We start from the raw sequence: 72,089 nt of genomic DNA on the forward strand, positions 1-72,089 counted from the left end.
AACAGCTTGCGTACTGCGCGTAAGGACGTCACGTCTCTGAGCATGGTGGGTCCTGCGGGTCCAGTTGGTTTCTGCGCAGACGTCACTCTTCAAGGTGAGTCTTGCGGGTCCAACTGGGCTCTGCTGGGACCTACCTCTTCAAGTCCCCCCAGTCCAATGTTCTTCTCATGAGTGTTTAATAAAGTGAGGTGAACTTTTGGACTTAAGCAAAGGGTTTTGAAAAGGGTTTTTTAAGGTTTTCCATGGGGATTCTTCCCGCGGAAGTCCTTGTCACTTGCAGAAATTCCCGAGTTTCCTGCTTGATCTTTGGGTATGATGCGGGTAGGCTGTAACCTCCTCGCAAGTCAGGAGCGTTGAGTCCCACTTGTGTGGATTCTCCCTGAGGTTTTGGTAGTTTTGAACATAGTGATCAATTATGTTAAAACCACCAATTCCATCCTGGAGCCTCAAACAATGTAGTTCTCGACGTTCCCGCTATGCGGGGATGTTATTTCCGTTTCCGCAAGCATTGCCCAGAAGATCCTTCTTGGTTTCAATTCCCTGCGGAGCGCTAGGTATGTGAAGGGTTTTGCCTTAACATTGTACCCGCGCTCGTCTTACGGTTACTTTACTTCCAAGGTACCCCTGGCGTCAATTCCCTGCATGTGCTAGGTATGTGAAGGGTTTTGCCTTAACACTGTACCCGCACCCGTCTTATAGTTACTTTGTTGCCGGGGTATTCTTGGCTTCAATTCCCTGCGGGTGCTAGGTATGTGAAGGGTTTTGCCTTAACACTGTACCCACATCCGTCTTACAGTTACTTGGTTGCCAAGTTATTCTTGGCTTCAATTCCCTGCGGGTGCTAGGTATGTGAAGGGTTTTGCCTTAACACTGTACCCGCGTCCGTCTTACGGTTACTTGGTTGCCAAGGTATTCTTGGCTTCAATTCCCTGCGGGTGCTAGGTATGTGAAGGGTTTTGCCTTAACACTGTACCCGCATCCGTCTTACGGTTACTTGTTTGCCAAGGTATTCTTGGCTTCAATTCCCTGCGGGTGCTAGGTATGTGAAGGGTTTTGCCTTAACACTGTACCCGCATCCGTCTTACGGTTACTTGGTTGCCAAGGTATTCTTGGCTTCAATTCCCTGCGGGTGCTAGGTATGTGAAGGGTTTTGCCTTAACACTGTACCCGCATCCGTCTCACGGTTACTTGTTTGCCAAGGTAAGGGGTATTTTCCCGCTTTTGAATCTTTTTGAATTTTGAAATTTGAAGAGTTGGTGAAAGGATAAGAACAGTCCAAACCTCTGAAACGTCGTGCGACGGTTTCTTCTGACTGTGTCAGGACGTGCAGGAAGTTATGGTGACGTGACAGTACATGGTCATTCCAGACGCTTTTTCAGGCGCGTGGGCGCGATTTTTCGGGCGCGTGGCCGCGAAATTAATGGTACGCGTCCTTTCAACAGCTGTTGCCAGCTTGCTTTTCGCCACGTGTCATAGTTTCATTGCACCTTTGATTTCTCTCTCTTCCGCATTAAATTCATCGCATTAATTGCGATTAGTATATAAAGGGGGAGAGGGTTCTTTGTAATCCACACTTTCACTCTTCTCTTCATCTTCTAAGCGATTTCCGGCGAATACTCACCTTTTCAGGCAAGCATTCTCCCGAAATCGTTTTCTTCTTCTTTTACAAGATGTCTCGTGATCTCGAATCTACAGCTGATGACAAGAGTACTGCTGGCGAGTGCCAGTGTGCTCTGCCTGTCGATCTGTACCAGTACGTCGTCAGGAAGTTCTTGCTCGAGTCTCTCGAGCCTGAGTTTCCTGAACCCCATCAGACTGTGTACGATGCCCCCAGAGGCAAGATCGGGGTATATGTTGCATCCTTTGTCTATGGGAATCTTAGGTTCCCACTGACAAAGTTTGTTTACCGTGTCCTTGAGAGGCACGGTGTGCACCTGACCGAGGTGCATCCGATGGCGATTGCCAAGGTTCGCCACTTCGAGTGGGTGTGCCGGATTCTGGGCATTGAGCCCTATGTTGACCGCCTGATGACCTTCTACACTTGGAGGTGCATCCAGGGGTGGTATACCCTGATAACCCGAATCAAGGGTTTGAAGATTTGCGCGACCGAGCGCAGTCTTCGCGCGTGGAAGCGGGAGTTCTTCTTCATCTCCGCTCGCGCCATCCCCCTTGCCATGAAGTTTAAGAATGGGCAAGCTCTCCCAAGCCTTCACGCCTCCAACTACCAGGAGGCGGAATGGTTCTCGAAGATATCTCGGGTCCAATCTCCGGTTTACCGGTTTGCGGAGTCCGGGATGGTGATGCTGGGGATGAGCCGGGTGTGGAAGGCTGCCGATGCGCAAAAGATCCCAATTGTCCTCGAATACGGTTCGAACTCTGTTACTTACGGTATGCTTTGTTTCTTATTGTTGATTTTGAATTTCTTCTAACTTCTTTCCTGTTTACTTCAGAGGGGAACGACTTGCAGTCGCTCCTAAACCCGCGGGAGGCTGACGGTCCCGCTCGGATGGGTACTCGCGCTCTAGACGAGAACGAGTTGCCCATCCTAGAACAAACGGCGGATCGGTTCGTGGAGGTCTATCCGCTAGGCCACGAGATCCTTAGCGCCAGGCGGCCAGGTAAGGCGCTATTCGACCTTCGACCCCTCAATGTTGAAACCTCTGCTGGAATTCCTTTAATCGTATGTTCTGATGAGGAATCCGCAGATGGTCCTCCGTTGGTGCGGAAGAAGAAGGCTACCGGCGGGAAGGGGAAGGAGAAGGTGGCCTCCACTGCCGATCCGGTGCCTCGGTCTGACTCGGAGACCGAGAGCGAAGAGGTGGCGGGGAATCCCGGTGGTGATAAGATCACCATTCCGGAGGCTGTGACAACTGTCACCGAAGAGCCCAGGATGACGACGGTGACCGGCGTGAAGAGGCCGGCTCCATCGGGTTCATCCCCGCCCGTCCGCACTTTCAGGCTCAAGAAAACCCGTAAGTACAACTTCCTTTAGCTTTTATCTTCATAGTTTAATATCGTTAACACTTATCTTCTTTGTGCAGGCGTGGATGTTGACGCATTCCAGGGTGGAGCGCAGAGGAGTATCTCCCCGCCAATGACGGTAGGCCCGGTCAGCCTACCTGAGGCGACGACCCAGGCGCCTGCGCCTGCTTCCGCTGGTTCAGTTGCTCACTCCTTTGAGCCGACTGTTCCAGCTGTGATGACGTCACCGCCGGCTGTGAGTGCTATTTTTACGGCATCTTTCACCGAGCCGGCGGTTACTTTTGCTGCGGATTCCGCGGCGGCGACCGCGGCGGCTTCTACCATGCCTCCGTCATCGGCAACGACGGCCGAACCTTCAGGTATGCATGGGGCTTCTCGCCAATCTCTGCCTCCTTCCCATCTGCCTGACCTCTTGGATGGATTTCCGTTGGGTTCAGGTGATGGGTTTGGCGGCTATCGGCCTGTTATTGACCCTACAGGTGCGTAGGGTTCTTTTGGCCTATTTTATATATTTTTATCATCTTTTCTTAACTGCTTTATGTTTTTTGCAGTGTCGGATTCCAATGAAGTGTATGTTCCACGATGGAACATTCGCCGAGGAACAACCCTTCGCACCCCTGTGGAGTGCGTGGAGTGGGCTCGTCACGCTGCTCCTAGTGGTGCGTTGGGGGAAGCCATGGCTAGCTACCAGGAGGGTAGGCTAAGCAATGAGCTTCGGGTTCTCCTGGCCCAGATGCAGCCGCGCGTCGAGCTGCTTTGTCGTGAAAACGACAAGTTAAAAGCAGCTCGCGTTAAAGAAGTAGCTCAGGCGCGGGCTGTCCGGGAGGAGAACCAAAAACTTACCGCAGTGGCTGCGGAGAAGGAAAAGGCCTTCAAGGCCCTCGAGGTTGAAGTTCAGGCCCGGCTCGAGGCCCGTTCCAAGGCTGCCCAAGCTGTTAATGAACAGCTTCGGCTGGCTAAGGAAACTGCAAGGAACGCAACCGAGAGGGCCACCAAGGCTGAAGCTGTTGCTGAGCCTCTACGCGTGGAGAATGAGGAGCTTAAAGCCAAATTAGAGGCTCTCCAGCAGGCTCATGATGCCTTGGCGATGGAAGACGCCAAAAAGCTCCAAGAAATCCTGGACCAGAGGGGGGGTGCTTGACCATGCTGAGCGTAAGCTAAAGGGCGTCGAAGAGGCTGCGGCTAAAGAAGTGTTGCTTGCCAACCTCAACAAGAGTGAAGCCGATCGCGCCCGTAACGAAGCTCAAGCTGCCCTCCAAGAAGCCCTGGTTGCCAAGGAATGGCTTCTTCGAGAAGCGTTGTCTCAGGTAAGCTTTTCTTGTCTTTACGCTTTTCTTTGTAAATAGAAAAGGTTTTGACACTTGTATATTTTCTTGTAGGTTGTGCATCGGGTCTTCTCAGAGACCTCTTATGATGATGCTATGAGCGCAGCCCTCAACGCTTCTCACGAGGATGGGGAAAAGGTCGGCTTCCTGCTTGGTCTAGGGTTCGTTGAGAAAGGCATCCCGCCTTCCAACTTCCCTTTGTACAATGTTGATACTGAAGCTGTTTACGACCAAGCAGTGAATCAGTACGCCGCCTTCCCGCATCCGGTGGTGGAGAAGGTGAATCAAGTTGCTGCTGCTGATGATGGGTTAGCTATCCTTAAAGCTTTCCTTGAACTACCACGATCTACTGATGGTGCTGGTCCAAGTGGAAGTGGCCCTGAAGCCTGATCCTGAAGATCCCTTCCCACTGCTAGGATAGATTTAGCTTGTATAGATTTATTTTCTTGTAGGCGGGTAGTTACCCGGCCATTCTTGTAATGAATATTTATGAAATATAAATCTTTGTGCGGGTAAGACCGCTACTTTCTCTGGATTCCTTGCTTTATAAACGTTATATGACTTGCATACTTTAGTTTAAATTAGCAATTTTCCAAGTGTAGAATAAGTTAACCTTTGAACGTGGTAGATAATAGGTTGAAGTTTTGCTTCCTCTTTCGTGATTGTGCGGGTAGGACCGTCACTTGCACTTAGTAGGATGGCTAAACTTTACCTACGTCTGACCTGCGTGTAGGTTTTCCTCATCTTTTCTGAGGATAAGTTAACCTTTGAACGTGGTAGATAATAGGTGTGAAGTTTTGCTTCCTCTTTCGTGATTGTGCGGGTAGGACCGTCACTTGCACTTAGTAGGATGGCTAAACTTTACCTACGTCTGACCTGCGTGTAGGTTTTCCTCATCCTTTTTTGAAATTTCTAAGTGTTTAGGATAAGTTAACCTTTGAACGTGGTAGATAATAGGTTGAAGTTTTGCTTCCTCTTTCGTGATTGTGCGGGTAGGACCGTCACTTGCACTTAGTAGGATGGCTAAACTTTACCTACGTCTGACCTGCGTGTAGGTTTTCCTCATCCTTTTTTGAAATTTCTAAGTGTTTAGGATAAGTTAACCTTTGAACGTGGTAGATAATAGGTTGAAGTTTTGCTTCCTCTTTCGTGATTGTGCGGGTAGGACCGTCACTTGCACTTAGTAGGATGGCTAAACTTTAACCTATATCCGACCTGCGTGTAGGTTTTCCTCATCCTTTTGTTAGAAATTCTGTTTTGAATAACCGTTCGACGCGCGGTTGTTAATAGGTTAGTGTTCAGTATCCTCTCATGATTCATGCGGATAGACCGGCACTTTCATTTAGTGGGATAACTGAACTTTTCCCCTTCAACTGACCTGCGTGAAGGTTTGTCGTTTTTTGGGTTTATGCGGGTTTTGCCGCCTTCCCCATGCAACGACTTTCCACGTAATTATGCGGTGAAAACCGGCATATTAGTGTTGAATAAATTAACCGTTCGACGCGCGGTTGTTAATAGGTTAGTGTTCAGTTTCCTCTCATGATTCATGCGGATAGACCGGCACTTTCATTTAGTGGGATAACTGAACTTTTCCCCTTCAACTGACCTGCGTGAAGGTTTGTCGTTTTTTGGGTTTATGCGGGTTTTGCCGCCTTCCCCATGCAACGACTTTCCACGTAATTATGCGGTGAAAACCGGCATATTAGTGTTGAATAAATTAACCGTTCGACGCGCGGTTGTTAATAGGTTAGTGTTCAGTTTCCTCTTATCATGATTCATGCGGATAGACCGGCACTTTCATTTATTGGGATGACTGAACTTTTCCCCTTCAACTGACCTGCGTGAAGGTTTGCCGTTTTTTTGGGTTTATGCGGGTTTTACCGCCTTCCCCATTCAACGACTTTTCACGTAATTATGCGGTGAAAACCGGCATATCCGTGTTGATAGTTCATAAAAGTATAAATGTAAAATCATCAGCGTCGATGTTTTAAGGAGAATCATTTCCATTAGAAGTGGCTCTTGGCCTTTTCTTTACAAATTTGGAATTGATTTACATGCAAACTGTGTAAATGAGCTCCCTTCCATGTTGTTGGGATGGGAGTGCCATCGAGCCGATACGCACCTGGTTCGGGATCTCGTTCTTTACGCAGCATGTAGTCTTCACATTGAAGCTGGAATTTTATTCGTGTTTTCCCTAGCTGGGGTTCTACACGCATCAGCCTGCTCAGCGTTCATTGCGCCACGAGGTGCGCGAGCGTCCCATCTCTGACAAATGCTTCGACCATGTCCTTTACGTCTATGCATTCTTCGGTGTTGTGGCCTTTTGTCCTGTGAAAGTCACAGTATTTGCTCCGATCAGCATTGTGACGATGTCGGATTATTTGAGGCTTTGGCCATGGGAGCTCCTCAGTAGCGAATATCTCGGTGACGCTTTTGGTGAGCGGCGTCCATCTGGAGTTCTTGTTTGACTGTACGTTATCCCTTCCGCCTAACCGATGCTGCAAGCCGGATGAGGTGTCAAAGTTTACCCTTGACTGCCAAATGCCTAGCTTCCGCTTTTTGTTTAATCGGGCGGTAAGTACGTTGTCTTCTCTTGTTTTCTGGGTGTAGAGGTTTGTGCTCTGTGGAAGATCTCTACCCAGTTGCTTCTCCGTTTCCGCAAAGCGTTTAGCTGCTGTCATGATGGCATCCCATGTGGATGGCATGCCATCTTTACCCGTTAAGGTGCGGATGAGCTCTGGGTCGTTCGCGCCCTGAATAAAAGCAGCACGAACAAGATCTTCGCTAATGTTACCCAGACTTAGCTTCTTCGAGTTGAAGCGAGTGATGAAGTCTAGCAAAGATTCATCTTTTTCTCGAATGCACTTGAGGATTGTCCATTGCTCCTCGGTATACTTTCTTTGCTGGCTGAAGTGTTGGCTAAACTTCTGTTGGAAGTCAGCCCAGTCATAGATGTGGTTGACCGGTAGACGATCGAACCACGCTCTAGCAGCCCCAACAAGCGTCATTTGGAACATGTAACACCACGTGGGTTCCGTCCAACTACTGACGGTTTCCCCCGCTATGAATCTGTTCAAATGATCATCTGGGTCGGATATACCATCATATGTGCCTATGCTGGACATTTGTTTGGCACTTTTCGGGGCAATTGCTTCTGCAATGTCCCTTGCAAATTTGGACATTCCCGCATTTGCAACATTTGGTCTGAATGTTTTGGAGAAGTCACGTGGACTTCCACCTGTGTTTTTTGGTTTGAAGGCTTCTCCAAAATGCCTTCTCGGTTGGGAGTCCGTTTCCTTACGCTTCCCTTTTGCCCTATGGCGAGGGTTCGCGTCGGAGTCGGATTCCTCCGAGTCATCGTCCGAGTATTCTTCGAATTCGTCAGCCTGTTGGACGGAACGCAAACGTTCGTCCAACTCAGCTTGGAATTCCCTCTGACGTGCCTCCGCCCATGCCTTAACTTCATCGAGTGTTTGGCGGGGGAGTCTTGTTCGTTTCTCTAACTGGGTATCGGTGAATCCCAGTGAGCGATTATTTACTGCACTTGCCCCAGCTTGGGTAACTGGGGTAGTGTTCGTAAAATTTACTTCACTTGCCCCGGCTTGGGTAGCCGGGGTAGTGTTTGTAAAAACTGTGTTGCCGGTATTCCCCCCAGTAGCTGGGGTTGTGGTTACCGGAGTTTCTTTAACCATCTTTCTAGAAGTTTGAAAAAACTGGAGAAAAATGAAGTTCTAGCTTTATGCACGGATGGCGCCAATGAAGAAACACTAACCGGACCCCGGGCAGATTACGGGTAACCTGGGGGTTAGATAGATGTTTCCCACTAGGGGTTAGACCCGGAGAAGATGGTTCTTCTGATAACCTGCAAAACAGACACCGTGAGCTTGTCACTGAGAAGGGGGGGTTCCTCCTTGTGACCACCCTCCGGCGTGAGAATCAGACTAGATTGCTCTTTAAATATAAAAGTATATTAAGAGATTGCTAGAGCAGATATCAGGTATAATATGATAAGATATGATGGTAATATGTTAAGATGAGATGATCATACCATTTGTGGTATTTATAGCCGAAGGTAGGTTTCCAAGGAGGTGTGGCCGGCTGCAACAGTATTCCTGTTCCACCAACAGTGGCCTACGCACGTGCCCTGCTGGTAGTTGGTGGGTAGGCAGCGGCTGATAGTGACCAGGCCTGCTGTGTACTATTCCTTTTCCTCCAACTGCCGGCTATGCACGTGGTATGGCAGTAGTTGGTGAGTAGGCAGCGGCTAATAGTGACATACAGTACAGGAGCATGCTGCTCGCCATACTGTTTGTCAATAAGCTGTCGTATCTTTAGTCAGATCTTTTGCCCATACCTCGTCAGGTACAGTACAGAAGATCTTCCTGTATCGTACGGACTGGCTTATTTGGGCGGGAGTATTCCCCCTCCCGCCCTTGTGCGGGATTGTTCCCGGCTTTGCTCATTCCTTCAGGTGACACAATGATTGAGAGCTAAGTGCCTTGTGCGTGTAGCCTTGCTGCGCGGGTGGCCTTCCCTGATGGCTTGTATCCGAAGCTGCGGGAACAGGCGGAGTCCTTCACCATTGGGAGGCATTTCCTGCGGGAACAGCTTGCGTACTGCGCGTAAGGACGTCACGTCTCTGAGCATGGTGGGTCCTGCGGGTCCAGTTGGTTTCTGCGCAGACGTCCCTCTTCAAGGTGAGTCTTGCGGGTCCAACTGGGCTCTGCTGGGACCTACCTCTTCATATATATAGCTAATTATGGAACATAAGAATTAAAACATAGTCCATTTGAGGATAAAGACAATAACTAAAGAAACTGGTAAACACCATTGGTGCATTACGGGGATATAACAACGTTGTCACAATGGAGGAAAGATGCACATCCATCGTCCTATAGTGACACGATTGTCGATTGTAGCCATTGGTGTGTTCCTGGCTTACCCGATACATGGAACCAACGAATGTATGCCTCATTCCTCAACCGATAAATCATTTAACCTGCAACATAGACGATTTATTATTATACACAATTAATACAAATTAAATGGAGATTTGTAATATGGTTCATTTGTAAAGCCTATGGACAAGATTGGTAATGGAGTGAAATAAAGCTTAAAAGAAGGGCTGATGTGACATTTGTAGTTGTTTTCTTACACAATGTAACCTCTTCAATTGATTTCGTTCAATTAAGATATTACTATTACTAATATATATAAATTATAACTTTGGTGCCGCAAGTGGCCTATTGAGCCACTTGTCGGCACCGTAGTAGTCCGTGATTTTTTTGTTTTATTTAGTTCAGTTACGATAACGAACTTAAGGAAAACCGACCAAATGTTAAATCTATTTTGTTTTAGTTTTAGTAACATAACTAAGATAACGGAAACAACCAAATTTGAGTAGACTCACCTCTTCAACACATGTGGCTGACAACACAGATTTTCCAACATGCAAGTTTACCTTCCGACGCCCCCCCTCCCCCCCATTGACCATTGGTGCCTTCATAGTTATATTTTTATTTCATTTTTTAGCTCCAGTACCATAACGAGCGTAATCAAAACCGACGTAATTCGGGTCGAATTACTGCCACAATGACCGAGACCGACAACGCTTGTATTTTTCACCGCTCGGGTTTGCCGACCAAATAAACATCGTTTTGAATTTTGTTTTTAATATGTTAATTTGACGTACTAACTTTTTTGGGCTTTAACGCTAAAACTTTACCAACAATGTCTATACCCTAACGAACATAACCGATACTAACCGAATTCGCGTCGATTCATCATCGCAACACTCGGGTTTCAACTCTGGATTTTTGCAAGCTACCCCGGCGCAACACGCCGGGTAGAAGAACTAGTTGTTTATAAAAAAAATTATTCCAGCAAAATAATAATAATAACAACTGTAGTTTTAGTTAATTGAAATCCCTATTTAATCTTGGTTGTATCATTACCTATTATAAGTATAATACAACTCATGAGAAAATTATTATGTATAATAATGGTTTTTTGCTGAAGGAAATAAAAAAAAAGATCTTAAATTAGTTAATTCAAACCACTATTTAATCTAGATTGTATCTTTACCTATTATAAGTATAATACAACTCATAAGACAATCATTATATATACATCATCATTTATTTTATTTTTTTAGTTGTCTTCTTCAACATCCACATCCAACAATACGTACAATACAAGGTGAAAGTCAGCTACAGCTACATACGGTAACTTAGATTACTGTGTTAGAAAATATGGGCCGGTCCGATTAAATTAACGCGACCGTCCGAGTTATGACTCGTAAGAGTTACACATTGGGCAACGAACACAAAATTCGCTTAACTTGCTTAACCGTAATGACGAACAATTAACAGAACGGATTATGTTTATATAATTATACACATACTCATGAGACGGAATTTATTATTTATACTAAATATAAATAATAAATAAATTATGTTGATTCGAACTTTAAACAAGAGTTGGACCGAGTTGGACTATGAGACCCGGTTGTTATATTATTATGATTATGTACTGTCATAATCATAAATATAGAAAAACCTAATTATTCTTTAGCTCATGTTTACATTCACGTAACAAAACTCCAAATATATTGTACTCACGTCAACCATAAAAACAGCCGTTGTAGCCCTGCACGTCGCCTGCCGCAACCTCTTTCCGCGCCTGCCACACGTCGGCCACTCGCCATCGGTCGCACCCGTTCGTGTTTGGATAGTCACCTAGCATTACCTCGGTGTCTCGAACCGCAAAGGTATATATATCTTATTGGTAGTTAATAATAAATTGTTTATTATATCCTTGCTTGTATGGTTTTGTAACCGGATCCTGTCGGTTTTGATTACTCGTTTTATTCTATTGCGCTTATATTAATTAATTGATTAATTGGATTAATTATTATTTGACATATTTATTGAACTAGGTTTTAATATATAAATTTTGACTAATCACCACCGAAACCAACATGCTGTTATATTTAAATTCGCTAATTAGTTGGTGCATATCATAATTAAAAATCAAGGTATTAACCTCATGAATCGAGATTGGTTAATTTATATGAACATGAATAATATATTCAAGTAAGATTCTATTATCGTAACCTTGATTATATACTGGTAGTAATACATATCAATTAACTTTTTTAATTCAGTTAAAACAACATCACATAACCAACTTTACAGTATCCATTCAACTAATTGTTTTACCTATTTTTATGATTATTTGGGTCAATTTGCTTTCAGTTAGGTCATTTAGTATAGGCAAAGGTTTTATTTGGATTTATTTGAATTGCTTCGGGTGGTTTTCTAATCAAATAATGTATTATTTAGTCAGATGGTAGTTTTTATTTAAGTTTAAATTAATAATAGCAATCACTTTTTTAACCAAATATGAAGATAAGACATCCTAAAATAAAGAGGTGCAATATGATATATATATCTTATAACTAATAATAATAAAAATATCTTATAACTAATAATAATAAATTATGTAATATTCTGATAAGTCGTCTAAGTTGAACTTGCATTACATTAACTTATACTTTAATATTAATAGTAACAATAATTATGATTATTATAAGTTTAACCCTTTTGTATTATTTGAAAAAAAACCTGTATTATTTATGTATAAATGCAATTTTATTATTGATATTTAATTATTAGTTTATAACACAAATTCAAATTTTGATCACAACTGTGCATAAACCATTGGTATATTAGAAACTATTTAACTTAAAATCACTTAATTTGTTTTAACCCGCAAACGCAGTCTGAAACTTTACCTTACTTTCATAGAAATCATGAAGGTGGAGGTTGTATAATTAATAATACATAGTAAAGGGGTGTTGTTTAGAAGTTGTTACATAGATGAGGGATTATTCATTAATTTTAAAGGGAAAAATGACTAGAATATCTATTTAACCTAACAGGTCATTGCTTCCACTTTGTCCATTGGGTTGTCTGTAGTGGGGCGACAGATGCCCACTTTTGGGATGATTTTTTGGGTGAACACCGACTCCAGGCGATAAATGAGACGATAGGGGGGGGGGGAGTGTTTTCTGTCGCTGAATTGTCATTACTTTCCTCAACATATTACCCAACCATGATTGTTTAAGCTGGCAGCAATTAAAAATTTCGTTTTTGACAAAATAGCGACCAAGCACAATCATGTTCATTATATATATATACCAATAGGGCCTAACCACTTTCATACTTTTAATAAACTAACTGCAATCAAACAAGTGGTTAGGATGTTTTACGTATTTTTACATATTAAATAAATAATAAATAAAAAGAATTAAGTACATGAAAGAATTAAGTACATGATTTCTGCAAATAATCATCTATAAAAAAATCATGTAGTCTATTTAATAATTCTTTCACGTACTTAATTCTTTTTATTTATTATTTTCATATGAAGATTACTATTTGTTATTTATTTAATATGTAAAAATACGTAAATCATCCTAACCACACTTGTTTGATTGCAGTTAGTTTTTAAAAGTATGAAAGTGGTTAGGTCCGATTGGTTATATATGACGAGCATGATTGTGTTTTGGTCGCTATTTTGCCAAAAACTAAATTTTGGACGGCTGCTAGCTTAAACAATCATGTTGGATAATATGTTTGATGAAAGTAATGACAATTCGGCGACAACAAACACTCGTCCCCCCCCCCCCCCCTTTATCGCCTGAGACGGTGTTCACCCAAAAATCGCCCTAAAAGTGAGCATGTCTCGCCCCTACGAACAACCTTATGAACAAAGTGGAAACAATGACTAGTTAAGTTAAATAGATATTCTAGTCATTTTTCTCTTTAAATTTATTGAATAATCACTCATCTATATAACAACACCCCTTTACCATGTGTTATTAATTATACAATCTTCCACTTCATGATTTCTATGAAAGTATGGTAAAGTTTGAGACTATGTTGCGGGTTAAAACAAATTAAGTGCTTTTAAGTTAAATAGTTTCTAATATACCAATGATTTATGCACAGTTGTGATCAAAATTAGAATTTGTATTATAAACTAATAATTAAATATATATTAATAATTTGCATCTGTACATAAATAAATACATGTTTTTTTTCAAATAATATAAAAGGGTTAAAAACTTATAATGATCATAACTATTGTTACTATTTGTAAGCTGTTTTTCTATCATCTATGCATACAATGAAACAAATATATAAATAATTAGCATATACCAGGATATACTGATTAGATATTAATGTAGTAGATAATTGTATGCATGTTAATTTGTTTATGGAGATAACATATGATTATCGATTAATGTACGTACGTAATAGAGAGTCAAATTGGGTTCAACAAATTTTTAAAAAAGAAGATAATGTTTAGTTTAAATTTGATTATGTTATTTGAATTTGTTTATTTGTAATTGTTTTGAGTTATCGGTTTTGGAGGTCTTCTAGTTTGAGTCATATTAGACTAGGTAAATAGAGGTGTGTAAAGTCAGTTTAGTTTGGTTATTGCTTTAATTAAAAATTGGTTCAATTATGATGTAAAATATGAAATTAGAGTTATAAAGTTAACAATTGTAAATAAAGATATAAAATTTGGAAAAAAAATGAAAGAAAAATACATAAACATTGAGGCGCTAGTGATAATAACTAATTTTTATTTTTTTAGTTTTATTCAAGAAGTTGATATTCTTTCTAGCATATCACGCTCGGGTTTTTTCTTTTGGTTAGTGTGGTACTATAATGAACTGAACATGTACCGACCAGATTCCACCATGAACATGTCGCAACGTGCGTGTTTCGGCAACTCGCATGCTTCGTCAACTAGTTGTAAAACAAACAAGAATTTATAAACCAATCGTCTTTATGCTAGTTTTGGACAATCACTTCCATATGGATGCCAAAGTATTATTATAGATCTGGGTACTAACAGAAGAAATGCATATGTTATCACATTTATAATTCTTAGAAGATGTTCAGCTTTCAACTTAAACAAGATGTGATCGACAGTTGATGTAGGAGAGCTAACAAACCCAGCATCCCCATATGAACTACATAGTAAAAATTTTGCTCAATATGCATAATCTTAATTTTTGTCATCTCACTCCCTAGTGAATTCTGGTCCTTTTTTCGAGTTCTTAATTTTCATGATTGAGAATCGACATTTACCTAGTTTTTTCACTTGTCGGGACAACTATAATGTTTTATTGTTATTTTTAACTTTTGTTTTCACGTTTTATCTTTTCATTAAATCTAGCAGTAAGTTTCTTTTTTAACATGGTATCTTTTTTAATTTCGAATGTTGTTGCGACATGTTCATACGTTTTCACTTCTATCAATGTTTCGGTATAAATTTATTCAAATTACAAACATGTAAGTTATCAGAGCTACTTAGTGGTTTGGTTTACCGCTTTTCATCTATAAATTCATTACCTTTTTATTTATTATTTACACTTACACATATGTACCGTATCCGTACTTGTACCCGAAAGTATCCGTATCGAAAATCATAAAATCTGGGTACCCATACCCGTACCCGAATTACATGATACATCTCCTTTAGGTATGATACTCGTTTTGGTACCACTTTGTTCCTTTTTAATGAAAAATCTCCACTAAACTTGGTATCGATACCGGTAAGGTGCTGACAGTCAATTACCTATAATACCAAAACCGTAATGACACAACCAGAACATAATGCCAAAACTAAAATTGAAACAAATCGACCAAAATATAAAATCCATTCATGATAGCTATTACTAATTATTAATTGGAAGAAGATAAAAAAACTAGAGTTTCATTGGTTTGATTAGAAATGTTAGTCCTTAATATTTTGATTATAAGTGATCTTGAAAAGTCCGTTTGAAGTCTTAAGGATATCACAATAAAAACACGGTTAGAGTTACGAGTTTTGAAAATCTCAATAAAAATCCCTACATATTTATAACGAGTACCGAGGACCCATAATACCCGTACCTAAAATCAGAAAATCTGGGTACATGTACTCGTACCGAATAGACGGGTACGTGTACAGTTAATACACCGGTACGAGTACAAAACGATTACAGATATGTGTATTCGAGATAAAAATTTCATCCCTAGCGAGTTATACATCTACAAGTTAGGCTAAGTGTATTTGAGGGACTACAAAATGAGGCGATTTGTGACATTTAACGCCCAGTTTGCAAATTGAGGATTTTTGTTTTAGGAGTGTAATGGTGTCGTGGCTCATATATATATATATATATATATATATATATATATATATATATATATATATATATATTACACACATATATAATATAATAATAAACACAAAAACATACAATGGCGACAAAAACATGTCGCCTCCCCCTTGTCGCCCCAGTTATAGCCAGAAGGGGGTGTGCTTTCTCCACTTATCACCTAATTCTAGGCAAATTGTCACCCCAGTCAGAGGTGTACAAAAAACCCGAACAAAAAAAAAACTTGGAACCGGTTTCTTTTATACTCGGGTTTTAAATACCTGAACCCGACCTTATCCGTAGCGTACAGATAGGGTATGCATTTCGGTACCAAAACTCATACTCATAACTGATTTATACCCGGTAATACTCAGAAACCGGAACCAGTTTCATACCCGGAACCAGATTTTTTCAACACCCGGTCATACCCGAACCCGATTTTATATCCCAAACCGAGTATTTTAAAAACCCATTTTATGCACCTCAAACCCCAGTACACTCACCCTTACAAACAAGCCCAAAAAAAGTAACATATGAGAAAATATTATTATTAAATTTTTAAGTTACTCTTGAACATTGTAAAATTCTACATTTAATGCAATTTAATTTAATTAATAAATGAAAGTGAACCGGTACGTAGTGGTCCTACGGGTGGGTCATATGTTGTGACACCCACCGACGACCCGACCTTTAACAAAGGCAGTAGCAAAGTAACTGACCACCATGGGAACACAATTAACAAATCAACAATGAAGAACCTGTTCATCATCATCGTTCTCTTCATCGTACCATTAACCACCTGCACCGTTAATGGTTGGACCGGTGAAATCCACGGCAGAGTTGTCTGCGATGTCTGTGCCGATGGCTCCGTAGGTCCTGAAGATCATGTCATAGAAGGTATAATTGTTCACATATTATCAGTTTTTGTAATTTTTTGATTGGGTGTATAGTTTGCTGCATTAGTGATTTATAGTTTCATTTTTTTCATAATTTGTCGGTGCAAGTTGAGTTGGTAGTTTGATTGTTAATTGCTCCAATTAATTGTTAGTCGAGCCGCTCACGAGCTACTTTAGATGGGATTGATAAAAAGCTTTAAATGAGCCAAGTCTTATCGAGCTAAAGCTGAGTCCGAGTGCCAAATAAACCCTGATTAGTTATCGAGCCGAAGCTCGAGCTTTGTTATGTAAGGATCGTTTTGGCTTGTCGAGCCTTAACGAGCCAATTGTATGTAAATTTTAATTATTTTGGACTTCTGTGTATTAATTTTACACTGCAACTTATTTAAGGCACCACACACAATCTCATTATAGGGATGGCAGAGAAACCCGAACCCGATGGGCATACCCGAGACCCGACATAATTGGGACGGGTCTTACCCGTCCCATTAGGGTATGGGACGGGTCTGGGATTAGTTTTTAATTTTTCGCAGGTCTGGGACGGGTCTGGGATTTCTAATATACCCGATTACCCGGCCCGATTACCCGATAATATGGACCCGTTTACCCGATTATATACCCGACATAATTATATACACACACACACAACATAGTAACAATAAAAAAATGGTATTTGTGTTCAGTGGTCCTTTGTGTGTCCTCCATGAATATTAAAATTATTATATATATATATATATATTGTATTACATCCCGTCACTCACTCATCCTCTATAAACTACGTTCATCTTTTTTATATATTTTTTGGTATAAATTTTTCTTTTTGTTGAATTAAGTGTATCATGAAACTAGAAAAATAAATTTTTTTGTGTTGTATATATTTTCAAAACCAGATGGGATTTGAGTCGGACATACCCGACGGGTATTTTTAATAAACTAACGGGTATACCCGAAACCCGCGGGTATACCCGATACCCGATGGGTATTTACCCGATAAATACCCGACGGGTCTGGGACGGGGTTTTATAATCGGGTCCGGGTCTGGGAATACCTAGACCCGTCCCAGACCCGACCCATTGCCATCCCTAAATCTCAAGAAGATTTTTCTCAAACTATATAAAAAAATATTAAAAAATGTATAGAAAATGAAATTCTTAAATAGTAAACGAGCCGAGCTTATGCTCATTTAAGAATTTTCTCAAGATATATAAGCATATTATAAAATGTAGAGAAATTAATATATAATAAACGAGCCGAACCCGAACCAAGCTCGAGCTTGAAAAAATATTCACAGACCGAGTTTGAGTTTTAGAAAAATAACTTGAAAAGAGTTGAGCTCGAGCTTGAGCTCGAGCTTGAGCTCTCGTAAGTCAAAATGAGTCGAGATTGAGCCAAGATAGGGCTTGACTCGACTTGTTTACACACCTAATTGCTGTTATGTTTACGTGGCATGGAGGATTGATGCTGCTACTTTGCTTGAACTGCTTCATGTCTCTTAGATTTTGTGTTTGGCCCGATAATAAACTCAATTATTGTCACCTGATATAAAGCCTCCGTTTATGAAACTTTGCTTGTTTTAACTTCCAAATACATTTCAAGAATCTTGATTCAGTGAATGCTCTCGTTGCTATTTGTGGTAGTCGTCTATAAAAAGTCAATCGGGTCAACCATAGTCAAGTCCTGCAATAAACAAAGGTATTTATGTGATTACAGGCGCAGAAGTTGCGGTTCTTTGCATAACAAAATCAGGGGAAGTTTTAAACTATCAAGCTTTTACAAATTCAAGGGGAATATATACAGTTGCTGAAACAATGCCCGAGAGCGAAAGGTGGGATGCATGTTTGGCGAGGCCCATTAGCAGTTTCCATGAACACTGCACTCATCTTGGAGACGGGTCTTCAGGTGTGAAGTTTAGTTACAATCATGTATCGGGTTACTCGCATGCTGTCAAACCGTTTGTGTATCGGCCCGTTAGTAGCCCGATCTACTGTGGTTGAATCTTGAATGTATGTATGTATGTTTATGAGTTTATGCTAATAAAATGGTACAAGGTGGTTTGTAACTTTGTATTAAGGTTGTAAAATGGAAGTGGATAGATTAATGGTGTCAATGTTAAAGACCCCACATACTCGCATTATGCTATCATTGTGCTTTGTGCTTTGTGGTTATCTTTTCCATAGCCTACTTTGCCCGTTAAATTCCCAAGAAGATCGATTGAGAATGGTGCCTGCTTTGAGTCGATTCTTGGTATAATGTTAAGTATGAGGATAACAAGCCAAGCTGTTTGTGAGCTACTTAAATTGAGTTGAGCCAAAACAAGCTTGAACTTTTCTTTAAGACTCATTTAATAAACAATCCCAAGCTTTACATTTTGACCTCGAGTCGACTCACAAGCCTAGATGAGCTTTCTACTTATATAACTTTTAGTTAATATATTATACTAAATAATAAATATAAAGGCAAACCTAAAGCTACAGTAAATTAATGGAAAGTCCAATCAGTGGCTGTCATGTGACAGCCACTAAGTTTCTTTTCTTTTTTGTAAATTTTTGAAATATGTCGTTTGAGTATTTATTAATTGAAAGTAACATATATGTTACAAAAATGGAAGTTGTTGCCGTGGTGGTGTTGTAGTGTTGAAACCTACAGGTCGTGAGTTTCAACATGCTCTTTGCTGGTTTTTTCTAGTTTTTTTTTGTGTTTTTTTCTTAAACAGAAATAGATTTTTATATTTATAGATTTCATACTAAATCAAATAATGAAAAAGTTAGGTGGTGTGGTGATAAAATTATTACAACGTACTATGTTTTACGTGTGTTTGAATCGCGTGAACGACGCAACGCGTCGAGGGCAACCTTTGGTTTATAAAATAACATAGTATAAAACTAATTAACTAATATATACTTTAAAACAATATATATACAAAAATCCTAATTAAATATATATTAATAAATATAAAGAAAAATAATAATAAACAAAATTTGAAAAGTACATTAGCTTAAATACAAGAATATCGACGTTCTAAAAAAAATATCGGCGTTTTAAAAAAAATAAACAAGCCAAACACAAATTCAGAAATACAACTTTACTCTAAGACTCGCCACCTTCCTAACCCACATCTCCAACCCACTCAACGAACCATCACCAGTCTCCAAACCCACCACACCCAAACCTCAAATGCTGGAAAACACACCCACCAACCAAATGGCCAGAGTGGGTTGAACAAATGGCGGGAAAACACAGTGCTGTTTGGATACAATCAGGTATTCCTGGACTCCATCGTGTGTGGTCCGGTTCAGTGCGGTTAAATAGGGCTGTAAATGAACCGGGCGACCAGACAAGAAGTTTGTTTATGTTCATCCGTTTAATAAACGAACCGGACATTAACAAAATAATTTCGTTCAGTAAGCTTAACGTACGAACACTGACATAGACCATATTCATTCAATAGTGTTTGTGAACTTCCGGTAATGATTATACCTTTTGAAATCAATATGTAAGCGTTTATATTTGTTTGCTCATTAGAGTCGTTTATGTATGTTTGTCTATTAATGTTCATTAGTGTATGTTACTGTTCGTTTATCCATTAGTGTCCATTAATGTTTGTGTGTTCGTTTGTCCATTAGTGCCCATTAGGGTCCGTTTGCATCCGTTCACTATATTAACGAACATACACAGCCAGACTAAATTTCTTAATGAATGGACACATACACGAATTTTCGTTTGGCAGAGTGTTCGTGAACCGTTCGTTTGTTCGACAAAGGCTTAACAGACGAACACGGACAACGTTTCGTCCGGTTCTGTTTGTTTACAGCCTACGATTATTGGCTAAAACCAAACTGAAAACCAAATCTTCTGTTTTTGCATTTTTGAAACCGTTTGGTTTTGGTTTTTCCGATTTAATTTTGGTTTCGGTTATTTCGGTTTTTGCCATTTGATCTTGAAAATTTAAGGCCGACAATAATGAATTTAGGTATAATTAATTTTGTTAATTGTTAACTAACATACTATTATACATTTGACCAAAAGCATTTGAAATACTTATTTATTAAATTCTTATAAATTACTTTAAATAAATACAAATATCTATAAATTCGGTCCGATTATGTTTTTCAGGTATTCTGGACTCCATCATGAGCTCCATTTACGACATCCCTTGTAACCAAACATTTGTTAAAGAACTGTCACAGTTCTGGACACCGAAAACCAACACATTTGTTTTCCCATGGGGCGAGGCCACGGTTACTTTAGAAGACGTATTAGTCCTTGGCGGGTATTCGGTTTTAGGGGAATCTGTTATTTCTGTTGATTCTGTTACTTTAAACCCAGATTTGGCGGAAAAAGTCAAAATTATGAACGGGTTTCGGTCGGAATTGGTGAAAAGCAAGGCGAAAAAAGCCTCACATTTTAAGTGGATTCAAATGTTTATGACGGGCCCTGACCGACCCGGACAGGGACCCGAACCTGACCCTGAAGACGAGCACATTGCGTTTTTGTCGTTGTGGTTGTCTAGATTTGTGTTCCCGTCGTTTGATCAAGATTCGGTTGGAAAACATGTTATCCCGATCGCGGTGAAGTTGTCGCAAGGTGTTAGATTGGCTCTTGCGCCTGTGGTTCTTGCTTATATTTATTGTAATTTGACAAAGTTGAAAGAACAAAATTCGAATGTTTGTGTTAATCTTTTAGGTCCGTTTCGGTTAGTTCAGATTTGGGGGTATGAAAGGTTTCAACTTGTTGGACCGAATTTAATAACCCCGAATGAGCTTAGACCCGGTGAGCCAAGATTAGCCCGTTGGCACGCTTTGAATGCACATACTCTTAATCTTGAAAGTTTCATTTGGAGACCGTATGCGGTTGATCTAAAAAACTGGAAACCGCCCTTGTATTACCAAGATACTGAACAAATATTAATACAATCGGATTCGATGATGTTAGATGATGATTTGCAGTCTTTTGTTTGTTTTATAACGCCTTGTGAGCTTAACGGGGTAGGTTGTAAAGCACGATATAATCCTCACCGAGTGGCTATGCCATTCGGTTATGATCAAGATATTCCTGGTGATGTTTTTAGTTACAATGTGAGTAAGTCTGTTAAGTTTTTTGTTCCTACGAGTTGTTTGAACCCGGGGTTACGAAGAGGTACTATGACTACGGACATTAATGATTATTAACTTATTAGTGAGACGTGTTTATGCCTCAATCAATGTATGAAACGTAGTGAAATTGTATTTCATCCTCCCCTCTAGACCCTCTTGAAACCATTCAAAACTCGCTTTTGTATCTCCAACAATTTTAAAGATAACACCTGCTGACATTCAATATCTAAGCGTACCGGCATCGTATTTTGGACTATCATTAAAACAATCTTTCATCAAGACCTATTTAGATTTCTCACAATCATGGGGCACTTTTTTTTTTAATGTTGTCGTGTCTTTAACTTCGGCCTGCAGACTTACTAGAGGTATCCTTGTTCAACTTGAACTCATTCGATGAATCGGGTGGTAGCATTAAATTACAATTGATTTTTTTGTCTTTTTAGAGGATTTTGAAAGGACTCATAATAAACAGAAAAAAGTTACAAATTTACTAAGTAAAAACGAAGACAAGTGAATTTGTGATTGGGTTATTATACTTGTACATATTAGAACATTCTCAACCTATTCCTTAAAAATATTAGAGGGAAATTTGTAAATTATATGGTATTGTTACAAGTTGTGAGTAGATGAGAGAAAATGTTATACGAGAAAGTTAAATATAAGGTTTCAGTGTCCACACCGTATAATATTTTAATATTTTTTTTTTATCGAAAGTGATTGTGAGTGAAGAATAGATAAATGATAATGATAAAAGTATAAAATAGTATTATTTAAGTGAGAGGAAGAAAAAAAATGTAATGAATTTTAGTGTAATTATGTTATTGGAAATCAAATGTGAATGCGCGTACGTACGTATTTCTATATCTATTTCTACACATACATACATACATGATTTATCAATATTAGCAAGAATAAGATGATAGGTTGGATCAAAGAGCTTCGGATTACATTCGGTGCTTCCTTTCTATGGCTCATCTGCTTCATTTACTTTTCTCAGGTTTATTTATTTTACTTCTTTTATTCAATATTACACCCCCAATTTTGCTATTATTGTTGCCTATTTATTCAACGTTATTAGTTTTTAGACTTATTACGATTCAAATCAGGAACATCATATATCATATCGGTTATCGGTCCCTTGGGTAAAATATCAGTGCAAAATATCAGTTGTAATATCGGTTCCGGTATTATATTGACTGACATATATTACCGATTTTCTCGATATAAGGTTTTTTAGTCTTAATTGTCAGTTTTTAGTGTTTAATGTTAGTGCTTTAAGTTTTAATCTGTTTCTACTTGCTACAATTGTTAGTGTTTTGTAAGTTGCAAAAGGTTAGCTTGTTAATGGTAGGATAGTATCTGTTAAATTGCTATAGATATAAATTCCGCATGATATTAATCATCATCATCATCATCGTACTCAGTATATCCCACCAATAGCAAAGCTATGGTAGGGTCTGAGGAGGGTAAGATGTAGACAGCCTTACCTCTACCCCATAGGGATAGAGAGGCTGCTTCCGGTGAGACCCCCGGCTCGATAATAGTTTTGCATCAAGCCTTGGACATAAGACACATAACACTCAACCATCGGGACACCGACCGATTGGTGCATGTACCCTTGTCTTTCGGCTATCAACGCCACCACATGATGCCTGATTAACCTTCCGCCACTTTTAACGTTAGTTTCACGATATTAGTAAAATAACGTCAAAATTAGTGCAATTTCGCTTTTGCCCACCCGAGGGTTCACACATATATACATTATATGCGTGCACCGCAAGCAGGGAGTTTCCGCATGATATTAAAATTACCGATATCCCACCGCGATAACTGATATCTTAGATATCGGTCCTTGACTGGTATTTGATATTTTCCGCATTAACTGCATAGTTGTATCTTTATATAACTCATCTTAGGGATGGCATTTTATACCGTACGCTAGCAGTACACATGTCTCGTTCGTTCGTTCGTTCGTTTATGTTCGTTCGTTCATTCACGTTCATTTGTTTAAATTCGTTTATATTCATTCGTTTATGATTCATAAGTTTATGTTTGTTTTAAGTTCATTTGTTTATGTTCGTTTGTCTACGCTCATTAATATATTTTTTTAAATTTTGTATGCCAATTAGTCAATTACAATGTAGTCTAGTTTTAATACTTGATAAGCCCAACACATTGTTGTTTACATTTTCTTTTAATTGGTTTTTATCTCAGTTATATTCGTTCGTCTATGTTCGTTCGCGTAAGTTCGTGAACAATTCTTTTACTGTTAATGAATGAACATAAACAAACACACTCATTTTCTGAAGGAGCGAACAAGAACATGCTTTAATCATGTTTGTTCAGTTCGTTTCCAAGTCTAGACTAAAATGATTTAGGAGGTTTTATGCTTAAAATAAAAATACTCTTGTGAATTTCGATTCGTTAAATGTTTCTACTTTAAGTTATTTCTTTATATCTGCCATTGGTTCGGTATTGATTTTATTTCTAACTCATTTAATGTGATTTATTTGATTAGGGGCTTAGATCTTTTGTATGGACTGCAGTTTCATACCAGCTAAAATACAGATTAAAGTTATCATCTTCTGCTTCTCAGTTTGTAACATCCATATCATTTGTTCCGTGGAGCATAAAACCAATATTCGGGTATTCATCTAATTGTTAATTTATGAATTTATTGACATTAGCTATCAAGTTGAACCAAACAATGTGCACATCTTATGTGCAGGATAATATCAGACTGTATTCCAATCAATGGAAGAAAAAGGATTCCTTATTTAGTCATCGCAACGCTGTTTTCCCTCTTTCCGTGGTTGATTCTTGGATCATGGGAATATGTAAGGGATTCCAAACATCAACTTATGATATTGTTGTTATTGCAAAACATGGGATCTGCAATGGCGGATGTTGTAATTGATGCAATGATTACAGAGGCAGCTAGACATGAAAAGTATGTTCTTTTCTCCAAGATTTTTTTAAAAGTTGTCTATGGATAATTTGTGCGTTCAATGTTGAGTAAAGTAGGCATGCAAACGAACAGAACATTCAGTGAACCATTTGGTGGGAGGTTTGTTTGTGTTTGTTATTTAATAAAGAAATGAACGTGAACAAAGTTTTTTTTGTCCTTTAATTAAACATGAACACATGTGTTGTTTGTTACTTTACTTTCATCTATGTTCATCGGTTTACGTGTGTTTAAGTTCGTTCATTAATATATTAATTTAAATTTTTTAGGCCCACACATTGTTGTTCACATTTACAATTTCTTTTAATCTCAGTTATGTTCGTTAATCTATCTACAGTTATGTTCGTTCATTTACATTCGTGAACCGTTTGTTTATATTGTTAACAAACAAACACAAACACACTCATTTACTTAACGAACACGAACAAGAAAACCCCTTTCGTTACTTGTTCGTGCTCAATCATTTGTTCGGTTCATTTACAGGTTTTGGTTATCTGCAAGCTAATTATTTTTATTTTTCAAAATTACTTCCACTTAGGGCTACATTTTCTGGCGATCTGCAAGCAATATCATGGATGACAATGGCTCTAGGTGGAATCTGTGGGAGTTTGTTTGGAACATATGCACTAAACAACTTCCAAATGCACAACATATTTTTACTGTTTTCTGTTTTGCCAGCTGTACAACTATGTTCATGTCGTTTTGTGGCGGACAGTTCTTCTATAAGCAGTTCAAAATTACCTGAATTTTCTACTTCTAATGACACTGATATAGATATTTTGGATGAAGCTAGATTATCGACCGAATCCGCTTCACCTCCAAAGCCTGGTACTTTGATGAGAAAAAGAAGCCATAAAAGTAGCAAGAAAATATTGAATAATATTTTAAGTAAATATCAGGAGACTGAAAAGGATGAATCTTTGCTGTCAAACTGGTTCCAATCTTTTAAGTGGGCCGGTTATACGTTGTTTAATGCTATTCGACGCCCGATTATCTTCAGGTATAATGTGATAAACTTTCTATTACTTTAGTTTCTTATGAAAAATTTTATGTATAATTTAAGGCTGCACATGATACTGAAAAATCGATTTAAACATAAACCAATGGTTTGGTTTTATGTTTTGTAAAAACCGAATTTCGGTTCGGTTTTGCCTGCATTTAAAATCGAAAAAAAAACAAATTTACGGATTTTTATTTTGAATGTTTAGTTTATAAGAATTTGATGGTGTAACCTATATATTTTAAGCTCAAATGTATAATAACCAATTAATCATTAATTAACAAAAAAGTTTATAACTATGGTAAAACCGATAAAACAGAAACCGAATGGTTTTCAAAAACTCAAAAACCGAATGGGCGGGTCTGTAATGGGTCAAAGTGGTCAACTTTTATTTAAGGTTCAACATGGGTTGGGTCGGGTCAGGAGACTCGCCAACATTTTTTTTTCGTTTATCAAATTTTATACTTAACTAATGTGTTAAATAGGATTACAAAGATGTATTGCACCATTGCTAAATTATGTATATTTATATAGTAAACTGATGATTACAAATATATTTATAATCATCAGTTTACTATATATTTTACAAATATATTTATATAGTAAACTGATCTAGGATGGTTTAAGCATTTATGAACACTATGTGCAACAGTTGACCCGCGGTTTAGCTAAGTTTAAAGTTTTGCCAAATATACTTGTATATGTAATATCTGTCATTGTTGATTAATGATTACAGCTTCAAATTCGTCACATATTATTTGGTGGGTCCCATCCTTGTTTAAAAGGGACCCGTAATTTGCTTATTTCTGATTGAGATTATTGGGAAAGCCAGACCAATGGGTTGGTTTTTCTTAGCACAGGTGACTGTTCCAAATCTGTCAAATGTTATGTTCTACTACCAGACAGAAGTTCTGAATCTTGAAGCTTCGTTTTTGGGGGCCGAACGTGTTAACGGGTGGATAGGCCTCATGTTTGGAGCATTCACTTACAACTGTTTCTTAAAGAAGATGAAATTAAGAAAGATTCTCATGTAAGTGTATATTAAACACGGATAGTCCCCGTAGCAACTTTAGTCTTCTGGCTTCAAAAATTGCAACTTTAGACCAGCTGCTTACACGAACGTGACCAACACCGTTGGTACCTGAAATGGAAGGAGGTTACTTTTTTACGTTAATTGCGTGTGAAATAAACAAACTACTTGTTTCCATAAAAACCCGTCTTATGTTTTTTAGTATTCCAGGGGTATTTTGGCCATTTTAAAATTTTAATTAAAAAGTTAACCTCCATCCAGTTAAGGATCAATGGTGTTACATTCGTGCAAACAATTGGTCTAAAGTTGTAATTTTTTAAATTTGAGTACCAAAGTTGCAATATGGGCCGGGCCAATCTGTGTAATTAATTCTAAAATAAACCATAAGTGTATATTAAAGAGCTTGCTAACTGATTCTAAACTGATGCATGTTTGCAGGTTTGCTCATATTACCCTGGCACAGCTGACTTTTCTTGACTTAATATTAGTTTCTAGGATAAATGTTTCGCATGGCATATCAGACAAAGTAATGGTGTTGTTCGGGTCCGCTCTCTCGGATGTAGTCAACCAGTTCAAGTATATTTCTCATAATATCTTATAAACAAAACAACGTATTTGACTATTTAAAGTCAAAGTGAGTAACGGGTTGATTTGTGATTGCAGGTTCATGCCTTTCTTGATCCTATCCGGACAATTATGCCCGCCTGGAATAGAAGGAACTCTGTTTTCACTCTACATGTCGGTCAACAACTTCGGGTCTGCAATGAGTTCATTTTTTGGCGATACTTTGGCTTCTGTTTTGAACATTTCTTCGGGTTCTTTCGATAATCTTAGTTTAGGGATCGGGATTCAAGTCGTGTGTACGCTTATACCTCTTGTTTTCTTGTTTTTGATACCAAAAGATGCTACAGGTATAACAATATAATTCTTATATATACGTACATAACCATCTACAAGATTAAGAGCCATAACAATCTTGGTTAGCAGTTTTACGGTTTTACCATCACGGAACTTGATGCAGCGTCTTTGAAACCGCCATCAGCATCATCATAAGCATTCAACTTTGAATTTTGCTTCATCACAGAATTTGATCTTCTAGGGCTAAGCTCAACATATGCCCTTCATAAAGTAGATTTTAAACATACACAGTCTCGTAAAGGCTTCCGCTGTGTCATATATCCGACTATTGTAGAGCTATACGAGTCGTATAGGTTCAGCTTTTTGTCAAACATTGTTGATCGTTAAATATACTTGTATTAATGTCTTTGAGTCGTATAGACCTATACGACTCATATAGGCTTATACGAGACATATACTTTGTCAACGAAGAACTATACGAGTCGTATAGGCCCTATAAGAGGCATATAGTTCATCCATGAAGGACTATTCGATGTGTATAGGCAGTGGCGGATCCAAGAATATATTTTTTTCAGAGGGTTCACTGTTTTTAGATACTCCAATTTCATAGGGTTCGACATAAAAAAATCAGATTGGTTCGAAGGTTCAGTCGAGTAAGGTTCGTCACCACGGGTGGCCCAACCTTTTTAGAGGCCTAAAGCGAAAATTAGAAGAGAAGCTTTTTCTAAATTTCATTATACATTTTAAGATTTAGTGCGTATATGGGTATTATTGGAATACAGAGAAATACCAAAAGTTGCAGATGCTATTCTGTTTGCATAAAAGGAATTTTAGTTCCATGGGCAAATCAGTTACAATTCACAGGAGATTGCATCTAAGGGTAGTTTAGGCATAGCAGGTTATAAGTTATAACCAACAGGTTGTTGGTTTTAAAACTAATAGGCTTGACTTCAAAGTTATTGATTTGAATCAGAACTTTGACATGAACTTGCAATATAATCTTCTGTTGCAGTTGCTATTGGACTTACTACTCAACTTTTGTAATTTATGGTTTCCCAAAATGCCCTTTGCTATGCAGTAAGCAACTTGTCATGTTTTTTTATTTAATTTTGAGACTCATAACCTGCTCTTGACAGTTAAAAATGAGAAAAATTGATAATCCAACTACTTTGACCTGAATTAAATGTTCCCTAATTGCCCTTAATGACAAAAAAAAACTTACTAGCTGCAACAAATTGCTTGCAACTAAATTGGCATGCATACTTCATGAACTGAAAGATGAAATTACAGCAGTTGCAACATTTGCAATTAGAAAGTGAAAATCGCGCGAAAAATATGTTTTTTAATGATTAGATAGTGCGTTCAAGATGACAACTTCGACTTTCGAGTTCACTCCAGTTTTTCTATATAACGTTACACTACAACTTCGAAACTCGGGGGGGTTTCCCGTGAACCCCCTCTGGACAATGTAGGTCTGCCCTATGTATAGGGCGTATACAAGGCGTACAGTTCTGTTCTTCCGTGATGAAGTAAATGCATCTCGTACAATACTACCTGTCAGGGTCTATGCAGCTTGCATATGCCTATACAACGCATATAAACAGGGTTAGACTGCAAACCTTGTTAAACATTTCATACCATTGCCACGCACGTCATCTATATTATAACTCGTATAGCCCCTGATGAGTTGGTCTGTAAGAAAGGCTGGTGTGTGGTGATCACATCTCTTTAAAAAACTAATTTTTTACACAATGGCTGTCTTTGATCTATTTTTGTTTTCAAAACACAAAATCCTACCCATAGATATATTATGTACACAAAATCCTACCCATAGATATATTATGTACAAACACTACATAAGTCTTAAAACAACCCTTAATCAAACTCCAGCTCCATCAATAATATTAATTGATTATGAGGAAATCATTTGTACACAAACACACACACAGAAAAATGCAAGAATTTCAACTTATTCTAAACCTTAACAAGAAGCTGCTATATTTAAGTTTTTTATTCTGCAAAACGATTAAAAACAACACAAGGGAATAAATAATACAAGCAATCAGAAAAACTAGTATAAACATGATCTAAAATCTCAAGTAAATTCATACACACTAAAAGAAAGAAGAAAAACAAACGACGAGTGGTTTGCAAGGACAAAAGCATGCAGCATCATTAAATTGTCTGCAGCTGAGAAAAGGATATACGAATGATAGAATCCGCAAGAGTCGTTGCATGCTTGCACACAATTGCTTCAGTCGCCTGCTCCTCGTTCTCAAACATAACAAGAGCCTGCTTTTTCCCGTTCATTTCAAACACTTTTGTGTTCACGATGCTCCCGTGTTCTTCAAGATGGGATATAATCTCATCTTCTGTCACGTCCTGGGGTAAGCTCGACAGATGGATCATTTTGGTCGGTGAGCAGCAGTAACGGTAGTTCTTAGCAGCATTGCGGTTGAATCGGTTCAAGTTGGAGTTCAAATACTCGTGAGTTTCAGCACCCATTGTAATATTCGGATGCTTTGAATAATTAACTTCCAAACGCTTCCCAAATAGTGTAGCTCCCTACATACCAAAACACGTTCTAAATAATCCACTTTCATAAAAATAATAAAAATAAAAAAGAAATAAAAATACCTTCAAAAAGTGCACTGCTAACTCAGCCTGAAAGCCATCGCCCATCTGAACAAGAGCATGATCTGGTTTGTTTCGAAGAAGCTTGATTCTCACAATGTTCCCGTATAGAGAAAACAAGTTGAACAGCTTGTCCTCGTCTATCCGCTAATCATATCAACCATGTATTTCTTAAAACATAGAAACTTACAATAAGTGAATGTGTGTGAGAGTAAAAGAGAAAGACGTTACATCGGGATTTAGATTAGATGCAAGAATCGTGCATCTGTCGTTGGTCCCGCTTATTCCGGGAGGCAATCCGCCTCCAAATGCAGCAGCGATGGCAGCCGCATTATTCATCTGCATTCCAATAAGTTATAACAAAAACATCCCATAAAAGCATCAGCTCAAAACACAAATGCATGCGTAGTAAATATTATTAAGATATGATTATGCAGCATAGAAAGTAAGTAATTACAAAAATATCATATCATATAACTCCCTGTTTTTCTATGGACAAAGAGAACCAACCTGTGGATATCCAACTGAAAGCAAAAGAAAAAACAATCAAATAACTATAGATGAAAGGAATAATAAACGCACGCGTGTGTGGCTATGCATTTAATATCGCCGATATATCGGTTATTGGTCCCCAAGAAAAATATCGGTTATAATATCGGTACCAATACTATTAGCGATATTGACCGATATAGACAGATATTTAACCAATATCTGACCGATAGTTTGGATGCCTTGGTTGATGTGGATTCGGAGGAAGATTTCATGGCTTACAATTAGATCATGTTTCAAATATTGACACTTATGAGTTTTGACTTTTGATGTTACTTTTAGTAGTATATATATAAAATCGGCATAATATTAAATTTACCGATATCCCAACGCGATAACCGATATCTCAAAAATCGGTCCTTTACCGATATTCGATTTTTTAACGCATTAACTGCATAGGTGTGTGGCTTGCTTGAAAGGTGCACATACCTCCTGCATCTCCATATCCTCCAGACTGGCACAACACGAACAATAAGAAGACATTAAAATACTGAAATAAAAAAAATAATAAATACAAGAAAAATTCCATACGAAAACGTACTTGCGAGGATCTGCCGCCCTTCTGTTCTGAAGGTAGTGACGGGTTTGTGAAATCCCTATTAAGAAGAAAACACAAAAGGCTTACATATTTTGTCACATTATAGTATCATGTATGGTACTTAAGATTTGATGAACGCACCTAGAGCGCTCATTATTGTAGTTGACTTGCAACTCTTCAAGACTGGTAAGAAAAGTAAGCATTATTAGTTATCGGAAAAGAAGCAAAAAATTATGGTAGATACTAGGGATGAGCAAATGGGTGCGGGTATCAAAACGCTACCGAATTTTGACGTTTTTGGAACGGTACCATTAACATTATATCCCGAACTTTTGACTTCGGTACCGGTACTGAACCAAGATTTCTGGTACCAAGATTTTGGAAAAATCGAGATTTTGGCACCGGTTTGGTACCGAGCTCATCCCTAGTACAGACTAGATACTTACTTTGAGAACTGAATATCTAGTTGGCAGCAACCGTCATAAATATTTCTCCCCTGAAAAAACAATTGCAAATATTAATGTTAACTTAAGATCAATAAAATGCAATAACAGTAGTAATAATAATACCTGAAGAGAATTTCTTGCAGCCACAGCACTTTGGCGTAACTGAAATTGAATTAGTGCTTGAAAACCTAAAAATTTGAAAACAAAAAACAACTTTAAACGAATGTGTGGTGAAACGAAAAAAAATAAAGTTAAAAAAACTTAGGAGGTGACTGACCAGCTGACTTTTGAAAGGTGACGATTTTCTCGACATGTCCATGAGGAGAAAAAACTTGATGCAGGACTTCCACAGTTATAGGGTACAGCATATGGTGAATGGTGACCAAGAGAATGCGATTGGGCTATTAACATCCATTCCATTCCGACCCAGAAGAGAAGAAGAGAAGAGAATGAATAGAGATAGAAAAGAAGATAGATAGAAAGAAAGAAAGAGAAATAGAAGATTAAAATATATATATGTCAACCTCCTACACACAAACAGATGATATACCATTCATCATTAACAGCTCAATATCATAATACAAAATGGAAGTGCAAAAGGTAGCTTCATTTACTAGAAGTATACACAAAACATGTTTATGTGTGACAGACTCGCAATCATAGTTATCAAAGGCGTTAGGCGCACTCAAGGCGCAAAGGTCTTGCTTGGGGCATCGGCGCAAAAAAAGCGAGGGCCTGAGAATTTTTTTTAAAAAAGCGCAATAATAAAAACAATAAAATATATAAATAGGTTTTGTAAAACTAGTATTACTCTCCAAATTTAGTTAAAAATTGATACGGTTAGTAATTAAAAACATCTAACCAGCGCAACAAAAATTTAATACCTTATAAAATAATGAGATTGGATAAATCTAGCTTAATTAATTAAGACAAAAAATTACACCCCAAATATAGTTAAAAATTAATATAATTAGCAATTAAAAACATCTAACCCAAAAAAAAGACCTTTTAAAAATAATGATATTTATGTAAATCTAGCTAAACTAGAATATATAAAATAATTAAATCAAGAATTATCAATGACGTAAAGAGTAAATTAGTAAATCATACTTTTTTTTAAGTAACTAGCTATTAATTTACATAAATTTGACTACTTTTTAGGTAAGCCTTATCAAATAGTTATTGATAAATCAAAAGAAATCATAAAAGATCAGATTTTTTTCTCAAATGTTTGCCTTGGCTAACACCAGGCACTAAACCCTCGCTTTTGATAACTATGGTGGCAATATTAACTTGTAAAAGTTTATTAAAGAAAAATCCGCTCAAAAAAAGTTGAATGCTTTTTTAAGTAAACATCGGTGTTCTGTAACAGCAAATTTAAAAGAATGGCGGTTAAATAATACAAACCTCATCCACCCGTCCTTGAGTGTTTTGCTCCATTGTAGTTAGCTCTTGATGAGATGAAAACTGAACGTAAACATTTCTACCCCTGATATTAAGATGTACACGTTATTGGAAACCAAAAGCATCTTACTTAACAAACAAAGCCAAAATATTATGTATGATTAATTTCGTTTGTTAGTGGTAGTACCTTATGCTTGGCTGCACATTGGCATAAAATTGCATTGCGCTGACAGCAGAAGGAACATCTTGCATTTGTAGGAGAGCCTGCAGCAACAACATATATGAATGTAGTGTAAGAAACTAACAAAACGCGTATGAAAAAGTGAAATACCTGGTTTTTTGCACGAAGCATGACTAGTTTGTTAATGACTCCAAATGGCTGAAATAGCTGAAGCAGATCAGGCTGAAAATGAAATATTTAAGAATTTAAGAATTATAATAAAAGACCATTTCTCAGCAAGTGAATAATTACAAAAGAATGTTGCAGAAAAAATAGTGATGCAGGGGCGGATCTACGTATACGAGACTGGGTTCACGGGAACCCATTGAGTTTTGGATTTTATATAAAATATGAGAATGAAGCCATATATATTATGTGAGTGAACCAATACACAAAGGTCTAGTGGTAAAACATCCCTCCTTCCTAATGTGAGAACATTCTCACTGCCAGTGCGGATTTTCTTGTAGTATTTTTAACTAGTTAATTTAGTTATGGTTTTTACTTATCGAACATTCTGAACACTGAACACCCAGCCACCATCGAACATTTTTGCAAACCCTAACATAGACACCGCCCCACCATCGTCCGCGGTCACCTCCCCTTGACATTTAACCATTCAACTTAAGGCCTTCACGAGTTCACCATATCGTCTAAATTTATATATCATGTTTTGATTCAATCAATCATTTTTGTTTATTTGTTAAAACTAGAATTATAAATGAATCATTATGTTGAAATTTGTTAGTTGAATTAGAAATACATGGTTATCCCTTCTGCCTTGGTCACATTCGTTTCTTAGCCCCAGAGGCTGTTGACTTTTTGAACAGCGTTCAGCGGGTCATGCATAGTAATTTATCGTTCCCTAAGAACCAAAAACTTTGTTTCAGTAGGATTGGGTTTTATCCAAAAAGGGTTTGCACACAGCTTGTTGTCCGCTTACCCGCCACCTCATTGTAATCGTTTGGATGCTTTAATTACATATTAACTTCCCCTCTCAGTATCATTAGATAATTAGTAACGTTTAAATTTGGCTTGCATTCTTTTTTAATTTCTAATGAAGATGTTTGCTTTTGTTTTTGTTTTCGTAGAGTACATTTATTATGTGATAAACCTTAACCGACCAACCAAAACACTGAACCCACTAGAAAAGTTTTTGGATCCTCCAGATGTTACAAACTGAATATCATCTAGTGAGTGAGATAGAATAGAATAATAGTATAATTAATAATAATAATAATAATAATAATAATAATAATATGAAACGAACCTCGGAGATCTCATGGCCAACATTCCGAACATGGATGACTTTGGAAGGCTCTGTCATATCCTATCCTAGGAACAAACAAACACACGAACAGACAGATTTAAGGAAACCAAAATAATTCATTCAGATGTAAAACCTTAAAAAGAATCGAAACCCTACCTGAGAAGAAGATGAAGATGAAAAATATAAAAAGTAAAGTCAGCCGAAGCTTAGGAGCGGCAAGTAACAAGTTATAAGTAACGATACGATGATATGATAGCCCTAATTAAACTTAACTACAACATCTTCTGTTTTCTCTTCTCTTTACATATGTGGGCCCCACCACCTTGTTATCTTATTGTTATTATTATTATTATTATTATTATTATTATTATTATTATATTATTTCCATTTCTATTTATCCTTTCGTCTTATTATTATTATTATTATTACTATTTATGACAACCCGCGCGTTGCCTTGGGGGCTTCGATATCTTATAAACACTCGGGGGTTGGATACATTGGAGATTGACTATGACGGAGGCACTACAGTGACTAACACGTTCTTTTAAGATGGTTATTGGACTGACAAATAAATAATATGAAGTCGGCCGATGTTGAGCTGAAACAAAACATACCACAATAGCGTGCACATAACCACAACCGAGATAATTTTTGTGACCTCATACGTGATAGATGGGATGTTGATATTGTTCGAAAGCTTACATTGATAAGTCAAACCACTTAAAATTGCCAGGGTGGTAAGTTTTTTTTTTTTTTTTTTTTTTTTGAATGTTAATGCTTTCCTCCTACTATTTACAATATACCACCATTACCAGGAATCGAACCCTGGACCTCTCACCCAAAGGCCAAAGCCTTTACCATCCCACCAAAGTGGAGATGGCTTGCCAGGGTGGTAAGTGGTTTGGTGGTGTGGTGAGCCTATTCTTATAGCACACAACGAATCATCTGCTAACACATGGCACCATCAATCAACAAAAGTTCTCAAAAGAGTTAGTTTATTCAGACACCATTTTTGTTATTCACACACTCTTTTAACATACGTTTTATCTTTTATGTACACTCTCTTTAAATAATCAAAGGGTGTCTAAATAGCCTCTCTTCTCAAAATCAAAGAGTGTCATTTTGTGGGTCATAATTGGAAGGACATGTAAGCTAGAGAAGTAAAGATAAGAAAGATGCATTGGATTCTTGTAACATATGCATAAAAACTATAGACAAAGATTAATAGTATTTCTTACAATCAAAATCCTCTATTTATTATTATTATTATTATCTACGGAAATTTTAAAAATATGGGTAAAATTTGAAATGTTGTGAATTAGAATGGCGTAAAGGGTAAACGACGTAATTTTATAAACAAAAGGTAAATGATGACGCGGTTTGGATGATGTGTATGCTTGCGCATTATAAAAAAATAAGCACGTGTAATGGCATAAACGAAATTTTATAAAACAATGTATGTTAAAAGTTATAAAAGAGAAACAATAAATAAGCAAGTGTTAGTGGTCCAAATGACATAACATAATTGTGTAAAAAAGAGAGGGATAAAAAATTGAAACCTGGGTATGTAAGTTGTAAGCTTAAAAGGGGTTTTATTGTAATTTATAAAAGTCATGATTTAGGGATTAGTATAACGTCTTTTAACTAGATAGTGGCCACCATAAAACGTCTCTTCATATATATAAATAGAACTGAGAATAATTCAGTCAAGAAACGCCAATACGGCAACTCGAATCAGGACCATGCTGAAACCAGACATGCATAAGTGTATATTGTGAGATTTCTCCATATAAAAAGGCAAGAATTCAATTACATAACATGTTTGAGCCTTGGGGGACTTTTTAATAAGATTTTAGCAACATTAGTTCAACAATGAAAGTTTATAAACTTGCCTCGAAGAACATTATGAACCTAAAAAAACTCATGAAAACTAGAGCAACGTAGTGATTTACCACACCGCTCGTAAATCTAGTTTTTTGTTCACACAATCCATTTGCAAATAATAACGAATCAAAACTCAATAATCACTTGCCATGCCATATTTTTAACCAATGCAATGCACTTACATTTATTTCTCATATTTGTAATCAATGCAATTTTACAACATATCATATCCATCCATTATAACCAGCACATATCAAATTTATGCCAAGATGATCACACTATTATTATAACAGTAAACTATGACACAGTTTTGATGATGTGTACTTTTTATGATATGATCGCTTGTGCATTATCAACTAACAACTCCGTTTTGAACAAATAGTTAAAAATAAGCGTGTGTAAAGGCATAATTGGAATTTTATAAAACAATGTATTTTAAAAGTTATAAAAGAAAAACAATAAATAAATGTTAGTGGTCCAAGTGGTATATAATGATCGGTTAGGAAAGAAAAGAAAACAAATTTAAACCCTAGGGTGTAATTTGTAAGTTTGGAGGGGGATTTACTGTAATAATGTTCACTTTGAACATGTGAATTAGAATGACAAAAAGGGTAAAAGACGATGTTTCATAAAGAAAAGGTAAACGATGACGCGGTTTTGATGATGTGTATGCTTGTGCTTTACCAGAAAATAAGCACGTGTAATGGCATAACATAAATTTTATAATACAATGTATGTTAAAAGTTATAAAAGAGAAACAAGGAATAAGCACTTAGTGGTCCAAATGACATAGCATGATTGGGTAAAAAGAAACGAATACAAATTTGAAACATAGGTGTGTAAGTTGTGAGTTTAAAAGAGGTTTTATTGCACTTTAGAAAAGACATGCTTTAGGGATTACTATATAACGTCTTTCAATCGGACAATGTTCATCACAAAACAACGTCTCTTTGTATATATAGATAGAATTGGGAATAATACAGTCAAGAAACACCACTACCACAACTCGAATCAGGACACTGAAACCATGCAGGCATAATTGCATATTGTGAGATATCTCCATAAAAAAAATTTCATTATGTGACATGTTTAAGCCTTGAGGGATCTTCTAAGAAGAATTTAACAACATTAGTTCAACAAAGAACATTTATAATTTTTCCTTGAAGAACACGGGTGAACCTAAAATAACTTATGAAAACTATAGCAGCGTAGTGATTTGCCACACCGCCCGTAAATCTAGTTTTTTGTTCACACAATTCATTTGTAAATAATAACGAGTCGAAACTTAGCCATCACCTGTCATGCCATATTTTTAACTAATGCAATGCACATACATTTATTTCTCATATTTGTAATCAATGCAAGTTTACAACATATTATATCCATCCATTATTAACATCACATATAGAACCTATGCCAGGACGACCACACTATATTATACTAGTAAACTGTGACACAATTGTTGGAAGTTTTAAGTGTGTGAATGAAGGAAGTGGTGGAAGTGGTAAATGTTTGTCCCACATCGGATTGGGAACAAAGTAATGAATGGTTTATAAGGTGAAGCCCTTACAGCCATTTGAATTCTTTGTGATATGTTGGTCTAGTCAATACCATTAATAATCATAATGATTATGATTATTTTGTTTCAGTTTCAATTCTTTTGATAATGGTCATTAGATTAGTATTATTATTATTTAATAATCTTTAATGGTCATAACTAAGAGTTGATTATATGGTTATGACTCTTGGTTTACTGCTTCATTTATTTTCGTTTAATATTCTGGAATTTATAATACAAGTTTTCCAACAACAATTTTGATGATGTGTACATTTGTGCATTACCAATTAACAACTCGGTTTTGAACGTATACTTAAAAATAAGCATATGTAACGGCATAATCAGAATTTTATAAAACAATTTATTTTAAAAGTTATAAAAGAAAAACAAAAAAAATGTTAGTGGTTCAAGTGGTATAAAATGATTGGTTAAAAAGGATAAAAAAGATAAAAAACTTAAAACCCTAGTGTATAAATTGCAAGTTTGTAAGGGGTTTTATTGTAATTTAGAAAGGCCATTACTTACCAGACCTGTACCGAAATGTTAATGCTTTAGGGATTATTCCAACGTATTTTAACTGGATAATGGTCACATCAGAACGTTTCTTCGTATATACAGATAGAATTAAGAATAATTTGGTCAAGAAATGCGATAACTACAACTCGAATCAGGACTGTATATTGTGAGACTTCTCCATATTAAAAGGCAAACTTCAATTAGGTAACATGTTTGAGGGATCTTCTAGGAAGATTTTATCAACATCAGTTCAACAAAGAACATTTCTAAACATGCTTCTAAGAACACTTGGTATAACACGTGAAAACTAGACAGTCACGTCGATTCCCAATGTTGGAGCAACATAGTGATTTGCCACTCGTAAATCTAGTTTTTATATTCAACTAATCCATTTGTAAATTATGAGTCAAAACTCGAAATTTTACTTGTCATGCCATATTTGTAACTAATGCGATGCACATATAGTTATTTCCCATATTTGTAATCAATGCTAGTTTACAACATATATATATCCATTCTTAACAACACATATCAAACCTATGTTAAGACTATCACTCTATTATTATACTAGTAAAAATGACCCACTGTATTTGTTAGGGCATAGATTTTTATGTTGAGGACACGTTATCCTTATATAACTTTTGGATCAATTATCCTTAGGATATGTTCCAGGTTGAACAGGATCAAGGATCCTCAGTATTAATTGTTTACTAACAGTTGGGTTGTTTGAATGGTGTTGTGATTAACAGGTTAAAATACTCAGTCCATCTATTTATCTGCAAGTCCATGAAGTTTTGCACATGGTTAAAGAGCTGCAACGAATCATGGAGAAGTGTCGAGTTTATAGGGCTTATAGTTAGCTTTTATTTTTGTTTATATTGAGCTTATGATCGGCTTAGAAAACACACAACCTACACACTGTTTACATACAATTATCACAGCTCACTCACAGAGATTGTTCTAGTTTTCACTTGTCCACACTTAGCTTTATTGTAACCGATCTTAAGCTCCACCATTGTAACACCTTTTTTTTATTAATAAACTGGTGATAGACGATTTGTCATCACCCGGGGTTTTGTGTCGGCGATCCTTAATCTGATCAAGGGCTTTTCCTCGCAACAAATCTTTGTGTTCATCCTTATTTCGTTTACATATTCATCATTGTTATACAAGCACTATACCTCACTAAACAAATTTGGTTACATTATCTTCAAACCGATTTTTGACCAAAACAATTTGGCGCCCACTGTGGGGCAATTGGTGCTTTAATCCAGAATATTTCTCATCAGTTTTCAACCTTTTCTACCTATATTACTACCAATGGCCTCTCAACAAACCTCTGCTTCAACTACCATGCCTTCATCACTTTCTCTCTCATCAAAGGCTTCATTGCCGATGTCTCCTCCACCTGCAGGATTGCAAAGGACCAGTGCTGCAGGAAGCAAGATGCAAACTCCTATCTTCCAAGGCTCGAAGTCCACTGCTGCCACTTCTGCGTTAACTTCTAACAATGATGTTTATGCTATGTTTTCATAGGTCAAGACGTACATGGAGCAGTAGAACAAAACCAACCAGAGGATCCTACACGAAATTGAAGATCTCAAGAAGACAAAGAGGACAGCGAAGGATCACACTCCATTGATGCCTAGGGTACTGGATTTCACTACTCCATGATCCATGGCTCAACAAGGATCATCAATCCTTCAAAAAGGATCCATGGGTCAACACGCTCAAGAATCTTTGACCTTGCGACAAGGATCACCTATCTTCCAACAAGGGTCCATGAGTGAACAAGCTCAAGGATCCTCGTTCCTTCAGCAAGGATCATCTATCCTTCAACCAGGGTCCATGGGTCAGCAAGCTCAAGGATCCCCGTTCCTTCAACAAGGATTATCCATCCTTCAGCTAGGATCTTCTAGATTCTTTCATCAACATCCTTCAACTTTCAACCGCAAGGATCCTTCATGTAGAATCAAGGATTCTCGGGATTCCAACATCAAAGGTCGTCGGAGGTCCATGAGGGAGACATCATCCCTATGCAGACCATTGCCTCTGGTGGACCAACCAGCATACCCGATGCTTCCTATCCTGGATACTCTGCTGGGATGCCAACCTTTAGTCAGCAAAGAGGTAATCCTTATTATCATGTATCTTTAGACACTAACCTTGGTTATACGCAAGTATCAATCTAGCCATGTCCAAGGAACTGCAAAAACTAAGGATATGATATCCAGCGTTCCATGAGGATTCGACCCACTCCAGAAATTCCAGAAGGAAGTCATAAGCTGTCGAGATTTGCTCCATCAATATGTGACGCTGAAATCCCGAAGCGTGTACAAACACCCAACATGAAGGTTTATGATGGCTCAACCGATCCAGAGGAGCATGTGGCTCAATACAGGGAGAGAATGGAGATCAATCCCATTTCGGAAAGGCTTAAAGAAGCCTGCATGTGCAAAGGTTTTGTATCTACATTGACTGGATCCGCTCTTAAATGGTTGTTAAGTCTTCCTCCCTACCCTGTTACTTCATTTTCACATTTAGTTAATTTATTCAATAACCAATTTTCTTATAGTAGAAAACTCGAGAAATTAACTAGTGATTTATATCGAGTTGTCCAACATCGTGATGAATCCTTAAGGGATTTTGTCACCAAGTTTGGAAGGGAGGCCTCAGAAATCTCAAATCTTGACATGGCTACAGCTGTTGAGGCATTCAAGACGGGGTTATAAAAGGGCTCCCCATTTTATGATGATCTTGTTATGACCCATGCAAGACATTAGATGAAATCAGGAACATGGCACTCCGGTTCATAAGACTGGAGGATGATAAAAGAATCTAGGAAAGGTTGGGTACTTCAACAAAACAGGAGTCACCCGACAAGAAACAAGGGTCCTCGTTCAGGAATAACGATCCCAAACCGTATTCGTATTCAAAGCTCAACAACTGAGTTGTCCGAGCGGCCGAAGAAGAGGATGATGATGATGAAGATTACCCAAGTATTGCTTCTATGTTGATACTCATGGATTAAAATGTGCTATGAGCGATCTTGGAGAAAAAGCAAGATGGCCTCAGAAAAATGAGAAATCAACATCCTTCAAGGATAAGTCCAAATGGTGTGCATTTCATGAAGACTTCAGACATATGATTGATGACTGTATTTGTCTGAGAAGATAAATTAGGTATCTTCTAAGCAAGGGCCACTTCAAGGAGCTTCTAGGAAGAAAGAAGTCAAGGATCCATGATCCTGAAAAAATTCCACAGAAAGCAGCTCCACCATCACCTGATGCACAAATCATCAATTTTATCTCACGGCCAACATTTCGAACATGGATGACTTTGGAAGGCTCTGTCATATCCTATCCTAGGAACAAACAAACAAAAAACGAATAGACAGATTTAAGGAAACCAAATTCATTTAGATGTAAAACCTTAAAAATAAAATCGAAACCCTTCCTGAAAATGAAGATGAAAATACAAAAAGTAAAGTCAGCCGAAGCTTAGAAGCGGCAAGTAACAAGTAATAAGTAACGATACGATGATAGCCCTAATTAAACTTAACTACATCTTTCGTTACTCTTCTCTTTACATCTCTGGTCCCCACCACCTTATTATTATTTTCATTTTCTTCTTCTTATTATTATTACTATTTTTAACAACCCGCACGTTGCCATGAGGCTTCGATATGTTATAAACGATCGGGGCTTGGATATGTTAAAGATTGACTATGACCGAGGCACTATAGTGACAAACACATTCTTTTAAGATAGTTATTGGTCCGGTAAATGAGTTATATGAAGTCGGTCATCTAAGTTTGTAACTAAAATAAAGTTGTGCTGAAACAAAACATACCACAACAGCACACACACACAACCACAATCAATATAATTTATGTGACCTCGTACATGATAGATGAGATGTTGATAATGTTTGAAAGCTTACATAGAAAAGTCAAACCACTTAAAAGATTTAACTTAGGTAAAACGGTAGAGGTATTAAAAAGAAAAAAAAGTATTTTGATTTAGGTTAAAACACAAATAAAAAACGTAAAACTATATATATATACTAGGGTATATACCCGCGTGACACGCGAGTGGAATAAATTGTCTCTAAACATAATCAACTTAAACATCACTTTAAATAAACATAATGTTTCTTTAACTATTAAAACTTAATAGATTTACATTGTCACTAAACACATCACCATACCAACCAAAAAGTAATAGATTTACATTGTCTTAATATTAAAACTTTCAAATTACAGGAAGTTAATTTGAACATAACAAACATAATAAATTTAAACAACAAATTCAAGCAACACAATACTTCTTCCAACTTTCGGACAAAAACGTTAACCATTTACATTGTCTAGATCTTAAAAATCAAAAGTGTCAATAAGTTAATGTATATCGAACAACCAAAAAACATCAACAAAAGACATAAACATGCACTTTCATAAACCACCATCAACTTATTTAAAAAATTCTACCAAAATAAACTCATTTTGCTTCACCGCCTGAAATATAATAAAACATTAGCATCAATATTAAATATATTTAATATTGAATAACATTTGAACATTAATAAAGTTGTTTTTATTAAAACAAAATAACATACAACAACAAACAAAGTAAAACGACAACATAAAACATCTTTCTAACTTTTAAACCAAAAACATATATCAATAAAAATCTTTTTTTGCCGTAATTTTATACATAACAAATTTGATACTCATTTAAAACAACCCGTTTTGAAATATTTTCAAAATAATTACAAAATATAAAAAAATTAGAAGTAGTTAACTTCAAAAAATTATGATTTTTTTTTTAGTTTTGACCAATCTTGCAATACTTTTAAATCAATGAAATTAATATTTTGTTAAACTTGCAAAACATAAAAACGATTTACAAGACATTAATATTTTGTTAAACTTGCAAAACATAAAAACGATTTACAATAAATGAATTTTCAAATAACTTTGGAAAGATTAAAAAAATTTATGTTGACTTTGAAAATATTTAAAGGTGAATAAATATGATACAAAAATATATATACCATATATACATGTATTTTAATAAAAAAATATATATTAAAAACGTGGAAATTAATTGTTATATTTAATTGAGAATATTACTAAAGACATTACTAACGAACGTATATGAATATCCCGTACAAACAGAAAATGTAATAAACACGTATTTAAGATATTGACATTTTATGTTAAGTATATATTAGGAGAATGAATTAAATTATAATATATTAAATGGTCGATCAACAAAATTAAAGAAAGTTATTAACTTTAAAAATTTTAATGGTTAACTTTAATATTCAAACGACTTACCTTAATCCGTCTAATGATTTACATATTTTTTTTATTTACTTATTTACTTTGATATTAATGTTTAAACTTTAATATTTGAACTAACAGTATAACATTTTAAACTTTAACAATTAATTTATTGTAAATATAAAAAAAATTAACTTATATATTTGAGTATTAACTTTAATATTTTCGAAAATCAAATTAACTTATTAACTTTGACTATAAAGTAATTATTTTCAAATAATTCAAATTAACTTTCAAATAGGTTTGTTTATAAATTAAGAAAGTCTAAGTATATCAAATGTGTTAAGACTATAATTAAGTAAAGTCAAAGTATATCAAATAATTCAAATTTATGTAGTATAAATTAATAACTCATTTATGTAAACTATAATATAAATAGAAATGATAAATAAATCCGTAAATTATAATATATTGTAATTGTAAAATTGTAATATAAATCCAAATCATATAGTTTCATATTATGTAAAATATGGATACTTGTTGTCAAATTAACTTGTATAAAAAATATACAAAACTAACTTATTTACTTGATGGTCAAAAAACATTCAAATTAAGTTTAATTTTAAAATAGGAAAATTTTAAAATACCAAATTAACACTCTTCAATCTCGTTTAATTTTAAATTTTTGAATACCAAATTAAGATATTCACGTTGACTATCAAGCAATTAATTTCAAATAATTCAAATTAACTTTAAAATCGGTTTGTTTATAAATTATGGAAAGTCAAAGTATATAAAATGTGTTAATGAGACTCGACAAGTGAAACCTTTCGTTAATATTTATATTAATAATTTTTAAGTAATTTTTGATATATTTATTATTATCTAAATTTATGATAAAAATTTTCAAATTAACTTATACCAAAAATAAATATAAGAATAATAGTTTTAAAATTATTTTAGTCAACATATACCAAAAATATATGGATACTTATTTTTCGAATTAAATTTAATATTTTCAAACAACTTACCATAATTCGACTAAATATTTAAGGAAAGTCAAAGAATATAAAATGTTTTAATGTGATAATTAAATTACAATATTTATGTTAATGAAGTTATTTAAAATAATAAGGAAAGTCAAACAAAGTAAATGATATTAATGAGATAATTCATATCGAATAGATTACTACACGCCGGAAAAAAAAATATAGATCAAACATATCTCGGATTTCCGATATACAATGGTATTTTATTTTTTGTAAATACAACAAGATGAATATACATGAATATTAACAAATTAACAAAATAAAATATACATCAACATTAAAATTAAAATCTATACATACTATAAACTCATAATCATTCCGTGAAATTAAATTATATGAGTCGGCAATTACCTGAAATAATAAAGAAAATATATTAATATTGATATTATGGATTATTTTAATTATAACTAATAAAAGAAAAATTTTAAAGGTGTTAACGGAAAAACGAAATTTAAAGATGTTATCGGAAAAAATATTGTGACACTCACCGGAAAATGTTACCTGAAATAATAAAAAAGAATATTAATATTGATATACGGAAAATGTTACCCAAAAAACTTACCGGAAAAAGATATTAATAGATGGTTAACATACCGGAAACATAACTTACCAGAAAAACTTGCCGGATTTTGATATACAACCTAAAGATATTATTACAAAATCATATAACAATTAAAATATATATAAAACCATATCGGAAAACCTTACCGGAAAAGATATTACCTTGCCGGAAAATCAAATAACATTGTTGGTCATTACCGGAAAACGATTAATCTCGATGGTGGAAATTACCGGAGAGAGAGAGAGAGAGAGAGAGAGAGAGAGAGATTATTACAAAATCATATAACAATTAAAATAAAAATAAAATTATATCGGAAAACCTTACCGGAAAAGATATTACCTTGCCGGAAAATCAAATAACATTGTTGGCCATAACCGGAAAACGATTAATCTCGATGGTGGAAATTACCGGAGAGAGAGAGAGAGAGATTAAAATGATTAAAATGATTGTGGAAAATTCTAAGGTTTAAATAGGGTGACCCGGACACGTGGCGCGATATTAGACAACATGAAATAGGAAACTGCTGACTGGATTGCCAATGTGGACAGCCTAGTTGAAGGTCATGTGTCCACATTGTATTGCTTTAATAGTATTTATAGATATATATATATATATAGAGAGAGAGAGAGAGAGTAAGGTTAAAACAAGAAGTTAATATTTTCTAAGAAGTGTAGGAAGTAATTAAGACCATTGGATTAGATGAAACACATAGGGGTAGGATGGTCAAGATTGAAACTTTTTAATTTGGAATTAATTTCTTTTGTCAATATAGATTCATATTTTAGTCAATTATCATGCACATTATTTTCTCTCTCTTAGATCATCACAACAGATACACGATTCTTCAAATCAAAATTCTTGAAATCAAAATGAAAAAAACCCTAACCCCAACTCTTTTTCAATTTTGTTAACATCTACAACCAGCCACCATCTTCATTTAACCAGGCTTTACCATCTAGATTGAGCCTCGTTTTTAATAAAGATTCAGACGAGGAAGATGATGTGTTCATCTATCACGCCGCCGATCTTCAATGAAGATTATGTAATAATTAGTAGACCTCGAAACCACTAGTGCTGGTTCCCATTTCTATGTCGTAAACGATTTTTGCAGTTAGATCTGAATCTGTTTTTGCTTGGAATTAGTATACCAATGATTGAGAGATTAATACTCACCATGTGGAGGATCTGGATATGGAATATTGATTGGATAATCGATTTGTTGATTTAAAACCCACTTTAATATATTGTCTTGGTATTGACTGATTCTATAATTGATGCATTTTAATATATTGTCTTGGTATACATTGATTCTACAATTGATGTTTGTAATATTATGATATCTTTTTAACTATTTCAGTGTGTTATTTTGATAATTCATCTAGTGTGTTTTTATTTTATTTGTGTTTTTCTAGTGGCTCAACAAGGTTCATGAATCGTCATAAATTTTTTATGATCGGGTCATAATTTGCTTTTAAGTTTTGATTAAAATTTGATCTAAAACTCATTTTAATAAAACAAGTATAAACTTTGGATATTAGTTTATTTAAAACACACTGTAATATATATTGTGATGTTCTTGGTGGTATGTTTTAAATTTGGATTAAAAAACGATAATTATAGATTGATAATGTTTCAATATATAATATCACACACCCCGAAAAAACACTACAACGAATCTTTACCATTAGATCATAAAATCCAACGCACCAGATCACTTCCTACACTTCTTAGACACACTTCACTTATATATTTTGATTAATTTGACCTAAAACACATTGTTATATATCTGGTAATGTTTTTGGTTTGGTGTTTTAAATTTAGAATAAAAAATGATAATTATAGATTGATAATGTTTCCATATATAATATAACACACTGGACGATTATGCACTTAGAGTGTTATAAAATAAGTATTAAAATAAAACACATAGCCTATAAAACACACTTTTCATCTAGACCATCAGATCATCAAATCTAACGCACCAGATCACTTCCTACACTTCTTAGAGTTACTTCACTTCTTATTCTAACATCACCCTATATATATATATATAGCAAGGTTATAATAAGAAGTATCTTTTTTCTAAAAAAGTGTAAGAAGTGATTTTAACCATTAGATCTAATATACTACATAAGGACAAGATTGTAAACAACCATGACATGTTAGTTATGGAATTTAATTATAATACCTATATCTTTCCTTATTAGCCGGTCAAACACATTAAATACATATTTAATATTGACATAAAAACACTAATCCGTATAAATACACTAATCTTGCTGCAACATTAACTACATATTCATAGTTTCAAAAACACACAAATTTCAAATCTAACAAAAACACACCAATTCCATATTTGTGGGTGTATGAGGAGAGCGCTTTTTTACTATTGATAGCGTCAAAAACTCAGTAAATATGACTGGAGAAAGTGGTGATGACTGGAAAAGGAAGAATGGTGGTGGTTAAAGGTGGTTCATAGTGGATGGTGGTGGTTTTTGTGGTAGGTTATGGAAGTTTTTTTATCTCTCACATGTGACTAATTAATTTGTTTGTTTATTTCCAAATTTAATATAACACAGTAGACAATAATGCCCATGGAGTGTTATAAAACAAGTACAAAAATATAACTCACCTAAGAAAAACACTATAGTGAACCACAACCATTGGATCATCAGATCCAATGCTCTAGATTTCTTCCTACATTTCCTAGAAACACCTTACTTTTTAGTATAACCTCACACACACACACACACACATATGTAAGTTCAAGAGATAAATCAAGTTATTACGAGAAGTGTGAAAAGTCAATCCAGCCAATCAGAAATTTTCTTTTAATTTTCTTATTTATTTAATATTAAGGGCATATTAGTCTAATGATTTAGTAATATATTTGGAAACTCATACAAATTAATTAAGAGTTACAAATCATGTATTTTTAATGGATCTTTTTATTCAAAATAATTCTTAATCAAATGAATTCAAATTTCATATCTACAGCTAATCCAGATTCTAGTATACGATCATAACTGGATTTCATTTTTTGACTTTGATTTTAATAAGAAATAAACTTGTGTTTACGTACACATACAACGAACAAAAGAAATAATCCAGATTTTAGTATACGATCACAGTAACTACTACATATAAGAAATAAACTTGTGTTTACCTACACATACAACAAATATATATCTATGAATTCAATTATATGCCTACAAAATTTCCTAATTTCATACACAAATTTTATAATATATAAAACTTTATGTGATAATACCATCATAACGATTAAAATATCTTTGTTGTAGTCCTACACTAAAAGCACAAAACATATGGTGAAAATGAATGTGTGTTGGTGAAAAACACAAACAAATGGTGAAAATGAAAGTTATGTGTCGATGAAAAACACAAATAGTGCCTGTTTGGTATGGGGTAATGGAATAGGCGATGGAATGAAATGTACGGGGTAATGGAATTGATTATTACCATTCCAATGACATGTTTGGTTACCATGGGGAATGACATGTATTATTAATTTTATTTTTTGGTAAGCTAGAAAAATTCGGAATAAAATAAAAATATTAGTGAGTGGCGGTGGGCGGCGAGCAGTTATGGTGGTGGTGGGCGGGAGCGATTAGTGGTGGTGATATAATGTGATGGTGGCGGTGGCAATAATGTGATGGGCGGTGGTGATGGCGGGGTGCGATGGTTGGTGGTGGCAGTGGTGGGCGAAAATGGTAGGTGGTGGTGGGTAGTTGGTGGTGGCGGTGGAGGTGGGTGGTGGTGGTGGCCGGCGGCGGAGGTGGGTGGTGGTGGCCGACGGCGGAGGCGGAGACGGTGGTAAGTGGTGGCGGGCGGCGGAGGCGGTGGTGGTGGTGGTGAGAGGACAATGGGTAGTAATGGTGGGAAGGTGGCAGAGCATGATATAGTGTGAAAGAGTGATTGAATGAAAAAAAGTGAAGCCTTTCTCCCTCGGAAAAAAGCAAAAGTTTCTTAACAAAAACGAAGGTGGTGGATGGAGTGAATTTGGGGTGTTTTAGAGGAACGGAATGAACATGGTAATGAGTGATTTCATTCCATAAACCAACCAAACACTTTTTTTTCATTCCATCATAATGGTACATTCCATTCCGCCTCTCATTCATGCATACCAAACGCTACCATAATGATGAACTAACAATTTGTGTACACAAATATGAGTTATGTGTAAGTTAATATTAGCTATTTATTGGTGAAGATGAAAGGAACTAGCAATACGTGTAGGCAATTTGTAAGCCTACACAAAACTAACAATCCATGTAGGAAATGTGTGTACTACCTACACAGTACATGTATAAACCTACACATAATAAAATAAACTATGAATCTGTGTAGGCTATACATGAATCTAGTATTTGACGAATTATGAATGAAGATAGATATTTAACTAAAATAATTTTTAACATAATACTTTTAGTTAAAAAATAAATTAATAAAAATAAAAAATATGATTAATAACTTTGAGTTAATTAGTATGTAATAAATACCAATTAGTGTCATTAGTTACCAATCTTTAAAATCATGACCATACTACCCTTTTTAATAAAAACATGGTCAATTAATTTTCAATTAATTTCAAGTTTGTCATTTTTATTTTGAACAATTGATTACACTTAATTAATGCTCAAGATTCATTTCTCGCATTTCTCGCATTAATATCACTTCTCTCTTGAATCATCCCCTATATATATAGACACACACACATAAGCTTTTAGCCCGCGTGTTACCCGAGTTTATTTATATTTTTATGCATATCATTGTAAATATATAATTTTTGGTTATGATGTGTTTAGGTTTCAATTTAAACATACACATTGAGTTACATATTTTATATCTTAATGTTTTTATTTGTGCGTTTTTCACATTATCCATAGTCAATGTTCTTAATTTTTGATTCATTGATAATTTGAATTTTCATAGAATGCTGTGTGTTAATATTTGAACTTCCACATAAATTTTGATGTGTTTCTTATTAAAAGTAAAGTATACATGAACATAACAACTTATGTGTTGTTGCTTGTATAATATTTTTGAATTTTTTAAATGAAAGTTATGAGATTACACGTCATAAGATATTTTTACTTGTTTTTGTATTTTATTAAGAAAAGTTTTCCGGTCATACGCAAAAAGGAAATTTTATTATTAGTATTATTATTATTTTAATTATTACTATCATCAGATTGCTTAGTTTTTAAATAGAGGATTCTCATGTGTTTGACCTGAATTCATGGGTATGGTCTTACCAAACCCAGACAGTACTTAAACGGGTTATAACATCTCATTAAATTAAAAATTAATCTCACCAAATATTTAATATGAAAATCATATAAAATAGGGATATACTAAAAATTAGTAATATTTTTTTAAAAGATTAATTTATAATTAAGAAACAATTATATATTAAAAAAAAGGGGTCATGGGTATTACCAAACCTATATCTTAAAAAATTTATAACTAAAAGAAAATTGTATAATGTACTTTTTATTGTTTCTCACTCTAAAATTGTATAAACTAGGATTTAGGCACGCGCTTCGCGGCGGGACCATTGAAAAAAACATACGTAAAAACGTTAAATCACGAACGTGGTGCGAGTTGACCCGAATTCATATTGTATTAAGTTACAACATTGAAACTAAACAAAATAAATAAACCCTTCAATGCCAAAATACAACAAATTATCCTATGTAAAACCAAAAAACCGGAACGTTATAGTTGTGAACCGATGCAAGTTTTGTTAGTATATTCGGCACAAACATAAATTCGTAAACATGAACTTGTAAAAAAAACATATTTTAAAGGCGCAAGCGTCGAATCGTGGATATAAAAACATGTAATGGCGGGATACTTTTAAATCATGATAAAACTTTCGATCATTGTAAGACCAACTATAAGAAATATGAAAACAAAGTTAAAAAAAATTAACTGACAAATAAAACATGTAAAAACGACACTTACGCAAGTTTAAAGTTTAAAATTTTTGTTTGTAAAATTTTTTTAATTAGTTGAAAAAAAATAGTAAGTAATAGTAATAAAAATCAAGTGATAGTGTATAGATCTATATGTATTATTTATTTTAAAAGTTAGAATATATGTAAATATAGATAATAAATATATATAGTGCAAGTTAATTCATAAAAAATAAAATATTATTAAATTGAATAGTAAAAGAAATAGTGTTTATGTGAGGGGGAGAAAATCCACGTTTTAATATATATAATAATGTATTTTTCTCTTTTCTTAAAGGGACCATAAATCGACAAAATTCTATTACAAAAGAATGAAAGTGTAAGACATTAGACTATTTCAAAACATTTTTAAACAATATAGTGATCCCTTAAGGCTCTGTTTCTGAGTTCAACTTAACGTAGGAATGGAAATGAAAGGGATGGAAAGAGAGGAATTATTGTGTTCCCGAGTTTCATTAAAGGAAGGAAAGAAGAAAAGGTGTGTTCCCAGTTTCATTTAATGTGAGAAAGGAAAGGAAAGTGGAGGTTTTGTAGTGTAAAATCTTTCTTTCCATTTTGGAAGGAATTGGTTGGTAGGAAAAGAAAGAAAAGTGAAATGAAAATAAAGGAATGGAAATGTTTTCCTTTATTTTCCTTTCCTACCTTAAGTGAGCTCGGGAACACAACGTAAAAGTGAATTATAATATCACCTAATCTATGGTTATAGTGATATATGAGTTATAAGTGTATTGATAGGGAGTAGGGTTGATTTGGCATTTATTGAAGATAGCGATGCATTTTGGAGCTGATGACACACATCAACCCTTTGAGGTGTAATGCCCCGTTACCGGTAGCCCTACTTTGGTGTTGGATTTACTCATAAACACAGTTCTAAATATCAGAGTTAATTAAAACTTTACGCGGAATATAAAACTTTCATAACATTACAATAATAATTCATAACTTGTCTCAAAACATTCTTGTCTTTCAACATTAAAACATTATCATAAAACAACTTGCGTCATCAGATGCCAGACTCTCATTCTTCTGCCATGTGTCCCCGCTCAAGCCAGCTGTCTCATCCTACTCACCTGCGTGCATACTAAAAGTCAGCTACGCTGAGTGAGTTCTAGTTAATCACATATCATATAATACATACACTTACCTTCAATTATGCATCTGAAGATACATACTAATTACTTTACTAACTTTCTTTCATTACATAATTTCATACATACATTCATATTTTATTACTTTCATACTATATAATTACTATCCATTCTATCTCAGATATTATTAGGGTCTGGTCCCTCTTTCCTTTGTCTATCTAAGATATTATTAGGGTCTGATCCCTCTTTCCTTTGTCTATCTCAGATATTATTAGGGTCTGATCCCTCTTTCCTTTGTCTATCTCATATATTTTAGGGTCTGATCCCTCTTTCCTTTGTCTATCTCAGATATTATTAGGGTCTGATCCCTTTTTACTTCTCTATCTCATATTTTATTAAGGTCTGATCCCTTTCTTCTCTATCTCAGATATTATTAGGGTCTGATCCCTTTCTTCTCTATCTCAGATATTATTAGGGTCTGATCCCTTACTTCTTCATCTTCGTATATACTGTCTTTACATACCCGTAATATACATATACTTTCTTTCTATAATTCATATATACTCATATGTTATACATATATCTAACATACAAATTCAGTTATCATAAACATACCTCCCTTGTCAATACGTGCAATATCCGAAGATCGTTCACGTACCGACAAGCTTTCATTCACATTCAAAATATGCATACATAAATATCATACAAATCATACATGACATACACTTACCATTTAAGGTAAGTGTATTAACTATCACATCGAGTATGCACACAACCCCCGAAAACATAACAAGGAAATGGGGCTAGAAACTCACCTGGATCCTGTTGCGTTCACCGTTAATCGTTATTCCCTTCTTTGACTGAGCTCGGCTAACTGTATATAAGTTATACGTATCAAAACTCATCCTATTGTATCAGATTACTTTAACTTAGTGTTAAGCGAACTTAATCTTGGCGAAGTTAAGCATTAAGCGAACTTAACATGAGCGAAGTTAAGTTTGGCGAAGTTAAACATTAGGCGAAGTTGCACTAGATACATCGAACTTAACAACAAGCGAAGTTGGCCAGCGAACTTGGTGTCTGGCGAACTTGACTGGCTTGCAAGAGAAGTTATAATGTGAGCGAAGTTATACAGGGAGCGAAGTTATACAGTGAGCGAAGTTCGTCGTCTGCCGCTCACGGGTTCGCTTCGTCGCTCATTCCACAACTTCAATACTCATTTTTATGATTTGGCCTTAGTCCTAAACGTTCCCTTAACCGTTCCCGTCCCTATCTTGACCCGTTCACATCATAAAGTTTGAACCTTTATGGTAAAAACGTTCAATACTAGATCTAAGGTTTATTTTAAGCGAGCCGTACATAGCCATGAGTTCGTTAAGTCCATTTTAATCTTCAAGTTTGCAACTTTACGATTTGTCTAGACCCGATCTATCATCCTACCAATTTTCATGTAAATCCGTTCATGAAAAGTAAACTTTTTAACAAAAACGTACCTTTGAGGTTTTTGTTTGAAATTACTCGAGATGCTCAAAACCATATCAAACGAACTCCGATTTGAGTGATTCAAGCGGCCACAGAACTGTCTCGTCCCGATCTACAAACCCATCAGCTCACCTTCGCCGAAAACCGCCGCTACAGTCGCCAGAATAGTGAAACAGTGGCCGGAATCTTAACTTTTGAGCTGCTGTGGTTTTACTGATAAAATCCGGACTTCCCGACCTCTGATCGAAGATATTTTCGGTGGAAACTTCGCTTATATGTCAGGAATACTCGGTTAAAATTTGAGACCGATCCGACGGTTAGATCTCCGGGAATCTTTGTGTCTTTGTGGGTGTTTTTCTCAAAAACGGGAATTGGTTTAAGTGTGTGTTTGATGGTGGAGGCTATGGTGTAGAGATGTATGAAAATGGAAAGGATTAGGGTTAGAAGGGGTATTTATACTCCCTTATGCCCATGGACCTTAGGCCCATATTTCCTTTTTGTTCTATAATTAATTACATCTAATTAGCCTACTTATCCATCCATCTTTATTATTTTATTTTTCTACTAACTTAAGTAAATTTTTCCATCTTAAATAAATAATATATTAATTATTTATTCTTAGAAATTTCGGTATGTTACATGAGGGTAACCAAAGCTTTTGTGTTATTGTGCACTACACTTTTCTTAGGGATGAGCATGGTACCGTACCGATATTGAAAATGCCAGTCACGAAAATCGGAAATTCTTGGTATCTGTACCGGATGGTACTGGTACCAAGGGTAAAAAATCAGGAAATACCGGTACCGTACCGATCCCGAAACTTACAACTTTGGTACCGATTTGATACCGACGGTGCCAAATCAATACCGGTTTCGGTATCTGTACCGGTACTGATTTTGTTCATCCTTAGTTTCCTTAACTAAATTTTTTTCTATTTCCGGATCATGCCTTTTAGTTATTATACTTTCAAACATCACTTTGTGAAAAAATATGTTAAACTAATAGAAATGGCATTACTCAAATTCATTAGTCCTAGGGGTGTCCATCATGTCAAGTTGGTGGGTAGACGAGTTGAAATGTGTGACCTGAACCCGACCCATATCATTATGCGTGTCAAAGATTTCAAACTTAACCCGCACATACATAAATACGGTTGACCCAAACACAACCCGTTTAACCTATTTATGAAAAAAATATTGAGTTTTATAAAAACAAAGTGGATATAAATACGGGTGACCCAAACACAACCTGTTTAACTCATATGTTCATCTTTTTCGGTAGAAAAACAAACCATTGGTCATCAATTTTGATATCAAATAAACTGAAATTTGACCATCAAAAGTCAAATACAATGAAAGCACAAAGTTCCCAATCTGGAAATTCAACATTTAATCCTAAAACAAATGAACATCTCTTTAAGGACATTAAACTAAAAGAATTAACACAAAAACAACACATTATACCTGGGGCGGATCCAGTGTTTGGCCAGGGGAGCGTTTAAACCCACTCAAGTCCATAGTTTCCTTTATATATTTGTACTATATTAGGTCTAAAGTTCCAAGTGACTCATCCAAGAAAAATTTAGTGACTCGTTCATAATTTTTTTAGTGCCACAAGCTTAACTTTTCTTACTAATCTATTAAATCAAAACAATGCCTCCTCCTCCTCATGTCCTTCTACTAGGTTATCCACATGTGCATCCATGTCACCTTATTTCCATTTTCAGAAGCTCTAATATTGTGTCATGTGTCATGTTGACCAAACACCAAAAAACCTATTTAAAGCTTAATATTTTCCACCAAAATCATTTTAATCTCCCTCTCTCTCTCTCTCTCTCTCTCCCCTCTCTCTCTCTCTCGCTCTCTCTCTCTCTCTCTCTCTCTCTCGACTTACTAACTCCACCATCCACCATCTTCTATATTCCGGTAATGTAGATCGGGATTAATCGTTTTCCGGCAAGGTAAAATCTTTTTCCGGTAATGTTTTCCGATATGGTTTTATATTTATTTTAATTGTTATATGATTTTGTAATAATCTCTTTAGGTTGTATATCTAAATCCAATATTGAATCGATATTTTGAAGTTATTACGGTTTTCCGGTAAGGTTTTCCGATAAGATTTTTGTTTGTATTTAAACTCTATCTCTCTCTCCCTATCTCTCTCGGCTTACTAACTCCACCATCCACCATCTTCTATATTCCGGAAATGTAGATCGAGATTAATCGTTTTCTGGTAAGGTTATATATTATACTCTAATGGCCAACAATGTTATATGATTTTCCGACAAGGTTATATATTTTTCCGGCAACATCATATTTTCTTCAGGTTATTGTAGATCTAACCTTTTTATCTTTGTTTTCATTGTTAACTGATTTTTTTTAAAATCAGTTTAGGTTCTAAATCAAAAACGGCGATTAAGCTAATATGAATCGATATTTTGAAGTTATTACGGTTTTCCAGTAAGGTTTTCCGATAAGATTTTTGTTTGTATTTAAACTCTATCTCTCTCTCCCTATCTCTCTCGGCTTACTAACTCCACCATCCACCATCTTCTATATTCCGGAAATGTAGATCGAGATTAATCGTTTTCTGGTAAGGTTATATATTATACTCTAATGGCCAACAATGTTATATGATTTTCCGGCAAGGTTATATATTTTTCCAGCAACATCATATTTTCTTCAGGTTATTGTAGATCTAACCTTTTTATCTTTGTTTTCATTGTTAACTGATTTTTTTTAAAATCAGTTTAGGTTCTAAATCAAAAACGGCGATGAAGCTAATATGTGGACGTATTTACGTTTTTCCGGTAAGTTTTTTCGTTAAGTTTTTCCGGTTATTTGTTATACCCATAACAATTGTTGTTTTATATTTATTTGAAGTTTTATATTTTTCTTTCCTGTTTTTTTGTTTTACATTTGCCAGGTGAGAACCGTTTCTCGAGAACAACTCCATGCAATCCGGGAAGCTGTCCACGATGTAAGCTTCTGCATGTGTATTTTGTTATATGAAATGCAATATAAAATACGATAAATATATAAATCAATGACATATTGCCGTATACTGAATGTATGATGTTAAATTTAAGGTCAACCTTTCTCAAATTAATAGTATAAGTAGCGTATTAACTTTAGCTTATTATATTTCAGGACGCGGAAGCTAACTCAAGGCCGGTTTAAATATTTTTTTTATACTGATGTATTTTTTTTTTAAATATTCAATTATATTCATTATTTGTAGATAAAATAATATATTGATGTATATATCGGAGATACTTTGATGTATATTTTTATTTATTCCAGCGTGCCTTAGTATACATAAATTACACATTTAAGTATCCAATTAATACAATTTATTTAGTTTGACTATCCTTATTTGTTTAAATAAATAATAAGGATAGTCAAACTCATTAATTTGTATTAATGACCTTTAATACAATTAATGGCATTAAATTGTTTTAATACAATATAATTAACATATTTAAACGGCTTTTTAATTTAGAATTTGACAAATCTTTAAACAAAGTTTTAAAAGTTTTTAATACTCTCCATAAATTTAAACTCATTTCAAAATATTTCCATATTTTTTTTGAAGTTTTCAAATTAACCGATATGATTTTCATTTTCCATAATTAATTAGTCATATTAGTAAAATTAAAACCGATTTGATTTTAATTTTTGTAAGTTGACATTAACTATAATAAGTTATTATTTTAATATTCAAAAAACTGATTCTCAAACTAAAAATATTTGTCATAATTGTAATGTAATCTTAATTTACGTGAATATAAATTACTAATTAATACTAAAATAATAACCACGTTATTTTAGAACACAATATTCAAACTGACATAATTTATAATAATCAATACTTAATATATCATAAATTAAATAACCGTTTTATCATCATTTATAAATAATATTCGGCACATATGATTTAGTGAATATTATTAAACATGACAACTTTTAATAATTTATTAATATTATTATTTCTATTGATCAAGATATTTCAAATTATTTCTATCTTTACATGGAAGACCAAATTTAAACTTATAACTATAAAATTTAATTAACATATTTAAACTCTTTTTAAATTCGGAAATTGACCAATATTTCAACAAACTTTTAAAGATTTTAAGACTCTCCATAGTTTTAAACTCATTTCAAAATCTTTCCATAATTTTTTGAAGTTTTTAAATTAATCGATTTGATTTTCATTTTTGTAATTATTTCTAAATTAATTAGTCATATTAGTAAAATTAAAACCGATTTGATTTTAATTTTTGTGATTTAGCACTAACTAAAATAAGTTATCATTTTAATACTCAAAAAACTGATTGTCACACTAAAAATACTTACCATAATTATAATGTAATCTTACTTTAATTTACGTGAATATTATTTATTAATTAATACTAAAATAATAACCATTATGATTTGAAAATAATTACTTTATAGTCTAAGTTAATTTGATTTTCGAAAATATTAAAGTTAATGCTCAATTATATAAGTTATTTTTTTTATATTAACAATAATTTAATTGTCAAAGTTTAAAATGTTATATTGTTAGTTCAAATATTAAAGTTTAAACGTTAATATCAAAGTAAATAAGTAAATAAGGAAATATGTAAATGATTAGACGAATTAAGGTAAGTCGTTTGAATATTAAAGTTAACCATTAGAATTAATGTTGCATTTTTAATTAAGGTATAACCATAAATCGTTATACAAATTACAAATTTAAGTTAAATTTGAAATTTGTAAATGGTAAGTCAATATTCCAAAACGTATAAACTTACCATCATTACAATTTATTATTTTCTAAAACTATTTGATTTAAAAAGTTTAAATTTTCAAATTTAAATTAAAGTTGATTTTTTTATTTAATTGCTGGTCAAACGTTTAAGTTGGTAAGTTAAACGATTTGATCTAATAATTTTAAATTTCTAAACGATTTGATTTAAAAAGTTTAAATTTCCAAATTTAAATTAAAGTTGATTTTTTTATTTAATTGCTGGTCAAACGTTTAAGTTAGTAAGTTAAACGATTTGATTTAAAAATTTTAAATTACCAAACGATTTGATTTATTATTTGTTTATAGTTTGTGAATTGTATTTGTACATTTATTTCTCTTATTAACAGTACATTGAATGTTTTGTTTTAAAATAAATCAAACACCAATGTTTGGTTTGCAAATTATAGTTTATAATTAATGAGGTATAAGTATATCAAAATCTTATTATAAAAGTCATAAATAAAAATCATTATATAATATAACTCAATTTACGTATTACATGATATATTTTTTTTACTTTTATTTTTTACTTCTATCCGTGTGTAACACGGGTTTTCATTATTAAACATGTTATTATTTTAATGATATATTTAATTTGATAATATTGTTTTTTTAAATTTTCAGGTGGTGAAACAAAATGAGTTTTTTTTTGTTAAAATATTTGAAGAAGTTGATGGTGGTTTAATATGAAAGAACATGTTTTGATCTTTTTGTTGATGTTTTTTTTTTGTGATTTGGTGTACACTAACTTATTGTAACTTTAAACTTTTAATATCTAGACATTGTAAATGATTAACGTTCCGATCCAAAAGTTGAAGAAGTTTTGTATGCTTGAATTTGTTATATAAATTTATTAAGTTTAGTGACATGTAATTCCACCCACGTGTTACGCGGGCCTATACCCTAGTTTAAATATTAAGTCAAAACTATGTCGATGACACTGGTTATAGACTCAAAAGACAAAGGTACACAATCACCAATCAACATTATTATAATTTTGATTGTTCCAACATCCTTGTCGATATGGAAATTCAAGAATTTAGTGATCGCGTTAATAAGATTAACACGGATTTACTTCAAAACATGTTGGCTTTCAATCTGTATGATTCATTTTCCAAGTTTGACGCATCAAAGTTAATGAGATTGTGTGAATTTTATCCATACGATTTTGATAATGGGGACAAAATTGTTCTTGCATTTCAAATTGGCTTGTACATTAATATTGTGCGAAAAGATGAAAAATTTGCTAATCTGAAAGTTATTGTGGATCTTGCAAGAGTTATTGTAACGATTCCGGCAAATCCAGGTATACCCTAACCGGTATATACTATTTACGTGTCATTTAATATTGATTATATGAGTTATAGTACGTTTATACGAGTATATATGATTCATAGTACGAATCATACTTGATTATATAGTGAATCGTATTGGAATTACAATTAACCAATGAACGATTATTGAAACCCGAACGAATCGGGAATTACATTATAGACGAAGCATATAATGTTTAGTGATGTTTTCGAAGTATTAATGCTTCGGGATAAGTGAATTATAGCACAGAACAAGGATTTCGATTTATTAGTACGTCGATACGATAAACGAAACCTTTAACATCAAACCAAGCAAGAGACGATCGATCAAACCGAAAAAGATGCACAAAGACCGACAATACGATGTTTTAAGTCATTTAACGTCATGATTTAAGTTTTTAAAGTTTTTAAATCAGTTTTATGTAAATTTTATTTTTAACCCGAAAAACAACCATTTTAGGCTCGTTTTAAGCCGAATTACGAGTTTAAACGAGAAACGAACTGAACCAGATTATCCACAACATTATCCGGATTGCGTAATCCGAATATGTGGCTTAGAATGGATTTGTGGGACCCACCCCCACCCATTACTTGGACCGATCGGCCCCCCTATCCCCATTATCAATTCATTTTCTTTTTTTTTACCACATCAAACTCTCTCAAACTCTCCAAACCCTTCAAGTGTGCATCCAAATCCATCTTTTTATCCAAAAATACAAGGTATAACACATGTTTTGATGCTTGAATCTTGTTTCTAACTTCATGATCTTGAGAAAAGGAGGTTTCAAATGTAAAAATGGGTGAAAACCCGAGTTGAAACCGATTCTCGCATGATCAAGTGATGTATACAAGTTATACAAAGGATCTTGATCCAAGTGATGAGTTAAAAGAGTTTATAACGAAATTTTACGGTTAAAATCTTTAAAAAATGAATTTCCAAGTGAAAGACGGGTGAAAACCCGAGATGAAACCGACTCTTGCATGATCAAGAGATGTATACATGTTATACAAGGGATCTTGGTCCAAGAAATGAGTAAAAAGAGTCGAGAACGGATTTTTACGGTTAAAACCTTTGTTTTTATATCAAAACCGACACTATGAAAGAAATGGTTTGATTGCTGGTGTAACTTGCTTGGTATAGTGTTATTGTGCTTGTAAGTGTTGTATCTAGTGGCTAGCAAAGGCTAGAAACCAAGATCCTTGCGATCTAACGCTAGAAAACACAAGATAGTTCGGTTTTCGTGTGATTTAGTGAGTTTGGACAGATTGTAGTGTACTTAGAGTCGGGTCATGAAATTTCACAGAGATGATCTACACATGAAAATATGAGATCTGTGAATTTTTGGTAATTTTTGGATAAAAGATGAATATTTGGTGAATTTAATGCTCGGTTTTGGCCAAAAATGGTGAAAAATAGCTAAACTTGATGAAAAATTCTGAAAAATTTAGGATAAGCTTTTTATAACATATAAAAGTCACACACAAAATTTGAGCTCAGTTGGAGAAGTCTAAAGGGGCTTTTCGGTAAAACGAGTTCTAGGGCTTTCTAGCTCGGTTTTTGTGAAAATGGCTTGAAAAATGAGTTTTGGGTTCTGGAAAAATTCCAGGGAGTTATGAGGATGGCAGGGATCATCCCAGAAAAATTTGGGATTTTTCTAAAGTCTTTTGGTATTTTTGACATATTTAGTGTTTTAATAAGGTTTAAAAATAGATAAATAAATGTAAATATAAGAAATTAAATCTGGAAAATTTTTATAAAATTTCTTACTGTCAAAATAAGTTTTGTGCAAAATTTCAAGACCCGAGACTAAACGGGTAATTATTTGTGCTAAAAAAGAACATAAAAACAAATTTTTAAAGCTTAAAACGTGTAAACCGGCAAAACTCGCATAAGCGAGCTGACTGGTATATAAAAACCTGAAAATGGATCATTTCCATAAAACTAAGTAAATTAAGTAAAAATAAATCATCCGAAAATAATTCGGATGATTTGGGTAATTTTACCCGTTTTTACTGTTTCCGGCACCTAAATGACGGAAACGGGCCCCACGGCCAAACGGGGTGTCCAAACCGAGCTCTAATTTCATCACTTTAACTAAAGTAACAGTCAAACACCATTTTTGGGTCGGGTGTGAATAAACTCATTTTTGAAACTAAAAACGGATTACCGTGTTAGGCACGCAAATCAAGGAAAACATAAAAATGATAATTTTAACCGTCCGACTCTAAGTAATGTCACAATCTGAGTCCTTAGAAGTGTCACGGGGTTAACATTGTCCCCGAATCGAGTACAGTACTGGGCTAACAATGTCCCCAGATGTACCGATTGATACGTATTTAATTTATGGGAATTATATAGTAACGACTAGATATTATATTACAGATCCAGGCTTATAGCAGTTCATTGTATCACGTCCCGACTCACAGAAAGGTGAGTTTTCACGAGCCCCTTTTACTGAACTGTTTTAAATATTTTCCCGGGGCGGAAAACATGTCTTTGTTAAAATATTTAAGTACATACCGATCGTATGGAAACACTTATATATTTATATATATATATGGTTTGATGCATAGAATATATAAATTGTTTATCGTGTGGAATTGTTCTGGGGTAACATAGTTCCCAGAGGTTATTATTGTTCTGGGGTAACGTAGTTTCCAGGGGTTATTATTGTTCTGGGGTAACGTAGTTCCCAGAGGTTATTATTGTTCTGGGGTAACATAGTTCCCAGAGGTTATTATTGTTCTGGGGTAACATAGTTCCCAGAGGTTATTATTGTTCTGGGGTAACATAGTTCCCAGGGGTTATTATTGTTCTGGGGTAACGTAGTTCCCAGAGGTTATTATTGTTCTGGGGTAACATAGTTCCCAGCATAATTTCATTACTAATAAATGGTTATTAAAATGATCTGTCAGTGTTTATTTAAATTAGTGAAACTCACCAACTATTCGTAGTTGACCCGTTTTCTTTACATGTTTTCTAGGTATGCCCAAGTTGGAATGATTGATATGTGCTTAATGATCTGTGCTACTTGTTGGAAGCTTGCTGATCTATATTTTGTAATGAATATATAAATGTCTTATCGGTAAAATTTGTGTGTAACACCTAGACAGTAACGAAACTAGCAACAATGTAATATGATATAAATTAATGTAGTGGTATTTTCTTTATAAGCAACGCTGTTGATATCAGATTTGTCTGTTACATCCCGTGTACGTTTCCGCTGCGGTTACGGGGTGTTACAGGACTTGGTATCAGAGCCATTGGTTATAAAGAATTAGGATGTCTGAAAGAGATACCTAAAATATAACCAGTAGCTCAAGTATTATAGGATCTGAATATCAACTAATAATTTATTGTGACGGGATCTGGATGAACTTGGATGGACAAGTGAGTTATTATGGTCCGGAACATAATAACAGACTTGTCTGCACGGGAGAATTCAGGGGAAGTCACGAGGAACCTTAAATAGGTAAAATTGGCAACATATGTGTAAATATATGATAATATTATTATGTGGTAAAGTTGTATAAATAAGTATGTATTGATTTGATTATGAATTACACTATGGAAAGAACTATATGCTTGTTAACTTGTGTGCAGGTAAAAATGTCAAGCCCGCATAGCTTATCAGTAGAGGAGGATCCGGAGGAGGTTAGCCCCGGAAACTCCGGGAGCCTACACGTGTCATCTGACTCCGAGCCTAGCGAGGCGAGTCACAGGAGCTCGAGCCAGTCCTCCCCGGCCCGGATCGTCAGATCCCCTACTCCACTCGCACCGCATGCCACCTCTGTCCCTCCGGGATTTGGTCCTCGCCTTACGGCGCGGATCAGCATTCCGCGTGTCCCACCGACCTCTCCCCCACCCCGACCTGCTACTCGTCAGGGAGAGTCCTCATCTCAGCCCGAGCCGATGGCTCTACCTGTCTGGGGCCTTCCGAGACAGGAGCGGGATGCGGCAGCCTGGCTACGAGTGCTCACAGAGCAAGTAAATGAGCACTCAGCCGCCCTGACCGTGGGGGTACAGAGACGGGTGTACCTTGGTGACCGCATACTGGATTGCCAGTATGCAATCGACCGGTTGACAAGGGAGTGCTCGTACTCCCTATTGATGGTTCAGCGGTTAGAGGCGTGGCTCCGGGGGGTGATGGCAGTAGTGGTGGCGTTGGTGGCAGTGATGATGTGGTGGGCATACCACCGTGTTTAGTAGTTATGTTTGGATGGGGATAGTCAGGGACCATTTTTTTTGATACTCTGTGTAAGTAGTTAGTGGTGATACTAACACGGAGTGAATCTTGTTTAGTTATGATACAACCACTGGCCCCTAGGGTGGGTCTCTTTTGGGGCATATCTTTATAGATACTTTTGGGTATTATTCAAGCACTGACCCTTTTACGGGTTATGTCGAGATGATACCGACATAGGGCCCTTGTATTAAAACTTAGTTGTGTAATGTTGACTGGAATGTATGTAAACTGATGTTTGTGTAATATGTATCAATGTTTATTAATGAATGAAATATGTATTGTGTTTTATAATTGAAATGGTATTGATTATATGTATTTCTTGATGTTGTGTAGAATGGCATCGAAACGATCAACGAAAATATCGGAAGTAGATGTGAGCCGTTTGATTGCTCAACAGTTGGAGGCGGCGATACCGGATATAGTATCGCGCATCGCCGCCAGTATTAATAACTCGACCAATCCAACCCCTCCGAGCAATCAAACGCCCATAAATAATGACGGGGAACAAAATGCTAATCCTCCAAGGAATGATGACACTATTCCGAGTAATGACGCACCGCCGAGGGTGGTCGTTACTGACAGCAATGGCCCTATACCTACGGTAGAGACAAACCGTACTGAACCAATTCGTGCATCCAGGGGATGTTCGATCAAGGATTTTATGTTGTGCAAGCCATTAGAGTTTAGCGGGTCCGGAGGACCGAATGGGTTAGTTAAATGGATAGAGAAAATAGAATCAGTGGTGAATATCAGCAACTGTCCCGAGGATTGTGTCGTTAAGTACGCCACCTGTACATTCACCGACCATGCCTTGACATGGTGGAACACCATAGTACAGACTCGGGGTCAGGTGGCGACAAACCACATGACCTGGACGGAGCTTAAGGCTCTTGTGTTGGAACATTTCTGCCCAAAGAATGAATTGCAGAAACTGGAAAATGAGTTGTGGAATCTGGAGATGAAGGGGGCGGACCACTTGGGTTATACCAATCGGTTTAATGAACTGTCACGATTAGTACCGTGGTTGGTCACCCCGGAGACGAAGAGGGTGGAACGTTATATTTGGGGACTTACTCCAGTAGTGAGGAGTATAGTCAACGCGGGGGGACACCAGACGTATGAAAGGGCAGTGACATAGGCTGGCATTGTCACGTATGATTTCTTACGGAGCGGATCACTAAAGGTGACAGGAGAATCCGCTGGGGGAAAACGGGGTACACATGATCATAGAATCCAGGAAAAGCAGCAAAGCAAACGAGCTAGGCCCGCTGCCCAGAGCTATGCCATGACTAGTTCGGGCGGAAGGCAAGAACCGCAGAAATGAACGTTTCCTAAGTGCGGGAAATGTGGTTACCACCATGGTGGCGTGTGCAAAGAGGTGGTGTGCCATCGGTGTGGCAGGATTGGACACTACGCACCAAATTGTAAGACAAATCTGAACAACCTGAACCGTCAACCGCAACCTATTCGTGCGCAACCATTTAGAACTCAACCAGCCCGACAGCAGAACCCGCAAGGAAACCAGATGGTGACCACTAGCCGTGCTTGCTACGAATGCGGCAGCACGGATCACTTCAAAAGGAACTGCCCGAAACTGAACCAGGGAGGAAGCGGGAGACAACTCGCGGGTCAGCCATCGTCGTCCAATCCGGCGCGAGGCCGAGCATTTGTGATGGGAGCGAACGAGGCGCGCCAGGACCCCAGCGTAGTGACAGGTACCTTCCTCGTCTCTGATCATTACGCTTCTGTATTATTTGATACAGGCGCCGATAGAAGTTTTGTCTCCGTTAGATTCCTTTCGATAGCAAACCTTCCTATTGGTGAAACCATAGAACCTTACACCGTAGAAGTCGCTAACGGTAAAACCATGATAGTTAATCGGATAGTTCGGAATTGTCCTTTTATTCTGAGCGAACAATCCTTCCTGATTGACTTGTTACCGGTAGAATTGGGTAGTTTTGACGTGATAGTGGGAATGGATTGGTTGGCACGTAACAGGGTAGAAATAAACTGTGAAAAGAAAACCGTCAAGATCCGGGTGTCGGATGACGAGGAGGTATTAGTGCAGGGAGAAAAATCCGGCACCATGATACCATTTATATCCCACCTCAAGGTGTTGAAATATATACGTCAGGGATGTGTGGCGTATCTAGCGAGCCTGACGGCCGCTGATTCTGAGGAAAACCGGGTGGACGATATTCCCGTGGTACGCGAATTTCCACAAGTTTTTCCAGAGGAACTTCCTGGATTACCGCCAACCCGACAGGTCGAATTCAGAATCGATCTGTTACCACAAGCTGGCCCTGTTGCTAAGGCCCCTTACAGACTTGCACCGTCCGAGATGCAAGAATTATCCAACCAGTTGCAGGAATTGTTGGATAAGGGATTTATTCGTCCCAGCTATTCCCCGTGGGGTGCACCTGTACTATTTGTGAAAAAGAAGGACGGAAGCCTTCGAATGTGCATTGACTACAGGGAATTGAACAAATTAACCATCAAAAATAGGTATCCTCTTCCCCGAATCGATGATTTGTTCGACCAACTACAAGGTGCGAGCTATTTCTCAAAGATTGATCTTAGATCGGGATACCACCAAGTTAAAATTCAGGAGGAGGATATCCCAAAAACCGCGTTTCGGACTCGCTACGGCCACTACGAATTTTTAGTTATGCCTTTTGGACTAACTAATGCGCCAGCGGTGTTCATGGATCTCATGAACCGAGTCTGTAAACCCTATCTTGACAAATTCGTCATCGTGTTTATTGACGATATTTTGATATACTCGAAGAGTAAAGAAGAACACGAGCGACATTTGAGGTTAATTTTGGAACTTTTGGATCAGGAGAAGTTGTATGCAAAATTCTCCAAATGTAACTTCTGGTTACAAGAAGTGCAATTCCTTGGTCACATTATAAATCATCAAGGAATACACGTCGATCCAAGTAAGATTGAAGCAATTAAGAATTGGCAAGCACCTAAATCTCCAAAGGAAATCCGCCAATTCTTAGGCTTAGCTGGGTACTATCGTCGATTTATTGAGAATTTTTCCAGCATTGCCCAACCTTTAACCCTGCTGACCCAAAAGGATCGAAGGTATGATTGGGGTGAAGAGCAGGAAGCGGCGTTTCAAACGCTAAAGCAAAGATTGTGCCAAGCGCCAATCTTAAGTCTCCCCGACGGAGACGATGGATTTGTTGTATATTGTGACGCATCCCGTAAAGGGTTAGGATGCGTGTTGATGCAAAATAAAAAGGTCATAGCCTATGCGTCTCGACAGTTAAAAGTTCATGAGAAAAACTACACTACTCATGACTTGGAACTGGGAGCAGTCATCTTTGCACTTAAAATCTGGAGACACTATCTCTACGGTACAAAGTGCACCATCTTCACTGATCATAAAAGTTTGCAACACATATTCGATCAGAAAGAACTGCATATGAGGCAACGAAGATGGGTCGAGTTGCTGAGTGACTATGACTGTGACATTCGATATCACCCCGGCAAGGCTAACGTCGTAGCCGATGCCTTGAGTAGGAAGGATCGGGTTAAACCATTGCGAGTGCGGGCGTTGGGGATGATAGTCCGGTCAAACCTTTCGGATTTGATTCGAGTCGCTCAACGCGAGGCGTTGAAAGAGGACCAATTGGATAAAGAAGGACTTTACGGGAATGAGAAGAATTTCGAACAGCGTGTGGACGAAATTCTCTATTTCAAAAATCGGATTTGGATCCCGACCCTCCATGACCTTCGTGATTTGATCATGGATGAAGCGCATAAATCGAAATATTCCATACATCCGGGATCAGATAAAATGTACAAGGATGTGAAAGAATTTTACTGGTGGCCAGGTATGAAAAAGAATATAGCCACATACGTCGGCAAGTGTACGACGTGTGCGAGAGTTAAGGCGGAGCACCAGAAACCCTCGGGAATGCTACAACAGCCGGAAATTCCCGAATGGAAGTGGGAGCAGATCACAATGGATTTTGTGACACATCTCCCCAAGACACCCCGAGGTCATGATGCGATTTGGGTAATCGTGGATCGATTAACCAAATCGGCACATTTTATTCCGATTAGGAATACTTTTAACACTGAGAGACTTGCGCAGATTTATATAAATGAAATAGTGTCTCGTCATGGCATCCCCATCTCGATCATCTCCGATAGGGATAGCCATTTCACCTCCAAACTTTGGCAAGCTGTTCAAGAAGCATTGGGAACACGTATTGACCTAAGCACGGCTTACCACCCTCAGACCGATGGTCAGTCTGAGAGGACCATTCAAACTTTGGAGGATTTGCTTCGTGCTTGCGTACTGGACTTTAAGGGAAATTGGGATCAACATCTCCCACTCGTTGAATTTTCCTATAATAACAGTTATCACAGCAGTATAAAGGCAGCACCTTATGAAGCATTGTATGGGCGGAAGTGCCGATCACCACTTTGCTGGTCTGAAGTGGGTGACCCGCAGGTCATTAGATCGGATCTGGTCCAGGAGACGACCAGCAAGATTCTTGAAATTAAGAACAACCTAAAAGCCGCGCGGGACCGGCAGAAGAGTTATGCCGATACCTGTCGAAAACCGTTGTCATTTGAGAAGGGTGAAAAAGTATATTTGAAAGTATCCCCTTGGAAAGGAGTGGTCAGATTTGGCAAGGCGGGGAAGTTAGCCCCCAGATACATTGGACCATTCGACATCACTGCAAAAATCGGTCCGGTAGCTTACCGATTAGAACTGCCTGAGGAACTAAGTGCAGTTCATAACGTGTTTCATGTGTCAAATTTGAAAAGATGTCTGGCGGATGAGACATCGGTGTTACCCTTAGAGGGTGTTCAAATAAATGATAAGCTCAACTTCGTAGAGGAGCCCATTGAAATAGTGGACGGTAAGATCAAGCAACTTAGACACGATAAGATCTCGTTGGTCAAAGTTAGATGGAATTCGCAACGAGGCCCAGAATTTACTTGGGAACGAAAGGATGAATTTCGGAAGAAATACCCCCACCTATTTCCTCAAAAGGAAGTAGTTGACGTGTAAAATTTCGAGGACGAAATTTTTATAACGGGGGGAGAATGTAACGATTCCGGCAAATCCAGGTATACCCTAGCCGGTATATACTATTTACGTGTCATTTAATATTGATTATATGAGTTATAGTACGTTTATACGAGTATATATGATTCATAGTACGAATCATACTCGATTATATAGTGAATCGTATTGGAATTACAATTAACCAATGAATGATTATTGAAACCCGAACGAATCGGGAATTACATTATAGACGAAGCATATAATGTTTAGTGATGTTTTCGAAGTATTAATGCTTCGGGATAAGTGAATTATAGCACAGAACAAGGATTTCGATTTATTAGTACGTCGATACGATAAACGAAACCTTTAACATCAAACCAAGCAAGAGACGATCGATCAAACCGAAAAAGATGCACAAAGACCGACAATACGATGTTTTAAGTCATTTAACGTCATGATTTAAGTTTTTAAAGTTTTTAAATCAGTTTTATGTAAATTTTATTTTTAACCCGAAAAACAACCATTTTAGGCTCGTTTTAAGCCGAATTACGAGTTTAAACGAGAAACGAACTGAACCAGATTATCCACAACATTATCCGGATTGCGTAATCCGAATATGTGGCTTAGAATGGATTTGTGGGACCCACCCCCACCCATTACTTGGACCGATCGGCCCCCCTATCCCCATTATCAATTCATTTTCTTTTTTTTTACCACATCAAACTCTCTCAAACTCTCCAAACCCTTCAAGTGTGCATCCAAATCCATCTTTTTATCCAAAAATACAAGGTATAACACATGTTTTGATGCTTGAATCTTGTTTCTAACTTCATGATCTTGAGAAAAGGAGGTTTCAAATGTAAAAATGGGTGAAAACCCGAGTTGAAACCGATTCTCGCATGATCAAGTGATGTATACAAGTTATACAAAGGATCTTGATCCAAGTGATGAGTTAAAAGAGTTTATAACGAAATTTTACGGTTAAAATCTTTAAAAAATGAATTTCCAAGTGAAAGACGGGTGAAAACCCGAGATGAAACCGACTCTTGCATGATCAAGAGATGTATACATGTTATACAAGGGATCTTGGTCCAAGAAATGAGTAAAAAGAGTCGAGAACGGATTTTTACGGTTAAAACCTTTGTTTTTATATCAAAACCGACACTATGAAAGAAATGGTTTGATTGCTGGTGTAACTTGCTTGGTATAGTGTTATTGTGCTTGTAAGTGTTGTATCTAGTGGCTAGCAAAGGCTAGAAACCAAGATCCTTGCGATCTAACGCTAGAAAACACAAGATAGTTCGGTTTTCGTGTGATTTAGTGAGTTTGGACAGATTGTAGTGTACTTAGAGTCGGGTCATGAAATTTCACAGAGATGATCTACACATGAAAATATGAGATCTGTGAATTTTTGGTAATTTTTGGATAAAAGATGAATATTTGGTGAATTTAATGCTCGGTTTTGGCCAAAAATGGTGAAAAATAGCTAAACTTGATGAAAAATTCTGAAAAATTTAGGATAAGCTTTTTATAACATATAAAAGTCACACACAAAATTTGAGCTCAGTTGGAGAAGTCTAAAGGGGCTTTTCGGTAAAACGAGTTCTAGGGCTTTCTAGCTCGGTTTTTGTGAAAATGGCTTGAAAAATGAGTTTTGGGTTCTGGAAAAATTCCAGGGAGTTATGAGGATGGCAGGGATCATCCCAGAAAAATTTGGGATTTTTCTAAAGTCTTTTGGTATTTTTGACATATTTAGTGTTTTAATAAGGTTTAAAAATAGATAAATAAATGTAAATATAAGAAATTAAATCTGGAAAATTTTTATAAAATTTCTTACTGTCAAAATAAGTTTTGTGCAAAATTTCAAGACCCGAGACTAAACGGGTAATTATTTGTGCTAAAAAAGAACATAAAAACAAATTTTTAAAGCTTAAAACGTGTAAACCGGCAAAACTCGCATAAGCGAGCTGACTGGTATATAAAAACCTGAAAATGGATCATTTCCATAAAACTAAGTAAATTAAGTAAAAATAAATCATCCGAAAATAATTCGGATGATTTGGGTAATTTTACCCGATTTTACTGTTTCCGGCACCTAAATGACGGAAACGGGCCCCACGGCCAAACGGGGTGTCCAAACCGAGCTCTAATTTCATCACTTTAACTAAAGTAACAGTCAAACACCATTTTTGGGTCGGGTGTGAATAAACTCATTTTTGAAACTAAAAACGGATTACCGTGCTAGGCACGCAAATCAAGGAAAACATAAAAATGATAATTTTGACCGTCCGACTCTAAGTAATATCACAATCTGAGTCCTTAGAAGTGTCACGGGGTTAACATTGTCCCTGAATCGAGTACAGTACTGGGCTAACAATGTCCCCAGATGTACCGATTGATACGTATTTAATTTATGGGAATTATATAGTAACGACTAGATATTATATTACAGATCCAGGCTTATAGCAGTTCATTGTATCACGTCCCGACTCACAGAAAGGTGAGTTTTCACGAGCCCCTTTTACTGAACTGTTTTAAATATTTTCCCGGGGCGGAAAACATGTCTTTGTTAAAATATTTAAGTACATACCGATCGTATGGAAACACTTGTATATTTATATATATATATGGTTTGATGCATAGAATATATAAATTGTTTATCGTGTGGAATTGTTCTGGGGTAACATAGTTCCCAGAGGTTATTATTGTTCTGGGGTAACGTAGTTTCCAGGGGTTATTATTGTTCTGGGGTAACGTAGTTCCCAGAGGTTATTATTGTTCTGGGGTAACATAGTTCCCAGAGGTTATTATTGTTCTGGGGTAACATAGTTCTCAGAGGTTATT

General features: G+C 35.9%; 4 protein-coding genes across 6 annotated transcripts; 3 read left to right on the forward strand and 1 right to left on the reverse strand.

Moving 5' to 3' along the window:
* Positions 1-16,231: 16,231 nt before the first annotated feature.
* Positions 16,232-18,531, forward strand: LOC143536264 (uncharacterized). The gene is made up of 2 exons (XM_077030297.1): positions 16,232-16,425; positions 18,135-18,531. The coding sequence occupies exons 1-2, from the start codon at positions 16,278-16,280 to the stop codon at positions 18,416-18,418; spliced, it is 432 nt and encodes a 143-aa protein (XP_076886412.1). The 5' UTR covers positions 16,232-16,277; the 3' UTR covers positions 18,419-18,531.
* A 1,035-nt stretch (positions 18,532-19,566) lies between these two features.
* On the forward strand, positions 19,567-21,592 carry LOC143535221 (serine/threonine-protein phosphatase 7 long form homolog). Its single transcript, XM_077029538.1, has 2 exons — positions 19,567-19,684; positions 20,538-21,592. Exons 1-2 carry the CDS (start codon positions 19,648-19,650, stop codon positions 21,590-21,592), a joined length of 1,092 nt encoding a protein of 363 aa, XP_076885653.1. The 5' UTR covers positions 19,567-19,647.
* A 772-nt stretch (positions 21,593-22,364) lies between these two features.
* On the forward strand, positions 22,365-27,437 carry LOC143536271 (putative folate-biopterin transporter 4). The gene is made up of 7 exons (XM_077030308.1): positions 22,365-22,514; positions 24,036-24,163; positions 24,246-24,467; positions 25,021-25,482; positions 26,315-26,512; positions 26,951-27,088; positions 27,176-27,437. Exons 1-7 carry the CDS (start codon positions 22,434-22,436, stop codon positions 27,435-27,437), a joined length of 1,491 nt encoding a protein of 496 aa, XP_076886423.1. The 5' UTR covers positions 22,365-22,433.
* Positions 27,438-29,396: 1,959 nt separating this feature from the next.
* On the reverse strand, positions 29,397-34,721 carry LOC143537532 (polypyrimidine tract-binding protein homolog 3-like). Of its 3 annotated transcripts, none has more exons than XM_077031293.1 (15): positions 34,589-34,721; positions 34,429-34,495; positions 33,273-33,344; positions 33,129-33,205; positions 32,945-33,026; positions 31,815-31,938; positions 31,661-31,725; positions 31,538-31,587; positions 31,233-31,274; positions 31,095-31,149; positions 30,983-31,007; positions 30,515-30,528; positions 30,236-30,343; positions 30,008-30,151; positions 29,397-29,935 (listed from the first exon to the last, which is right to left on the reverse strand). In XM_077031293.1, exons 2-15 carry the CDS (start codon positions 34,483-34,485, stop codon positions 29,546-29,548), a joined length of 1,305 nt encoding a protein of 434 aa, XP_076887408.1. In that variant the 5' UTR covers positions 34,486-34,495; positions 34,589-34,721; the 3' UTR covers positions 29,397-29,545. The 3 variants fall into 3 exon arrangements, with proteins under 3 accessions (XP_076887408.1, XP_076887401.1, XP_076887394.1); XM_077031286.1 differs by having other exon boundaries at positions 31,815-31,940; positions 32,944-33,026; positions 34,429-34,490; positions 34,589-34,694; XM_077031279.1 differs by having other exon boundaries at positions 31,815-31,940; positions 32,944-33,026; positions 34,429-34,493; positions 34,585-34,694.
* Between the last annotated feature and the right edge of the window lie 37,368 nt (positions 34,722-72,089).

Source organism: Bidens hawaiensis, unplaced genomic scaffold, assembly GCF_021521415.1.
Source record: "Bidens hawaiensis isolate Kalapana, Puna unplaced genomic scaffold, B.hawaiensis_p1.1 tig00000780_1, whole genome shotgun sequence".
NCBI classification, from domain to species: Eukaryota; Viridiplantae; Streptophyta; class Magnoliopsida; order Asterales; family Asteraceae; genus Bidens; species Bidens hawaiensis.

What these genes read in the sequence shown, in the direction of transcription:
- LOC143536264 (XM_077030297.1), top strand. Translation starts at nt 16,278, where the DNA reads ATGAAGAACCTGTTCATCATCATCGTTCTCTTCATCGTACCATTAACC. An exon ending in TGAAGATCATGTCATAGAAG is followed by an intron (nt 16,426 to 18,134) that starts GTATAATTGTTC and finishes ATGTGATTACAG; the next exon opens with GCGCAGAAGTTGCGGTTCTT.
- LOC143537532 (XM_077031286.1), bottom strand. Translation starts at nt 34,485, where the DNA reads ATGACAGAGCCTTCCAAAGTCATCCATGTTCGGAATGTTGGCCATGAG. An exon ending in AATGTGCAGCCAAGCATAAG is followed by an intron (nt 33,027 to 33,128) that starts GTACTACCACTA and finishes TCTTAATATCAG; the next exon opens with GGGTAGAAATGTTTACGTTC. An exon ending in CTAGATATTCAGTTCTCAAA is followed by an intron (nt 31,275 to 31,537) that starts GTAAGTATCTAG and finishes TTTTCTTACCAG; the next exon opens with TCTTGAAGAGTTGCAAGTCA.
- LOC143535221 (XM_077029538.1), top strand. Translation starts at nt 19,648, where the DNA reads ATGGCGGGAAAACACAGTGCTGTTTGGATACAATCAG. An exon ending in TGCTGTTTGGATACAATCAG is followed by an intron (nt 19,685 to 20,537) that starts GTATTCCTGGAC and finishes TATGTTTTTCAG; the next exon opens with GTATTCTGGACTCCATCATG.
- LOC143536271 (XM_077030308.1), top strand. Translation starts at nt 22,434, where the DNA reads ATGATAGGTTGGATCAAAGAGCTTCGGATTACATTCGGTGCTTCCTTT. An exon ending in AGCATAAAACCAATATTCGG is followed by an intron (nt 24,164 to 24,245) that starts GTATTCATCTAA and finishes TCTTATGTGCAG; the next exon opens with GATAATATCAGACTGTATTC. An exon ending in GAGGCAGCTAGACATGAAAA is followed by an intron (nt 24,468 to 25,020) that starts GTATGTTCTTTT and finishes ACTTCCACTTAG; the next exon opens with GGCTACATTTTCTGGCGATC.